Source organism: Pteronotus mesoamericanus, unplaced genomic scaffold (assembly GCF_021234165.1).
Source record: "Pteronotus mesoamericanus isolate MK-2021 breed Mesoamerican mustached bat unplaced genomic scaffold, CSHL_Meso_final contig_182, whole genome shotgun sequence".
Lineage (NCBI taxonomy): Eukaryota > Metazoa > Chordata > Mammalia > Chiroptera > Mormoopidae > Pteronotus > Pteronotus mesoamericanus.
This window is the reverse complement of record NW_026555078.1, coordinates 20745664-20817752: the sequence shown is the minus strand read 5'-3', so window position 1 is coordinate 20817752 and position 72089 is coordinate 20745664. Positions and strand designations below refer to the sequence as shown.

At 43.9% G+C, this 72089-nt stretch overlaps 2 protein-coding genes across 3 annotated transcripts in view; one reads left to right on the top strand and one right to left on the bottom strand.

The window, feature by feature from the left end:
• The window catches only part of MED6 (mediator complex subunit 6), a 16271-nt gene extending 7457 nt beyond the window's left edge, over positions 1-8814 (bottom strand). The window contains exons 1-6 of one of the 2 annotated variants that reach the window (XM_054567013.1): positions 8722-8814; positions 5225-5384; positions 3834-3925; positions 1855-1937; positions 1415-1523; positions 303-418 (exon numbers count right to left, since the gene is read on the bottom strand). In XM_054567013.1, the coding sequence (XP_054422988.1) occupies positions 303-418; positions 1415-1523; positions 1855-1937; positions 3834-3925; positions 5225-5384; positions 8722-8743 (582 nt within the window). In that variant the 5' untranslated portion in view covers positions 8744-8814. The remainder of the gene's footprint in view (positions 1-302; positions 419-1414; positions 1524-1854; positions 1938-3833; positions 3926-5224; positions 5385-8721) is intronic. The other variant, XM_054567014.1, reaches the window with a different exon arrangement.
• A 29793-nt stretch (positions 8815-38607) lies between these two features.
• TTC9 (tetratricopeptide repeat domain 9) lies at positions 38608-67152 on the top strand. Its single transcript, XM_054567340.1, has 3 exons — positions 38608-39268; positions 63198-63380; positions 65586-67152. The coding sequence occupies exons 1-3, from the start codon at positions 38842-38844 to the stop codon at positions 65663-65665; spliced, it is 690 nt and encodes a 229-aa protein (XP_054423315.1). The 5' UTR covers positions 38608-38841; the 3' UTR covers positions 65666-67152.
• The last annotated feature ends 4937 nt before the right edge of the window (positions 67153-72089 follow it).

The following is a 72089-nucleotide window of genomic DNA, read 5'->3' as shown; positions in this document are numbered from 1 at the left end:
TTTTTTAACTAATGAGGAAAATCAGTATTTTTAGGTCACATCTGAAACAGTTCTCTCCTGAAAATAAATATGCCAGGACCTGGGCAGGTGGCTCAGTTGGTTAGAGTGTTGCCCCGATACACAAAGATTGTGGATTTCATCTGCGGTCAGAGCACATACAAGAAGCAACCAGTAAGGGCATATATAAGTGAAACAACAAACTGATGTTTCTCTCTCTCTCTCTAAAAATCAATAAACATAATAAAAAAATAATATACCAAAAAACAATGTCAAATCAAAATAACCACATATATCCTCATTACCTGTACAAATTTGGGTGGAAATTTTTGTCTCAGGTCTAGGAGTAAAGCATCCACACGTTGCCTCTGGAAAATAGAGCTTGGTTCTTCTTTCCTTTTGGTTTTAGGTTTGACTTTATCTATTAAAATATGAAGTCAAAATCAAAACACTGCCTAGTTTGCTGTTTTATATTTTATAAATCTTTGTCCACCATAAATATACTCAAACTTCATTATTTTTAATGGCTGCTGGTTTAAAAATAATCCCCAAAATAAGTTAAACAGAGCATATACACAGAAGTGTTCTAACTCTCCCTCTTAAATGAAGTTAACATTCTACCATTTAAAAAGCTGATTTTTTAAAGATACTTTAGTTTTAACTCCGTAAAATATATGACTGTCTAACTACTATGCTGTGCAGCTAAAACTAATACAAAATAATATTGAATATAATTGTAGTTGAAAAAATATTTTTTGAAAATGATACTTTACACCCTGGCTGGTGTGGCTCAGTGGATTGAGAGCGGGCCTGCAAACCAAAGGGTCGCCAGTTTGATTCCCAGTCAGGGCACACGCCTGGGTTGGGGGCTGGGTCCCCAGTCATGGGGGCGTGCGAGGGGCAACTGATTGATGTTTCTCACACATTGATTTTTCTCTCCTCTCTCTCACCCTCCATTCTCCTCTCTCTAATAATAAATAAATTAAATCTTTAAAAAGAAAAGAAAATCAATGGAAGTATGTCCTCAGGTGAGGAATAAAAAAAAAAGACTGGAGGGATTCAGGTTCCACATTTCAAGATGACTCAATAGTTAGGTAAGCAAAAAATATCATCATTATTCATTTCTCATCACTAATTTTGTCTGTATGTTCCAAGTATTTAAAAACTTTGAATCCACCTGTCAAAGAATACCACTTACCTAACAGATTAAAATTTACATCTGTTCCTATGAGAAAGTTATTATCGCCACATCTATTTATATAAATTGTAGCTGTGACAATGAAGGATCCTATGAAGGATCTTCCTAAGGTGAAGTAAAACAGACCTAGAAATCATCAATAGCTATCTTCCTAACAGAAACAGCTTCATTCTCATAGTACCAAAAAATGTTTTCAGAGGCTCGAAGTGTCCTACCTACCTTGCTCTTCATGATCTTTGAAGTGCCACCAGTACCCTTTGGAAGGATGATATCGACAGTATGACATAGCTTCATCAAAAGCTGATTGAATGCCATGCACTGCAGTAAGCTTGTAAAAAAAAAAAAAGTTTCTGAATTTCTCATTAGTTTAACCAAAATTTCCAAAGTACATACAAAATATTACATTTGTAAAGATAGTAATTTTCCAGTTTTCAGAACCTGAATCTCTATAGAGCCAGGGCTGTGGTACGTACTTTTACTACAGAGCTGGCCCACAGTAACAACGCTCAAAACATTCGAAAACTCAACACTTTATACCAACATACACAAGGGAGAGGAGCTCCTGTTTGATTTTTGAAGGCAAGGTAGCTCAAGTAAAACAGTGTGCAGGTGCTTCATTGTGAAGCTTTTCTTTAGTGCTTAAATGTGAAGACACTTACCACTCTAGAGTTTATGACTGATCCCAGGTCTGGAGCCTGATAGATCACCCCAGCAATGATATAGTAATCAGCCAGTGGGACAGCTACAGCAGCGGGAGAAAACAAACCTTCATGACTAGAGCTATACGCACAAACTACTAAGTAGATTTCCATTAAAAGAACAACTAAAATGTGACATTTTCCGATATTAAAACTTAAGGCAGGGTCTGGCAATTCCCGTTTTTGTAAATAAAGTTATATTCAAAAACAGCCACACCTATTCATTTATGTTATTATCTATGGCTGCTATGACAGTAGTTGAGTAATTGTCACAGAGACCATGATGCCCCCAATGTCTAAAATATCTACTCTGTGGCCCTTCAAAGAAAGAGTCTGCCAGCTCTCGTCCTAGAGTAGTGCTTCTGAAACTTTAGTGTCCATCTAAGTCACCTGAACATCCTGTTAAAACTGGATTCTTACTCAGTAGACACAGCGTATTTCTCACAAGTTCCCAAGTGACCCAGTGCTGCTGGCAGCCAGCCACACTTCGACCTTGCCTCTGTGCCCCAGTCCTCGGTCCTGAAGAACAACACAGCTGCTGCTGAGGCTGCGGCCACCTTAAATAGCTTCTGTATTTTGAACCTGGTCATCATGGAAATCTTGTCCTTGGCCTTGCCTTTCTTCTAAGGTTCTCTTTTCCTCTAGGCAGAAGCTCTAGATTTTTTACACTAAATTTAAATTCTTGACTTGGGAAACACAACTTCTTAAAACAAGTCATTCTCTGGAATTGGTATCAGGGGGTATCTAATTAGGCAATGTAAGAGGTCATCTCTGGAAATGGGTGACTCTTTTATTCAAAATCAAATTTGGCCCTGGCTGGTGGTTCAGTTGGTTGGAGTATTGTCCTGTACACCAAAAGGTCGTAGGTTCAATCCCTAGTCAGGACAGGTATAGAAGGCAACCAATTGATGTTTCTCTCTCATATCAGTGTTTCTTTCTCATATCAATGTTTCTCTCTCTCTCTCTCTCTCAAATCAATAAACATATCCTCAGGCACAGATTTAAAAAAAAACACCTTAAAATCAAATCTGAATTCTATACTCTTCAGTTTGACTTCTAAGGCAAGTTTTTGTTTGGTAATATAACCCACTGTAACACTTTTGGTTGACTGTATCAATGAGAATTTTCAACTGGCCTTCTATGAATTTGGTACAATGGCACCTACCATGTATTTTGTTACGGAATTAGATTCAGTGGACTGAGACGAAAAGAAAGGTTACTTAGGATACTAGAGGGTCAGCTGGAATCCCAACAACTCTGCTCGCAGGAAAAGGTGGTTTCAACATAGCGAGTTCTGTTAGTGCTTGCAGAGTTGTCCTTGGGCATGCCGGAAGACCCCGGATGCCTAGGCATGTGACTAGTAGAACTTGGCTCCTGAAACACTTCCTAAGTGATAAAGCTATGCCAGCTGTACCAGCCTGCCTAGACAATTTGTACAAACAATATGATTATGGTGGAAACCTGATTTCCTTCCAAGGGTCTGGAATTTTAGCAGCCAGCGGATGTCTACATGATTAGCTCTCAATACAAATTCTGGACTCAAGAGTCTCAAATGGACTTCCCTGAGCAGACGTATACCAGCGGGGCTGCCCTTCACTGCTGAAGGGTGTACTTGGTATGGTCCCTCACAGGAGGGAAAGTATAGGAAGCTCACACATGGATTCCTACAGATCTCACTTGATAAAGGCTTTTTCCCTTATTGATCTGTGTATCCTTACTGTGTTGCCATAACAAATCTTACACACGACTAACTATATGCTGAATCTGCCGAGTCCCCCTAGCAAAGCACTAAACATGTATGCTCCCTTGGGGATCCCCAAAAGACACCCTAATCAAAATATAGATATAGATATAGATAGATATATAGATGTAGAGAGCTCATAGTAACTAAATCACAGTATTTCAAAAAGAAAATAATGCCTGAAGCTCACATATTTTACCTTGGGTAGGGGACTGCCGCTGCTGTTTCCGAATAATAAAAAGAATGGGCTCTTGAGCGTGTAAAAGGATGTACTCCACTCCGACCATCTGACTGAATGAAAAGAGAACACAGACATCCAGAGATCTATGGATGCTCTACAAACAATTCAGCAGAACATTCAAATTACTATATAAAAGTATAGCGACACTGTAAGCAAGATTAAAACCACCTATGTTTGATATTAAAAACTAGCTGTTTAATAAAACTGGCTATTTTCTGAGGTAGTCAAATACAGATAACATAAGATTTGGGTTTTGAACAGCAAAATTTCTTTACAAAAGTTCATGATGAACTTAAATTTTCATCATTAAAGTACTCTGAAGAGCATGCTTCACAAAAGGCAACCAAATTACCATGTTTCCAGACCTACGATATCTATAAATACGTGTAAAATATAAAAATATCCATGAAGACTATTCATGTCTTGACTACATATGTCAACTATATATTCTACCCAACTGGAAAACATCAAAAACCTTATCCCTGTCCCAATGCATTTTTGATCTGACAGGTGTTGTTTAAGAGTAACAATAAGTTGCCTTAGTAGTTATAAACATTTGTCTCATAACATAAGCTATTGAAAATACCATAGAAGTTTGCCCTGGCCAGGTGGCTCAGTTGGCTGGAGCGTCAGCCCGTATACCAGACAGGTAGAGGGTTCATCCCCAGTCAGGAAACATACCTAGGCTGCAGCTGTAATCCCCGGTTGGGGCAGGCACAGAAGGCAACTGATTGATGTTTATCACACTGCTGTTTCTCTCCCCTCCCCGAAATCAATAAACATTTCCATGGGTAAGGTTTTTTTAAAAATTTAAATACCACAAAAATTTAATTATATGAATTTCCCCTGATGTTTAACTGAGAGGTTAAAAATACTTTATTACACAGTTGTTTCAGAAAGTTGTATAACCGTAATTAAAATTCTTAACATTCTAAGTCTGAAGAACCTTGCTTTGCATTTGTTTGGCTAAAATTATATTTTCTTTATTTGTCATACAAAGATAAATCTAGTATAAACCTACTAAAGACATTTAATTAAATATTAAGACAGTAAGTCTAGTTACTAGATTGAGAATAGCAGCTGCATTGCTAAAACCACTCATCACATCTACATCTAAACCTCATAGCTATATTTTAATTGGACAGTAATATACAAAACTATACAGAGAAAACTTCCTAAGCAACAAGTGACGACTAATAATTCCTTTGCACATCAAAATTTTTTACAAACCCAAACAAAACTCCGGCTCTTCCAAAACTTCTACTCTGTACTTCACGATCCACAGTTTAAGAGAACTGTTCTCTGCAGACTCTAGTTAGCGAAGATGCTAACTTCTTACAATAACTTACTTTAAGTGTTCTAACGTTAGTCTCTGCATTTTGACCACTTCATTATTACACGTTCTGTCGTAAAAGGGATTACTTCTTTCTGAAAAGTAATCCAGGACATTTCCACTGTTCAAAGCGGGGATCCATGAACTGTCAACCCAAGAAATTCCCAGCAAATTATCTATAGGAAAGAAACAAAATAATAAAATATGAGAAAAGAGGGGGAAATCTAATCCTACAAATATTATGTATCTAATGTTGTAGGCACTATGAATGGAAGGAAGACATGGATTGTTTAACTTACATACTCTTACAGTCTAATAGAAGAGATAAATATGCAAAAAAGCAATAAAACGCAACATGGTAAGCGCTATAATCAAGGCATGAATAAAAGTGTTACAAGAGCACAACAGAGGGAGCAGAATACCCTACCTGAGGGAACTGGAATGATTTTTCATGGGGTAAGGGTTTTAATGCTATATATTAAAGAATAAATAGAGGTTCATCCCAGAAAAAGAGAGGCAAAGTAATTCTATGTAAAGAGAATGCATATACAATAGTGGGAAAATATTTTAAAAGTGTATTATGTTTAAAGAATAATTTGATTAGGTACAGAAGTGACAGGATTTGAAATCTAAAGAAGTCTTTCAAAAAATTAGAAATCCTAAGTTTTTATATATTGGCAACTAATGCAAAAGTTTTCAGACAACATGCATGCCAAAGAAAATACATCCAGAGCCTCCAGTTTGAGACCTCCCAATCAGGGACCGAGAAATAAATTAAGAAGCTATTATAGATGAGATAATAAAGATGCAAAAGTTAAAGGGCAAATGAGAAGTAGAATGCCTCTAATTACAGCCATACAATTTCACATTTTAGAGCAGAATTAAATCTGAAATTTTCAAAATGCACAAAGGAAATAAAAGACATGATAAACAGAACTAGATACCTTTAATTAATGAGCTTCTATTAGCAACTGGCTGCAATGTTTCATACCACTGACTACTAAATCCCACTAGGTGCGAGTCATGAATGCCTATATAAAACTAGTTGGAGGAGAAAGAATTAAAACCTCAACCTCTCCTATACTGTAATTGCTTTTGGTATCTTTGAAGTCAGACTTAACCCAATGTGACAAACAGTTGCAAGCAAATGAATCAGGTGAGAAAAAGTAATTATATAAAGGTAAAACTTGCTGTGTACATTAAAAACCAGGGAAACAAATAAGGTACGTTAATGACCAAATAATCAGTAGAGACCATTAAGATGGGGCATCATAAATGAATCATGCCATAACCAAATATATAGCAAGCCAGCAAATAAAAAGACTGATTTTCTAATGAAAAGCAACTAAGGATAATCATCGTTCTCAGCTTTAGGCACTACAGCCCAGTTATTGAAGTCTTTTTGCTTGAAGCAACTTTGTTATACATTTCTTTATTTCTTTAGGAATGGTTACATAAAAGCATTTGTAGAGGACAATTTTAGGTTTCCTTCTCACTTACATAGTGGCTTTGTCTTTATGGTGTCATAACAAGTTACTGGCAATAAACTGTTATGATATTACAGATCATTTCCGCAGAGAGAGTAATCTACAGAAACAAGGAAATATTTAGTAAAGATACCACCTACCAACAATTTTGGATAGTCAATAGACACGGGCATGAAGTGATGAGGACCTAGTAGAAGGCAATGACAACGGACAGGAAGCTAAGGAGCAAGCTACCAATTACCTCTCTGACCTCATTTCCTTCCTGCCTCCTTTCTCACCGTTTCAGCCTCAACTGCCTTCTTGCTGCTCCTCTAGCACACCAGGCATACTCTCACCTCACAGTCTTTGCAAAGATTCTAACAAATCTAAATAAGAAGTAAAACACTATGAAGGCTAAATATTTTAAAACAGTCTGAACTAAATGTTTCTTTTATTGTTGTTGTTGTTGTTGTTGTTGATGATTTAGTAGCAAGGGAGCATGGTGACATAGCCCCAAAACAGCTCTCCAACAATCAGCAAATGAAACAATTAGACAGTGGAAAACTAATTTATAATGAAAGACAAACACGTAAAAGCATTATCCAGAAATGCTTAAGATCACTGGCCATTTTGAATAACTATAAAATGAGAACATATTTGTAATAAGTTTGCTAGGGTCCACTCTGGTTAATATAGAAAAAGGAATCTCATGCACTTCCCTTTAAAAATCAAGGACATATAGCCCTGGTCAGGTAGCTCAGTTCATCAGAGCGTTGTCCCAACACACTCAGGTTATGGGCTTGATCCCCCGTCAGGGCATATACAAGAATCAACCAATGAACGCATAAACAACTGGAACAACGAAGAGATGTCTCTGTCCCTCCCCCTTCTTCTCTCTCCAAAAGCAATAAAAATCAAGTACATACAAACAAAACAATCCTACATAGAAATGATTAGGAGCATAGTACAGTTAAACGTCTTCTGGGGAAAGCCCTTTTTCTTTAATCTGCTGGGGATGTGAATTGAATCTCAGCTTGCACCTAGGTACAAAAATTCACATTTCCTTTAAGAAAAAGTACCACAAAGTTTCAAATGTAAGTAAATGTACGTTGAGAGTTTCATACAAGTGTAGAAAGTTTTGTGGGAGACATCACCACACAGTAAAAGATACAGATAGCCTCCGGCGCTCTCACGCCTCTAAATTTTCCCTGGGCCCTTCTATAATCCCTCCTCCCAACCTGGAGGAACCTGGTCTGTACTAGGTTCTCACACTTCAGCTATTTTTTAATCGCCCTTCCGTTCGCTCTTTGGAATCCCAGAGCACAGTTACTGGGCTTCTCCCCCGACCCCCGCGCATATTCACTGAAACAGGTATGTGTACGTGGGCTCAAAGAATGTCTAACCTAATGCTACCTGAGAACAAGTAGCAATGAAGGTAATGCGTCTCCATATATTTATTCACTGACTCAACAATATTTGAATACCTTTACAGTCCAGCTGTGAAAAAGCTGGACTGTAAACCCTACCCTGCCCATCGAACACCCTACCCTGTTATTGTTGGGTGTTCGATGGGCAGTATTGTAGAGTTAAAAATAAAACTTACAGGAGAAAATCTTGGGGATTCATGCTCAGGGACCAAAGGGCGCGATGTCAGAAATCAAGTAGCCACGACGCGAAGTCCCCAAAGATTAACCAAATCCCGTCGGTTCATTACGCCACCTCCCACTCAGCCCAAAGGCCATTCCTTCACCCGGAGAGAACAGCCCAATACTCACTGTGGAAATAGATGTAGAAAACAATACTGCAGGTTTAAGGGCTCAAAGCCCAGAACTTTTTCCAGTCCCTTCGTTTTGACACTTCTTAGAGACCCCCGAAAAACTGGGAAACCCTAGGCTACTTTTCGCCAGATTAAAGCCTTGGGTCGTCCCCAGGAAATAAGCTTGGAGACACCACAAAGGAACTTGAGCCTTACCCCCGCGAGCTTTACAGCCCCAAAGCAGACCCCAGGCAATCAAGAAACAAAGGCTAACATAACACCACAGGTTACCTCGGATATCCACCGCCGCCATAATTCCGAAAGTGCCCACGAGCTCATTTTCCGGCGCAGAGAAAACGTAACAACGATCGCGACGGAAGCAGCGTGTTGTGGATATTAGGAAGGCGGCAGGGAGGAGAGAGGCGGGGCTGAGAGGTGGAATGGGGCGGGGCTTAAGGTGGAGCGGGACTCGGGGAGGAGGGGCTGCGAGGTGAAGAGGGGCGGGACTTAACGTGGAGCACCGCAAGAGGCGGGGTGAAGAGAGGGAGGGGAGGGTCTGAAAGGTGAAGACGGGAAGGGCCTAATGAGAGAAAGGAAATTAAAAAATATTCCCAAAATACTGATTTATAAAACTAAGTGCCGTTCATCAGATTAGGAGTAACAAGTAACAAGAGATTAGGTAAAAAGAAAAAGGTAATGATTTAGTTTTAAACATGTCCATGTTGTGCATGAAGTGACTGCAGGACATTCTGTATACTAGGGTTCCTCGACCTTTGCACTACTGTCATTTTGGGCCAGTTTATTGTTTGCTGGAGGTATGGCAAGCTGTCCTTTGCATTGTAGGATGTTTAGCCGCATCCCTGACTTCTGCCCACTAGATGCCAGAAGAGAGTGTATGTTCAGGAGTAGAGGGAAATGGCATTGGGTGTAGACTGTGCTTTCGGAAAGCTTGGCTGAAGGGAAGGCTAGAGCTACAGCACAACCTGGAAGTTGTTCAGAAATAATAATAAGGGAACGCGATTGGTTAAGGAGAAAATACCCAGCTGAGATGATCTTCAATTTATCTTCAATTACTTCATTCCTTCATTCAGTTGGTCATCAGTTACTTCATACCTACTTGGGGTTTTGCTTAGCTTTAGTTGAATGGAGAGGATAAAGCAGTAAACAAACTGAGTCTCTGGCCCCAAGCAGCCACTGGTCTAATGGAAAAGACAGATAATAAGTAAACAAAGAAGAGCAAGACAGATTGTGTTAATAAAAATGGGGGGAAGATGAGATGGGAAATAACTGGAGGAAGCTACTTTGGGTAGGATGGTCAGGACAGACCTCTGTAGAGGTGATATACCTGAGCTGAGACGTGGAGGGTGAGAATGAACCAGCCATGTGAAGATCCGGGGCACAAGTATTTCAGGCAGATGGAAATGCAGACCCTGTGGTGGGAAAATGCGTGGTCTGAGAACCAGAAAAGGCCCAATACAAAGACACTGGATCATATAAATGAAGAAGGAATGACGAGGAGAGACTGGGAATGTAGGCAGGGGCCAGATGATAGAGGGCTTTGTAAATAATTTATTGTTTTATTCCAAGAAAAGGAGAAGTCACTAAAGATTTTAAGAAGTAGAGTGCCACAAAGGTATTAGTTCTAATCAGAAATTTGTTTATGAATGTCAAAAATGTTGGTTGTTTATTGAACCACTTACTATGGCTCAAGAGACACTGTGCTAAGTAAGCACTTTGATGAATTATCTAATTTTTCTCTCACAATTTCATGGGGAAGAAGTTATTATTTGCATTTTGCAAATGAGACTGTGGCAGATAAGCTAGTTGCTCTCAAACTTACCTACTTGATTGCACTTTTCTGTATTTTCTACTCCCCTTTCATCTAGGTGGAGCTTCACAGCTAGTTCTCATCAATGCAATGTGAAAGGAAGTGATGAGTGTCATTTGCAGGCCAAGGTGGTTAAAAGCGTTGGTTCCTCTTCCACTTTCTCTCTCCGCAGCCACTAGCCAGATGTCAGACCTGAAGGCCATACATTAAAAATGGGTGGTGGGGGAAGGGGGAGGAAGATGAGATCTCTGACTGGCTACAGGGGCTGAGCCACCCTGCTAATAGACACTGGCCCTTAAAGAAAGCAGGAAATAAGGTTCTTTTGTTAAACAACACACACACACCATATGCATGCACACAAACAAAATTTTTACTATGTACTATCTCTTCTATAAAATCAGTAATGCTGGGTAATCTCCATTCTCTATAGGATATGCTAAAATTTTGTACCTGCGTTCCCTACATACAATGTGTACTTTTGAGGCTTTGTGGTTTGGGGACTTACATCCTTTGATATGCAAGTATGAGAATTCAAGTGAAAGAGAAAAATAAGAAGCACTTCAGTAAGAAAGTAGAAATGACTTCTGATTGGTGAAAGGAAATGATGCTCCTGGACGATTGATAAAGCACTATAGTCACCTTACTCTGTGTGGTCACCATCCAGATAAACAGCTTTTCCTCGTACAGGCTTTTTGTAAGTACTGGCACACTGCTCTGCATCATTGTGTTTCAGTTTCTCAACATTCTCTCTAATATTCTAAATTTACGCATGTCATATCATCCCACTTCTTTACATATGGAAATATATGTCCTTTTTTATGGGGCCTGAATTCAGACTCTTCTAAAAAGAAACTAGACTGTCAATTCCATGAGGACTTGGTCATGTATGTATTTGCTTGATGGCATTTACCTAGTGCTTGGCCAAGTGTCTTCCATATAATAGATGTTCAACAAATTTTGCTGAATAAACTAATCATGTATATATGCAGTGGTCCTTTGATCAGTAATAAACTTCTAGAATTCAATAATAAGTGAGATGTAATGATATTGTTAAATGGAAATTATTCATGGGAAGTTATAAGAAAACTCCTAAAATCTCTCTTGATCTAAGAATAATGCAGAACAAGCAACAACTTTATTTATGTTAATGTTCTGGAAACCCACAGAATAAAAAGAAAAACACATGGTTGTGTTCTGTGTGGCATCCCACAAGAAAAGTGTTCTAGCAAATATTAAATTTGTGTGGGTTATTTTTCTTTTCTCTATTATTTAGTGAGGGAAAATGCCAGTTTCTTCATTCTACAGACAAGGACAGAAAATCACCTCAGAATTACCTAGGAGGTATCTCTGAAATTACCTAGGAGGTACCTCTGAGGGTGGCCCTGATGGTCCAGGGAGAGATACACTACCAATATTTTGTATTTTAAAGGTTGTGTGAAAAGCCGCACCACCCCTGCATGGCAAATGCCAAAACCCAATTTGGGGTAGTACCTCTGAAGGCAGCTAGCTGTTCACCTTACGAAGTGACTGCAATCAAAAACCAAAGAAATCTGATCACTACGAGTTCAAACCTAGAATCCTAAACATAGAGTACAGATTAGCTTAGCCCCAAAGAAACACAATCATCTGCCCTCCAAGAACCTCTCACTGAATTTTATTCTCACTGCAGGACATTGGTCAAGTGTCCATGAGCTTGTGCAGCACTATCCCTCAAGTAAGACTCCAAGAGGCATCAAAAAGCAACAGCAAAGGTGGATGAAATTGATCAGACTCCAGCATGGCATTTAATGATGGCTAACAATTCATGCGCTCTGAGTTGATTATGCCCGAGATGTTTGGCTAACTCTGGAGTGAAGCCAGTAGAGTACCCCCGAGAGAAATCCTGAACTACCCATATGTCAAATTGGGCCCCGGAAGTGATGCCAACCATCAAATTGCTTTATCTCAAGTGACAATGCCAGCAAATCTTGGGAAGGGGGTGGTGGTGGCAATACCTTGGAAATCTGCTGGTAAATCTTGTTTTACTCTTAGGGACTACAAGTACTAGAATTATGTAGTTTCCTAAACAAGATCACAGGGGGGAAGAATAGTAATTCCTAAACCTTATTAGTAATAAACTTAGTCATAGTATTCTCATATTGTCTTTTAAATCTAGGCTGTATCTGCAGAATGTCCCTATTTTTAGTTACATTTTTCTCTCTCTTTTTTTTCCACAATTAATGTCACCAAAGATTTATCTAATTTGATTGTTTTTTTTTAAAGGACAACTTTTAGGTTTACTAACTCCAAAAGTCTGCTAATTTTTTCAACTTTACTTATTTCTACTTTTATTTTTATTATTTCCTTCCTTCTACTTTTTTTGGCCTTAGTTGTTCTTTTCCTAATTTATTGAGATGAACATTTAGCTCATTGACTTTCAGCCTCTATTCATTTCTTAAATGTGCATGCAAGACTATAAGTTTTCCTTGAAGAAACGTTTTCACTGTACCTAAAGATTTGATGAAGTGTTTCCACGATCATTTATTCTGAATATTCATTAAGTTTTAATTCCATTTCTCCTTTGACATTTGAGTTACTTACAAGTATGCTTTTTAACATCCAAATATGTGGAATTTAAAAATCTATCTTTCTATTAATAACTTCTAACTTAATTGCATTGTTCTCAGAGAACATAGTCTATGTAATGCCTATTTTTTTATATGTTTTTAGATTTGCTTTAGGCCTTACATGATCTTCAGAAGGAACTGCAGTCTTTAAGTGTTAAATAGAGACACTACAACTTCTCAAAACTCCCTTTTCCTGGTCTCCTTGGCCGTATTCTCCTCTAGTATTTCTGCTGCCTCTCAGACTGTTCCTCCTCATTATCTCTTAGATTGCAACGCTTCTCCCTTCTATCCACAAATTCTCTAATCCTTAGTTCCATGCCCCATCTTTTCTATCTTCCTGTGTTTTACTCTCCTTTCTAGGTGACGTAATTCACGCTGTGGCTTCAGTCTCCACCTATGTTTTCCTAGTTTACTATCCAGACTTCTCTCCTGAGTTCCAGAAACATATTTGTCACTGTTTACTGGACAGCTCTAACCTGCTGTTTCGTGTCCTGGGCTGAAAGATTTTCACTCCTGCCTGGATTCTCGATCTTAGCTAAAAAACCTGCCTCCCCTCTACCTTACTGACCACATACAACATGCCACCAAATCTCATCCATTCTCCTCAGGCCCCTCTCTTGTATTGGCCTCCTCCTCTGCATCTCCACTGCTGTGTTTTTACCCCCGTACCCATTCTGTCTCACCTGATCATTGTCGCTAAGGGAACTTTTTTTTTTCAAGTGCTTTCTTGTTCTAAAATCTCGACTGACTCTCCATTTTCTACCCACAGGATGAAATGCAAGTAGTCCCCGACTTGCTTTTCAGGTTTATCTCCCAAGCCCCAACTACCACATACTGAAACCCTACAACATTGAGCTCCTCATGAATTCCAGAACTGCACAGCATATTTATATCTTTGAACCATTGAAATTGGTTCTACCTGGAAATTTTGAATGTCCTCTCCCTTCCATCACTCACATCCTCAGCCCAGGACACAGGAGAGCATATTTGTATGTGTGCACATGCACACATTTACACAAACACAAAAATCTACTCATGGATAAGGAAGATTAGGATGGGGAGAAAAACTTTAAATTTATTACTGTGTAGATGCTGCCAATTAGTGATTAATGTGATTTTAGTTGGCAGGAAGTAGATTAGTAGGGAGAAGGAAGGAAATGGTTAATAATGCCTAAATTGGCATAAAGTTCCCCTTCCTCCTCTCTGATGACTTGAGAAATTTTCTTAAGCCTCCATGAAATGATAACATGTGCATTTCCACTTCTCACACACCTAATTGCCCAGACATGATTGGGTGATTGGATGACTCTCCCAATCCACTTTCACGTCACTTTCTCTTGGGATTGGTTGCCTGGTAACTCTGATACCAGGCTTGCCTTCCTAGTAATTATGCTCTTGGTATTCTCTAATGATTATCTTCTGCTGAGTTTTCCTGCAGTTTACACTTTATTTATTTCTGGATCTAAAATATGTGAATGTAAAGAAATAAGTTTATCATGTATAGAGAATATCATATAAGAACATTTACCAAATATTTGTTGGTAGGAAGAAAACTTCTGGGCTTATGTTCCATTTCCTGCTAGATAAGGTGACCATTTTCTTCATAGATTTCTGACTTTGTGAGTATGGCTTTCTGTGAACCTGATATGTATTTTGAGCTGATCCTTTACTTTTTTGTGGGTATTGAAAGATAAGATTCAAAGTCATTTCACAGACCCCGATTAAAAGAATATTTTTTCAAAACTTAAAAGCAGCCAAATAAAACTAAAAACAGAAAAAAAGGTTTGAAATGATAGACTGTGTAATAGAGCATCTTTTCTCATGTCGTCAGTCTATGCCATAAGTTATCCCCAAGTCACATGCAAATGAAGGCTACCACTGCATATGCTATTTGGATATACAATGTACCCATGTGAAATGTAAAACCATATTGTATATGTGCTAGAATTCAGGACTCTGTTTTTTAATATGCTGTATAGAAACCTGAGAATATGTGTCTGCTTCATGGACAAATTACTCCAAGAAGCAATTTGTCTTCTTAATGTTCATTCGTATATTTATTTATTCAGCCATCAATTGTGGGTGGGTACAGAAGGGCCATATGAACCAATATCGTAATACAAAGTGAAAAGTGATAGAATAGAGGTTATAGGGTTACAGAAGACAAGTCAACTGCAAAGCTCTTGAGGAACCGTAGAATAATGGGGGAAGACTTCTTTTCTTAAATGTTTAAATTTGTAATTTTAGATGAATAAGACATAGTTGCACACATGTATCCACTCAAAGATGAAATAAGTAATGTATAATTTTTATTGCAAATTCTATTACCCCTCTTATCAGAAAGCTCTTTCTACAAGTAAGTCAGATCCAAAAGCTGGATTAGAAATCACTATGATTTCTGTGACATTTTGATATAGAATGAAAATAAATTTGACTCTGATGTGTAGTTAAAATAGAAACAAGTAAAACTTGAAATAATAAGTTTAATATTGTATTTAAAAATTGCACTTTTGTGTATAAATTCAACAAAAACATTTTTCTCCATATAGATGTGGTGAACATAGGTAGAAATATTTTACAGAAGTAGAATCTTTAAATTATTTTATGTTAATGTTGGTTATTATTAAAGAAAAGCACTAAAAATACCTGACTGGCCTCCACAAATCCCCAAAAGCTTTATCCTGCCTTAATAGTTCTTAATAGAATCATGGGCACGTGGCAGTTCAATATAACTTATTTAACCATACTCCATGAGATACAGCTGTGTTAAATAGTAAGGGACAAATGAACTAGAGTTGGTAATGACTGTTATGTTGGTCTTTCAACTCACCCAAATGAATATAATTCTAGGCATAGAAGCTAAAAGAGAATAAAGTAAAAATTGAGAATTTTAACTTTAACAGAGTTGGAGAAAATGTCAGCAAAAATGGAAATAATAAACATTTACATGTTGATTACTTCTGACATGTCAGGTACAGTGTCAAGCACTTTAAAAAGATTGCTGCATTTAATTCTACTAACAACCTCAGGTTTTAAAATTTTTTCAATTACAGTGTACTTTCAGTATTATTATTTTTTTTTGGTTTCAGGTGTACAGCATAGTAATTAGACAATCGTACATTGAATACTTTACAAAGTGTTCCTCTAATACTTCTAGTACCCACCTGGCTCTATACATAGTTATTGTTATATCATTGACTACATTCCCTATGCTGTACTTTACAGTCCCATGACTGTTCTGTAAGCATTAGTTACTATTAAATTTCCAACTCACAGAACCAGAGACTAAAACAGTGGCTGTCAGGAAATGAGCAAAGTGGGGAGATGTTGGTCAAAGTGTGTAAACTTTCAGTTTTAAGATGCATAAGTTCTGGGGATCTAATGTGCAGCATAGTGATTACAGTTAACAATACTGTTTTATCATCTTTTTTTTAAAGATTGTGTTTATTTATTTTCAGAGAAGGGAAGAAAGGGGGAGGGGGAGAGAGAGAGAGAGAGAGAGAAACATCAATGTGTAGTTGCATCCCAAACACCCCCACACTGGGGACCTGGCCTGCAACCCAGGGATGTGCCCGACACTGGGAATCAAACCGGCAACCCTTTGGTTCACAGGCTGTCGCTCAATTCCCTGAGCCACACCAGCCAGGGCTGTATTATATATTCTTGAAATTTGCTGAGAGTAGATGTAAAGGGTCCTGACCACACACACACACACACACACACTGGTAACTATGTGAAGTGATAGATGTTAATTAACTTGATTGTGTTAATCACTGCCCATGTATACATATTGATATATTAAATCATCATAGTTTACAACATAAATGTTTTAAAACAATTTTTGTCAATTATACTCCAATAAAGCCAGGAGAAAAAAGTCACCAACTTACACATGAGGAAACGGAAGCTTAGGGAAGTTAAAGAGGCACTCAAGCTTACAGGACTGATGGTGGAGCCCAAGTCCCCAGTACCTTCACTCTTTCTCATTTTGCTGTTCTGCCTTTAACATATTGAACACAACAACTGAAATATGAAATGGTGTCAAAAGATGAGTATGGTTTTTCCCAGGAGAGGACAGAAAATGGGCACTTTGCTTTGACTACAGATAGCTGGTAAAAAGTCACAGAAGCTGAAGGAATTTTGTTCAAGAAGAGCAAGTATATTGTGCGATAAACATACAATGTGATGATGCTGGAGGATGAGACTGGAAGGGACACTTGAGCCCTGTTTCAGATCTTATTTGCTTAGGAGTGTGACTTGCTTTTAAAGGCATTGGCTAGTCAGTGGAGGTTTGCATTTGATAATGGGAAATCAGATGTCAGGTAGAGGTGTCCTACCTTTTGGCATCTTTGGGCCACTCTAGGAGAAAAAGAGTTGTCTTGGGCCACGCATTAATGACACAAACACTAATGAAAACTGATGAATGAAAAACAAGGTTTTAAGTAAATTTACAGTTTTGTGTTGAGCTACATGCATAGCCATCCTGGGACACATGCAGCGCCCAGGCTGTGGGTTAGACACCCCGGTGGGTGAATTGGGTGCATACTAAGCTATAGTTCCCAGCAATCCAGACAAGAGGTGATGGTGTGCTAAACTAAGGCGGGAGTGATCAAATTAATAGCAATATAGAACTTGAAGGGATAAAAAAAATTTTTTTGCTCTCCCCCTCACTCAGGCCCACAGGTGCAAGCACTTAAGTGGCCGTTGGGTATGTGCAAAAACGGTAATGTCAGCAAAGGAGTGCTGTCTTGAGTTTTTCACATATCAGTAACATCTCCTGCTGTGGGTTCTTCTTTACCAGTTCAAATGGGGAATCATCACTGTGGACATCAGAGGAAAAGGTAATTATAAAATTCATTAGGCTTCCTGAATGAAGAAGTATAATGTCTTCCAAGAAAATAATTAAACCACCATGGGCAAAGAGCCTCATCTGTATAATTGAAAGCTATGCAGTGGGTCATTGTTTAGTATTTCAAATCTAGTCTACATGCAGCTAGTTCATAATCATGCTCCAACTGGCCAAAATTAGTCACATTATTCTGTAGGCCAAGCAAAACTATTTGTTGTGCTTTAAAGGTTCCAATGTTCTATCCAATGTAGTCTAATGTGCATCTGGATTATCCATTCTCCTTTTCTCCAAAAAGTTGAATCTTGCTAGAGTGAAAAGGAAAAGTAGAACCTATGGCATGTATTTAAAACAAACAAACAAACAAACAAACAAACATCGGAGAGGATTGGGACAGAACAGTCTTATACCTATTTCAAAGACAGAGAAACCAAGCAGATGTGTGCCAAGCTGCCAGGTGTTGGGGTGGTCAATTAGTATAACAAGCCAAAATGAAAGTTACAATCCAACCACTTTCTTCACTTACTTTGACAGTGGGGGCAAGAGGCAAAGGGGAAAGGCACTGGCTCTCTCGTATGCCTTTTTTCCCCCATGGGAGAACACCAGGCAAAGATCAAATGCAAGCACAAATTGGGGATATCATGTCATGGCCGAGGAGCTCTGAACAAAAAGTTCATGTTTTTTTATGGACCTGTGGGGCCACAGGAAAGAAGAGGGGGAAAGGCTAGGTGTTAAAAGGTACTGAGTCAAAGTGGAGAAAACTGCCTCAGCCACGGGCCCCTGATAGCAAGGCCTCGGTGGAGGAGCTTAGAAAGTGTTTCACTGGAAGCTGCCTGATAAAAAGGACTCCTAATAGAAGTGCCTGGGCTGGGAATGCTTGCATGCATTTGAGCAGGGCTGGCTCCAGGGAACCTCAGCTCTTGGCTCCAATTCCCTCCAGGTAACTACAATTCACTGGCAGTGTAACAGCTCTGGTGTGGGGAGGCCAGCTTCCCTCCTGAGGCCTGCCAGTCAAAGCCTTGTAATTGTCTATTGTCAGTCTTGACAGATCACACAGAGGACTTTGTTCTGGAGCCACATTCCTCATTGTAAATCCAAAAGAACCCAGCTCTGGTAATAAATTAAGGTAGTTTCAGGCATCCAGCGTGCAAGTCTGCCAAAAGCCGTATTGTGAATAGAGGACATAGAGGAAATTTTTTAATCTGTTATGTAATCACTGAAGATAGTTGGCAACCTTGATTTTATATATTATATCTTTGAAATCCAAGACTAAAGATTAGATTTAGAGCTTGGAGAAGGAGAAGAGAAACTGGAATATTCCTTTTTGTTTCCCAACTCTGTTGATTTCCTACCCATCAGTATGTCAGACTTCGAGGAGAGAAGGGAAAGGAAACGGAGAGGTGCTCTGAAAATATTTGGCTTCCCTCAGCCCTGTGAGCACTGACTGCGTCAGCCTGCACCACAGGGGAAGTGGGCTTTGGCACATATTGTGGAATTTCAGAGCCCGGGCCAAAGTCTTCCCATCTGGCACAGAACAAACTCATGTCTCCAAAGTCTCTTAAATTTGTTCTCTAATTCCCTTTCTCACTGCCTCTCACTTAGGTTATTGTAACAGACTTCTGACTACTGTCCTTGCCTCTGGTTTTGGTTTTTTTTTTCCCTTCTGGAATATCTGGTAAGCAATAAGAGACAAAGACCTGGAGCTTCTTTGAAAGATACTTGTGTAGAGTTGGTAATTGAAGCCCATGGGAACGAACAAGCTCTCCTAGACAGCGAGACAGTATTAAAAAGCTAACAACCACCCACAAACTTCTCCACTAATGAACTAGGGAAAGAGTATACTATGTAAATCCTATTTCATTTTTCATTTTTTTCATTTGTTCAATAATTATTATGAATATTCATTATTATATGGTGACTGCACTCCAGCAATTAAGAAATTCCACCCAAGAAAAAAAATGGGAGGAATGGGATCAAGGTTTCAGTAAAGGATTCAGTTAATGGATGGTCACTGGTGCCAATTTAATGCCAACAGGAACCGCCATTTTGGAGTGTGGTGAAGAAGGAAACTATTCAGTGCAAAACAGCTCAATTGTGATACAGCAGGGCTGCGGAAACAGCACTGTTATAGAACAGCCCGGGGACCAGAAGTCCCTGCCCCTGCTCCCTGACTGGTCCATCTTCATGCACATGAGGACTCCAGATCCTCATAGTCTGATTGGTCCAAAAAGGCACAGTCCTGATGGGTCAGACTAGAGCCACTCTGGCCAGATCTGCATAGCTCCAATTGGATGGGGAAAGCCTCGATTCTGTTGAATAGGACACCGGGATAATAGGGACTGCCTTTGTAAGGGCTGGCTCAGATGACAGAAACACAGTGCAGGGAGCAGGTCAGCACAGGCTTCTCCATGAAGTAGTTTGCACAAGAGGCCCCTGTGCAGAAATGGCCGATAAATTGCCTTTGTTTTTTTTTGGGGGGGGGGGGGGGTTGTTGTTGGTTTTTTTTAATTTGAGCCCAGTTAGCCATCAGGAGATTTTCTCAGTAGATGTCTTCCCCGCCCCCCCCACCCCCCACCCCCCACCCCCGCCCCAAGGTTCAGAGATTTACATAGGAGATGACATTGGCGCTGACATGAAAGATGAGGAGTTTTGTCCAGACTGGGTGTGAAGGGGAGAAGAAAGAGGGGGAGGGAGGAGAAAGGAAGGGGAACAGAAATATGTAGACATGAAGCATCCTGGCATACTCAAAGTTTTGCAAACATGCCCCTATATTTGGACATTGGGGGAAAGGCGGAGAACGAGAAGAGTGAGTATGAGATACAGCAAGAGGCAAAGTGAAGCCCCGTAACTGCGGGGCTTGTATTCCGTGATCAGGAATTTGGGTTTTATCCTGTAAGGCCCAGAGGCATCCCATGTGGTCCAGGGTGGCTATGAATGTAGCCCAATAAATAATTGTAAATTTACTTAAAACACTATGATATTTTTTTTTGTTTTCATTAGTGTTTGGGTATTTAATGTGAGGCCCAAGACAACTCTTCTTCTTCCAGCGTGGCCCAGAGACGCCTAAAGGTTGGACACCCCTGGTAAGCAATGGGGGGATGATTGGAGAATTTTTGACTTAGGGTAATGAAGGTCAGGTTTTTGTTTTGTCCATTCAAAGGTAGATGCAGGTAAAAGAAGCCAGATATTAGGATCAAGTTTTTCTATTTGTAAAATTATATTTTGCCTAGTCAGGAAAATTGCATTTACTTTTATTTAAGTTCTTGAGGAGTTCATTTCTTGTACCCAGTTTCTGGGGGCACTGGTAGTAATTATAACCAGTTACACAAGCACCTCATTTTGATAAGTGTGTATTGTCAACAAATGACTCACAGTGTTGGTATCTGCATCTGCTTAGGAAAATTCTGTGGAGAAACCACAGGTCACCTTGGATAATGCATTCTCAATAAGGGCAATGAAAACTGGTGTGGGAGAGGTGTAAAAAAATCTCTTTATGTATAGAGCATAGATATACATGTGGTACCTAAAAAAAAATAATATAACTGTCCTACTAAAACATCATAAGGACTCCATATGATGTGGTTCCTTTTATGTGAAATGCCCCGAAAGGCAGATCTATAGAAACAGAAGGTAGATTAGTGATTGTCTAGGGCTGGGGAGAATGCGCTTGGGGGACTGGAGGGGATAACTTATGGGTACAGGGTTTATTTTAGGGTTGATTGTTCTAAAGTTCTAAATGTTCTAAAGTCAATAGTAGTAATGACTGCACAACTCTGTGAATATGCTAAAAGACATTGGTCTGTACACTTCAAATGGGTGAGTTGTATGGTATATGAATTATATCTCATAAAGTTAAAAAAAAGCAAAACTTCCCTCCTTAAAAAAAACATCATGGGGGGTGATTAGGAAAAAATATCTAAAAAGTCTGTGTAAGGGGCCAATAATGAAAAAAATTGAGAAACACTGCTTTGGATTTTCATTGTTACTCTCAATTTTCCCAGTCAAAACATCGAAAATGACAGATCATCCCCACTTAGCCTAAACAGTTCCTGGGTTGATTCTATGCAAGCCAGGGAATGTCCTATGGGCCTTGTCTCTATCATAGGTTGGGTCTAAAATTAGTATTCCTGCCCAGAGCTTGGTCTCTAAGAGCAGTTGGGTTGAAAAAAGGGGTTGGGGCAGGCACACCTTATGGGAATCAGGAATCCTTGCAGGAGAAACTAACTTCTAAAATCTGGGTTCCCTGAGACCACTAGAGGCTCCCTGAGCATACAACCGTCTAACTCAGTGTGCAGGGTGCAGGCCTTTTAGATAGAACTATCATTTATTGAGCACATGATCAAATATCAGGCACTGGGCTAAGTACTATACAAATAAGCTCATTTAACTCCCATAACAAGCCTGTAAGGTGGATGTTATTGTCATTCCCATTGATGGAATAAAAAAATGAGACTTAGCAAGGTTAGAGTGCCCAAAGTCACGCAGCTGATAAGGCACATTTGATTTCAAAGCTAATTAACTCCAAGGCTCACGCTCTTAACCACTAAGCTTGACTGCCTCTGGGTCATGGAAAGACTGCCCTTTCAACCTTGCTTATTGGGGGAGGGGGAATGAAAAGAGGTTACAAAACACACAAGGGAGGTGGAGGAAGACTTTCTGGAGGAAGGGATGTTTAAACAGGGACATGAAAGATGAGTAGGAGTTCACCCACTGAACAAGAAAGGGAAGAAAAATATAAGGCAGAATGGAGAGTATGAACCAAAGCCAAAAGGCAAGAGAGTACAAGAAAGTGAAAAATGTTCCGAATAACTAAAGCCTAGAATACTCATATATAAGGAGACTGGAAGAGGTAAAGGTAGAGCAGAAATCAGAGGTAAGATAATTGTAAATTACACCAGGGAATTAAGAGCAATAGGATAATGAAGAAAGATTTTAAGGAAGCGACAAGGTCAGATTTGAATTTAGAAGTTTATTGCCATAATCTAAGCCTGAAAAGACGATGACCTATTCTAAAGGAATGACAGTAAGAAATGAACTAAAATGGTAGATATTTAGGAGGTAGAATTGATAGGAATTGATGAAGAACCTGTGGTGAGGAGAATTCAAGCTACCTAGCTTCGCAACGGGGTGAATGATTTAGTGAGACAGGAAGCAGATAGAAGAGCAGTATAGAAGAGGGGATAGAACAGTTGTGTTTTCTTTTAGTTGTGTTTGAAGTACCAACAGACTAAGCAAGTGAAGATGTCCACTTGGCAGATAAAAGTAAGGAAAATCCATGAATCTCGTATGTAAATTTAGGAGCTCTAGTGGTCACTGAATGTACAGGGGAACGCTGGGGCTGTGTCAAAAATATTAAAAGAAACAGGTTTCATGGACATTTTTTTTTTATTGTCTCATCATGGGCCTGAGTCGATTTAACATTCTTTTCTGGCTTTCTGATCTTGCTTGCTGAATAAGGACTTCTAAAAACCTGGTGTTTTTATGAAGTAGATCTTATCTACTAAACTTGTCCAGATCCTTTTCATTCCAGACAGCTACCTGGGCTACATTTAAAAGAGGTGACTCAAAGAGGGTGGTAATGGAGGTCGCTTTGTTTATTGGAAACAACAGAAACCATAGCAACTCACTTAAAAAAATTGTTTTTATTATATATTTTTAGAGAGAGGGGAAAGGAGAGAGAGAGAGAAAGAGAAAAAAAATTGATGTGAGAGCGAAACACCAAATGGTTGCCTCTTACACACACCTCAGCTAGGACCGAACCCGCAGTCCAGGCCTGTGCCCTGACCAGGAATCCAATTGGCAGCCCTTTGCTTAGTGGAACAACACCCAACCAACTGAGCCACACCGGTCAGGGCAACAACTGACTTTTTAAGTGTTTGGAACGGGGTAATGCCCGAAGACCCTTTATGGCTGCCACAAACACATAAGCAGTCTCACTGACTCTCTCTTCTAATCCTAATTCATCACTGCAAAAACTCTGCCATTCTCCCAGGGAAGGGGCCAGCCTAGACTAGAACGGTAACAGCCCTCACCAAAAGTTAAGTAGGCCTCTATGGCTTAAAAAAGATTCTAGACCTTTGAATTCAAAAAGGATACTAGACACTTTAATGAGCTTCTTTCAACCATAAACCCCTCTTTATCTCCGCTTTTTGAAAAGAAAGTGCTGAAGTGTTGTCCTAGGTTGACACTAAATCTCTCTATAGCTCGGTTTGACTAAATAATAACCACTACCATTGGTCAGATATTGAGCTAAGTACAGACAACATTTTTTTCTTGTAAACCTTGCAATGATCCCGTGAGAGGATACTGGGGTTTAGAGAGGTCAAAATAGCTTTGCCAAAGTTGCAGCGCCCACATTCATTAGAAACAATGTTTTACTGCTTTTCACTTTCTACCTATTATCTTAATCTTGATGGTGGCAATAATGACCACAAAAATACTTAACATGTGTTGGTCATTGATTATGCCACAGAAACTCAGTGAAAACATTGGACATGGATATTGGCTTTTAATTCTCCTAACAGTTTTATGAGGTAAGTATTGTATAGTTGTCTCCATTTTTAAGATGGGGTTTCTGAAGCCTAGAAAAGTTGTCACTTGCTAAGAGGTAAGTAGCAAGGTCAGCACTGGAACACAAGAGCCTGACTTCAGAATCCTCACTGTAATCAGTACAGTTTGTTAGGGGCAACCTCTGAGGCCCCTCTCCCACTATCCAACCCCCTGCTGCCACCTGTTCAAAGATTCAGTGACTTAGCTCTGTACTGTGGAGCCCTATCACATGTTGTTTCACGTAAGTTAACATCATTAAAATTATGGTTTTGAATGGTTGTGTTGAGTTTATACAATTTTAAAAAATTTTGTCTAGCTTAAGTATTGAAAGGCAGAGTGAGTCACAGATTGGCCTAGGGCCAAGTTGAGGCAGAGAAAGGTATTTTTCAACGCTGAAGGTGCAGGGAAAGGACTGAGCCTTGGCTTCCCACTTCATGGCTTGGGAAGGCCTAGCTCCTCTGCATATAGCAGAGGCCACCTTTGCCAGCAGGAGTCTCTGCTTCACCAAGTAATAGTCTATTGGCTCTTCTTTGACTCCCAAAACACGAGGCTGGCTGGATTTCCTTCTCAGTAATCAGAGGAAGTGTAGAGCCCAGAGGTACCAGGACAGAAACCAAAACAAAGCAACACTTAATTTTCCTTTGGCTTTGTTGTTGTTTTGTTTTCCTCCCAACTGGAAGAGGATTGGAAACATAAACAACTATCATTCAAAAAAATGTTTTTTAATTTTTAAAAATTTTTCAGTTACAATTGACATTCAATATTATACTAGTTTCAGGTGTACAGCTCAGTGGTTAGACATTTATGTAACTTAACAAAGTGACCCCCCAAATTAGTCTAGTACACACCTGACACCACACATAGTTATTGCAATATTATTGACTATTTTTCCTGTGCTATACTTTATGTCCCCATGACAATTTTGTACTGCCAATTTGTACTTCTTAATCCCTTCATCTTTTCTACCCAGCCTCCCAATCCCTCCCAAATAGAACCTGGTGCTTCACAAAGTCTTCAGCTAATGAGCTAAATTTGGAAATGAACGCTTGGCTTGCTTTTTTATTCTTTGGCCCCCTCCCTTTCTGATAGCCTTCAACTCCTCCAATACTTTTGTACTGCCCTTCCAGCCCCTATTCAGGTCTACCTGTTTGGATTCTGAGCTCTTCTCCAGATTTTCTCCAACTTCTTCCACATGCTAAGGTGGCCCTGATAACACCAGGACTTTGCAAATTAAATAACAGGCAACTCAAAACAATGCAGTACCTTACCTTCTCAGCACAGAAAGGTACTTGACAGATATAGACAAATCTATCAACTATAATGCAAATTTAATTGCTGGAAAGTAGATGTAAAGAAAGGCTGAAGGAGAGAAAAAGGAAAGAGGTTAAAAAAAGGGAAATTGTTGATACATTCCATCTTTGTGGTGTCATATATACTTTCATATGTTTCTCTTACTTTAGCCTTAAACTTCATCCTTAATCCCTACCAATGAGCTTGAACTTGATTTACTGTTCAGAGAGTCCTGGATTTCAAGATCTGATATTTTATACCCTCACTATAAGATTATCTGGTACGTGTAAGAGAAATAAGTATGAATGAAGCTCTATGTTAATCTTAATTCCTTTTCTCTGCCCTACCTACCCCCTTTATGTCCAAATACTCCCCTACCAGGCCTACCATTCCACCCTGAATTTACTGACAAAGATTCTGCAGCCTGTGTGGGAAGGTTGGGGCAGAATCGAAGGAAAGGAAATAAATAGTGGGTGATATGCTTGGCTGGTGACAGATTGTTGCAACAGCAGCAGAGTCTGCAGAAGTTTAGATGCAATTCCACAGATCTGAGAGATCTTGAGTACAGAAGACGGGAAAGAAAATCTGGCCATTTTTAGCAGTGCCATGATTATGAACTCACACTTCACTTATCACAAGGCAGCCAGAGTGGTGCCACACAATCTAAACGTTTGTGGTGGTCAAGACGGCGATTTGAGGTGCATGAGGACAGTAGCCTGCTCGGAAAGGGCTCTCTCTCTCTCTCACTGGGTCTGAAATGTCCTATTCATTCATTAAACCTTAATAGTTTCCCAGTTCTACTATCATGACGCCAGGGGAACCATATCGTACCAGTCAGGTACTCAAATTGGAGTGATTGGAGTAGAAAGGGGATTGATTCAAAGGCTATGGGGAAGAAGTGATGTCAGCAAAATGGTGGGCCAAGAAGCTACAGGCCCCCCTTCCCCACAGATACCAAGTTCACAAAATATGGACCAGAATACCTCTGTGAGAAATCTAGAGACCAGTCAAGAAGCCACAGCACTCAGTCATTGTAAAACAAAGAAGGGATTCCAGCAAAACAGGTGCAAAAATTTGCAACATTTGGCACGCTCAGCCCTGTTCTTCCCTCATGCAGTACAGTGCTGAGCAACCAGGAGGGAATCCCTCACACCAGGGCCCCCCCTCGGGAAGGAAACAAAAGAGTAGACCATGAGTCCAACATTCTAGCTTCTTTGGGGGACACCGGAGGCACTGGTTTCTATCTTGCTTGATTTGGACCGCTGAAAGTACTGACACCTGAGTTTGGAGGGAAGTAGCATGTTGGAGCTGTAGAACCACAGGTCGACACCAGGGGGAGCAATAGATCAGAAAAGGTTTGAGATGTCCTAGAATCTGCTGCTGAGTTGATTGGTGAAGGTCTTCCCCAGCACAAAGCCAATATACGAAGACTGGGAGAGAGGGTTGTTTTTTCAAATGCCCAAATCCTAAGCAAAATATTACAAGGCAAACAAAGAAACACAGAAACATGGATCAAAGGATCAAAATAAACCCCCAGACACCAACTCTAAAAAAAACTCCACACAGATCTGTGAGCTGTCTGACAAAGAATTTAAAGTAACTGTCATAAAGATGCTCAGTGAGCTGAAAGAGAAAACAAACAACTAAGTGAAATCAGGAAAATAATGCATGAACAAAATGAGAATATCAACAAAGAGACATAAACTATAAAAATTAACAAAACAAACTCCAGAGCTTAAAAATACAATAACAATACTGAAAACGTTATTACAGGAGTTCAACATAAGACTTCATAAAGCAGGAGAAAGAGTAGTGAACTTGAAGACAAGTGATTTGAAGTCATTGAATCACTGGAGTAAAAAGAAAAGAGAATCGAAGAAACACAAAGAGAATATAAGGTACTTAAGGGATACTATCAAGAGGACCAATATACACATTAGGGAGTCACAAGCAAAAAGGAAGAGAAGGGGATTGGGAGCTTATTTGAAGAAATAGTGGCCAAAACTTAGAAAATCTGAGGAAAGAATTGGACACAAGGATTTAAGAAGCTTAAAAAATTGCAATTAGGATAAATTCAAAGAAAATCACATTGAGATGCATTACAATTAAACTGTCTAAAGCCAAAGACAAGGAATCTTGAAAGCAGCAACAGGAAAGCAGTTTCTAACATGCAAGGAAGCTTCCCTAATATTATCAGTGGATTTCTCAGCAGATACTTTGCAGGACAGCTCAGATGTGGCATGATATACTTGAAATGCTGATATGAAAAAACAAAACAAATCCTTCAACCCAGAATACTCTGTTCAGCAAAACTACCCTTAAAAAATTAAGGAGAAATTAAGACTTTCCCAGATAAACAAAAGCTGAGGAAATTTATTACCACCAGACCTGCTCTACAAGAATTATTTAAGAATACTTCAAGTCACCATTGCAATGAAAGTGATTGCGTTCTATTTTAAACTGATAACTTAACTCCAATATGTTCATGTATTAACCTTTACTAGAGAATTTTATATTTCATACATTTTCATGTTATAAATGGACATGAACAAACATAGTAACCTGTACTTTATAATTTTAGCACATAGAATTTAAATGACAAAAAATTTAAAATTAGCTATAAGCCCATGTTAACAGGTATATAGAAAAACATAATTTGTGACATCAATAACATAAAGTGGGGAAGGCGGGGCTGTAAAGGAGTTTTGTGTGCAACTGAAGTTAAATTGTTACCAGTTTTAAGTAGAATGTTACCACTTTAAGATGTTCAATGAACTGCAATGATGAGCATAAAGAAAATATTACTTGAGTCATCTAGTCAAATTTCTATAAAACCGAAATGGAATAATGGTTAGCAGGGGCTGGGAGCAGGGGGTGGTGAGCTATGTAATGGGTATGGAGTTTCAGATTTGCAAGGTAAGTAAGTTCTGGAGATCTGTTTCACGACAATGTGAATATAGTTAACATAACTAAACAATACACTTAAAATGGTTATGATACATTTTACATTTTTCTACAGTTAAAAAAGGCTACAGGGGCGAGGTGAGATCCAGTGTTCAATGTGTACAGAGCGAGTTTTGCAAGATGCAGGGAATTCGGGAGACGGATGGTGCGGATGGCTGCGTCATGATGTGCACACCCTTCGCACCGCTAAATGTACACCTAAAAGTGGTTAAGGTGGTACAGTTCACTTTATGTATATTTTACCATAATTGAAAAGAAACATTGAACCCCAAACGAGTGTGACCATGTCAATGAACTCACTCTAGTCTCAGTTGTGTCCCACTCTCCCTGGCGTTGCACCTTCAGAATCCATTTCATAAATATTCCCAAAGATTTGCCAACATAAAAACACAAAGTACTACCCCCCAAAATGTCACGGGATAGTTCACAGAATGACCAGGGCTAGACTCAGGGCTGCACAGGCAAGAACGGTGACCCCCCCAGATCACGCCATTAAATGCACTGGCAGGGCGGGCAGCACGCTGCCACCGCCAGGCGCTGGACGCTGCCGCCTGCGCCGCCGCCAGGTTCCGCCACTGGCAACACTTCTCAAAGCAGCTGTGACTACTTCCCACAGACGACTAAGAACTGATGGACCATAAGGTAGCAACCGACAGAATAATCTCATGGAAATTTCCTATCAACAAAGTAACTCCTCAGCAATGTTTCAGAAGCCAATAATATTTTAACAGGCAATGTATCTTAAAAATGCATTGATAATACTTTTAAATTTTAAAATTAGGAAGTTAAATTTACAAAAAACAAAACAAAGACACCTAAGGAGCTTTGAGTTCTACATTCCTTTTAATGCCCTAAATTTCACCTGACCTTTGTAATAAAAACACAGGCTTTTATACATATTGTGATCCATGGTCAGCTTACTTCATTTCCTTTTGCTTTTGATACCAAACAAATGCCCTCTGAAGCTCCAGCAGGTAGTTAAGTACTATAAAGCACGATACCTACTTCTCTCTTGAGGTAACCGTCTCCAAATTGTCCCCCCAGTATTCCCCGCCTCCTGGTATTTATACCCTGTGTTGTGCCCTACCACCTTGGACCAGGGTTGGCCTGTGTGACCAATAAAATATTGCAGAAGTGACGGTATGCCACTTTCAAGGTCAGGTTTTAAACACCTATGGGCCTCTTAGATCTCCCGCTCTGGCAGAAGTCAGGTCCCGGGTCATGAAGACACTCAAGAGGCCTTTGGACAGGCCTTCAGCAAGGAACTAAGATGTCCAGCCAGCAGCCAGCAAGGAAGGGAGGCCCACCAACAACAATGTGAGCGAGCTTGGAGCTGGCATCTCCCCCAGTAAAGCTCTCAGATCACTGCAGTGCTGGCCGACAGCTGGCCTGTGACTTCCCGAGAGACCCTGAGCCAGAACCACCCAAATCAGACACTCCCACAGACACTGTGGAACTGCTGAAAACCAAAAAATGATATTTTTAAGCTCCTAAATTTTGGGATAATTTGTTATGCAGCTGTGGATAAATAATATATCTCTTCAGAAATTCTATAGGGGAAAAAGGATGGGGGAGCAGAGAGAGAGGGGCTGGTAAAATGTTAAATGCCTAGTGATGTGTACGTAAAATTATGAAAAACGGACCAATGATTAAAAAAAAATCCACACGCAGTCTCACATACCAATAACAGAGTGAATCTCAGCATTTGGCCAAATAGGCCATGGCCAAGTAACCAGAATTTGAGTTAAAAAGGTACAGGTTGGTTCTAAATAGTGCACCCACTAACTGAATATTTTCCATTAGTGATAAATTTCATTGAATCCTTTAGTATCAGGATTTTAAACATCTCCTAAAAGAAATAACATGTTAAAATATTGTTTATAATAGGGTCATGACAGGAAAAAAAACTAACTGTAATGGATCATCTGAAGAGACTTAATACAGAGACTATTTACAAAAGTATGGGCATGGTTGCAGGAACCAAAGAATGTTGAAGCATCCAGAGACTGGCAAGAGAGGGAAGATATTTGGGCAAAAGGCAGAAACTGTGTTACCAGGTAGACCCAGGGAGGAGTGGGCACCCAACCGTAAGTATCGTAACGACAGGACATAGCCACCCTGCAAACCATGGTGCCAACACGAGAAGGGAGTAAGAAAGAAACGCATTCCCCTCCCCCTCCATCCTCCAGTCTCCTGTTGATGCTTTCCTGGGAGCAAAGCTGACCGGCAGAAAAAGGGCAGAAGAGCCCAGTTGATTCAGGGGTCAGCCTCCCAGGGCACAAAGCCAGACAGAAAAAGGTATAGGATAGATGGCGGGGGGTGGCACAGTGTTAGAACATGCCCGTATTCTTACAGAATCTTAAAGGTCATCAAAGACGGTCCACCAGGTCATCTGTGTACGTCCTCTTTATTTCAGCCCTAGCATAAGTACCAACAACTCCAACGGTGGCAAAAAGCATAGCCTTTGGAGTCAGGCAGGACTGCTCTGTGCTTCCACGCCGTGTGACCTTGGGCAATTTACCTAACCTCTGAAAACCTCAGGCTGCTTCTTTGTAATGTGAGCATCATAATAACCTCTTGGGGTTGTGGTGAAATTAAATATACACGCAGAGGTGGGGAGGCTGACCTCCCCAAGGGGAGACGTTGGCTTAGTTCAGCATGAAACAGGTTCACAGTGCAGTCTGGCCTCTCAGCTTAGTTGAGTGGCTCACGAAACATCTTCCATCTTCATTACTACTGAAATAGCTATCAACTGAAACCTGGTGAAACACGTTCTGCTATGTCCATGCAAATACCATATAGCTATATTTTAAAATGTGGCAGTTCTTTATATATAGGAATACAATGATTTTCAAGATAGTTTGTATAATTGAAGATAGATAGATGACAGATAACCCTTGGAGTGACACATAGGAAACAAGTAACAGTGGATGCCATTAGGAAGGATTTGGCAGGACTGAGAGCAGGGTCAGATGGGAAATTTCACTTGTATACTCTTCTACAGAGAGCACTGTTTGAATCTTTCTCATGCATATGCACTGTCTTAAAAAAACTTCCTTGACACCAAAAGTCTTTCAAGTTGGTGTCTTATATTCTTCTATTTATTCCACAATTATTACAAAATGCTTACTACTATAGTCAGTACTGGGGCTAAAAAAAGAATAAGACAGAATCCTTGCTTTCAAGTAGCCATGGTCTAGTTTTAGAGACAGAAAAATAGCAAGTAACCATTATACAGCGTAATAAGTATGGCCTACCTGATTTTCCTTATTTAAAATTTGAAGACACACGCACATGCCCAATCTCCCTTATACTCCCCTTTTTCATTGTACTTACCAAACTCTAACATTCTATATAATTTATTTACTTATTTGTGATATTTATTGTTATTTTCTCTCCCCTCCATGAAGGTGATGATTTTTGCCTGTTTTGCTCATTGATAGATCTCTAATGCCCGAAATGGTGACATTTTTCAATATATGTCTATTGAATGAATAAGTGCTGGGTAATACAAAACTATGTCAAAGGAGCTGGCAGAACACAGCAGGAGAAGCACCATCCCGGGGAATGGAAATCAGTAAAGGTTCACAGCAAAGGTGACAGTTTTGCTAAATCTTGAAGTAAATCTGGGTGACTTTGGCTGAAAGGTCTAATATTCTAAAAGGAGGCAAATGGGAAATATAGAATGATGAAACACACAGGCAACCGTGAGTCCAAAGGCATAGCGCTCTGAGAGAGAATATAGCCCATACGGGAAATTGAACATATGGCAATAATATTGATTGCTGTTCATTGTTTCTGCTGGCTAATGAGTTCTTAAAGATTTGCTGTACTATTCTTTCTTTTGCGTCTGTTTAAATTTTTCCATAATACAAATTAAGAATAAATAAGTAAACTAGTTTTTAGTGAGTGTAAAAGGAATTTAGAAAATGAATGTTTTCCAGGCAGGGGGCATGGCTATGGTTATCAGCCACACGGAACATCAGCCAAACAGGGTGGCAGCAGATGGAGGGCAAAGGGAGTAAATACCTGAGAAGGAATATATGTCAGGAGTTTTTCAATTATAAATGATACCTCAGACTAGCACAAATATAAAAAGAAATTCATTCATTCACATACTAGGAAGTCTGAAGATATGGTTGGCATTAAAAACTGCTGGCTCTAAGAACTTAATCGTTAGCACCAGAGCTCTGTCTTTCCCTCATATCCTTTTTGCCTCTGTTCGATTTCATTTTTCGGATAGGCTTTCTCAAGGTGGTAAGCAAGACGGCCATTGATAGCGCTAATCTCCAATCCTCCCACCTTAAAGAACTTTACTCTCCCAATGTCCATGTACAAATCTCATGGAAATTTCTCATCATCTCTACGTAGGTCACATGTGCCTCTCTGAACACATCACTGTAGGGTAAGGAAGATACAATAATATGACTGGCCAAGACTGAAATAATGCTAGCAGGGGGGGCATGGGGGCTCAGGCACCACAACTGACATCTCCACCAGGACCACGTGAGTAGGGAAAGGAGGAATCCCCGAGGGAGGGAATGCAAGCAGATCCCAATAACTGACATCATTGCCCCCTCGGAGGGCTGCAATTTCTATTAGAGATGGGAAGGTTGGGGGCGTGCAGAGTAGATTGAGCAGGATGAGAGTAGGGATATGCAGAGAGGCCTTATTTTTCTAAATAAGGCCGGACTGAGCGGCATTCTGGAATTATAGGCAAGTGTGTTGTTGGGGTCGATGTTAGGGGTCAGATGGTGGGATGAATGACAACGGGCCTCACAGTAGCCTTATATGGTTAATGTTACACCTGGACATGAAATAGTTGAAAAATCGTCCACTTTGCCAAAGAAGAAGAATTGGAAATTGAATAGGGATTAAAAACTGGTGATGGAAATTCTGTAATTTTCTCAGGTAAATTGTGAAGATGAATGCAATTAGACAAGCATCCTCAGAACAGTGTTGTTTTGGTTGGCATGTGACCAAACCCTGAACAGCTTAGATTAGTATTAAAGAGATTCAAATATATGTCTTTTGCATATGCTTAAGAAATTGAACTGAAGGAAGAGAAAAACAGCACATGCCATCTGTTCAGGAGGTATGTAAGCTCCAGAGTGATTTTGGAAAGGAAGGGGGCTTCAGTCTACTAAGGCCAGTCCGCAGTGAGAGAGGCAGAGACTCAGAGAAGAAGAAACAAGGTCAGAACCCAGGGCAGACACAGAGCCTGAAACCCGTAAAGCAGTGGGAGCACTGTGCCTTCTGCCGTGTGCCACGCCGAGTTCCTTCCAACAAAGTATACATCTTCTCCGAGAAACCACCCCGCCTATCTTGGCAGTAATGAGTTATTCCATTAGTGGTATGATCACTCCTAGGATGGATTATTTGAGCTGTATCCAGTGCTTGCTTGTGATGAATGAAAGGTGAGGTTTTGGTGACATTCAGCCAAAGGAACATGAGTCCTAGAAACCTACTCTGGCTCAATCATCTTTCTCCCTGGTGAGGTTCATAAGCAAGCAATACAGTCAAGGGCCATCAACAGATAAGAAATCAAAATACTACTTTATTTCACCTGAATAGGTGCCCAATTTTTTAGTACAGAGTTACCTTGTGAAAACAAGGTTGGAGCAAGCTGTCTATAGTGAAGACTCACATGAGCCTCCCCTTTCCCCCACATACTGAAATCTTCATACCCTCTGTCCTGTCACATTTGAACCAGAAATGGGAGCCATAAGAAATGGGCTTGCTGATGCATTTGAGGAAGAGAAAACAAGATGGCCAGCTCCCAAGAGAAGGCCCTGGCTTAGTGTACCGATTCCCACTGCATGAAGTTGAAGAGAAAGCTGCCTGTGGGTTCATACCTCTGCCTTTAAATATGGAGAGGTTAATTTCCTGGAATCTGACCAATTTAAAGAACAAGCCGTCTCTGGGGGAAGGCAACTGCCAGGAGAGAAGTGGGGAGATGGAACTTCCTTTTCATCTAAATACTTGTTCTTCAAAATGCAGACCATGGATCAGCAGTATCAGCATCACCTGGGAGTTTGTTAGACATGCACGATCTTGGACCCAGCCCTAGATTACTGGAATCCGGGAATTGCATGGAATTAAAATCAGGATTCACATGCCTGTTAAAGTTTGAGAAGCACTGTGTTTCTAAATCCTAAATCCATGCCCAAACTGTCTGTCATTTGGATCTTTGCTCACTTCCAAAAATAGTCCTCTGCATATGATCAATAGTTAGTGACAGGATATTTGAGAAATTCTCTTTGGAACCTATTTCATTACATTTGAAGGGAGAAAACAATTTCTGAGAAACCAGCACACGTTCATGAACAAGTGGCTTAGACAGAGACAGAAACATACTAAAAACAAGCAAACAAAACAGTTCTAGATATACACACACAGCTCTGCTGAGCAGGACAGATGGGCATAGTAAGTCTCCTCTCACGCCATCCCTCCACCCGTAATATTCCCTCCCTTCCTCACCCACGCTTTCCTTCATCCAGGCTAGTGTTAGGCTCCCATGCTGAGCTCTGCGTCACACACGGAAAGTTCCACGTGGATTGCATGTCTCTTGCAGCCCTGCCCCCCATACCCAAATGTAGTATGAGATACTATACCATTAAGCCAAGACAGAGCAGGACAATGAAAAGCAACTTGGCATATCAGTATTTCTCACATTTAAACAGGTATGATCATCATGATCCAATTCGTGTCTTACTTCTGACAGTGGCCAAATCCCATGCCTGGTTCTTCGTTCAATATTTATCTTCAGTTGCTCTCCCTACCTGAGTAGGAAATTAATGATAAAAACTCAAAGCACCCAATTCCCAGGGTCTTCTCTTTCCTCTGCCTGACACAATACCTTAAAGTTAAAAAAGAAAAAAAGGACCAGGAGTTCCAAATATGAATTAAATAGAGTCTACCATATCACTTTATAGGATCCAAGAATGACAGAATTCAATGAGTAATGATTAAACTTACCATCTGCTGAGCACTTACAGTGTACTTCACAACAACCCTATGAAGTAAGTAGGATCCTCATTTAATGAGGGAGGAAATTTAAAGTTTTCAGAAGTTGAATAACTTGCCAAGGAAGCAGCAAAGATAGAGCTCCAGCCCACACCTGTCTGAGTCCAAAGCCTCTTAACCACTGAACTAACATGATGTCTCCCTGGTCAGAAACCACTGTGTGAATAAAGAAGCATTTTCCTTCTCTGGGGTTAAAGTAAAGATTAAATGAGATTAAAGATGTTCAAGCACCTAGAAAAATAAGGTGCTGTAATTATATATCATTTAGTACATTAAGATTGTATCCAAATAAAGTCCCTCAGTACTACATAAGTGCCAATTTTACATGTGAAAAATAGTCTCTCTTATAATTAAAGAGATCCCAGTTCATTCCATTTAGAGTTCTCATTTATTACATTAGAAAATAATCTTTAAAGTTTAACCCTCAATGTTGGCAAGGATGTTGTGAAACTAGTACATTGCTGGTGGAAGCACAAGTTAGTACAACGTTTCTGAAAAGCAAACAGACAAGATGTTTCAAGACATTCTTTAAGCTGACATCAGGATTTCTTGTAGGGAAAAATAATTAGGCCAAAAATTAAGTATAAATATAGTTAAGAGTATAGATTCTGAAAGCAGATTGCTTGGATTTAAATCCCAGCTCCACTACTTATTAGCCATGTGACCTTGGGCAAGCCTCTGAGCTGGTATCTAAAATGGGGATAATAATGATACTATTTCACTGGGTTGTTATGAGAATTAAATGAATTATTATGTGTAAAGTGCTTAACCCAGTGCCTGGCACAAAGTAAGCACTAGACAGAAATGGTATCTATTATTTTTATTATCTCAGTATTTTATATAATAGCAAATAATTGGAATCAATCTGCCTGACCATAGGAAAATTGTTCATATACTATGATGCAGACATAAAATGAATACCATAAAGCCATTAAAAATGAGGCTTTAAAAGACTAATCACATACATGTAAAATAAAAAAGGGCAGGAAATTGTATATATAGTCTCATTCCACTCATGCTTATCAAAAGAGGACTTGGTACAAATATACATGCATAGAAAACAACCCATAGGCACATAGGGATTACATAAAAATATTAACAAAGATTGTATCTGGGTGGCAGAGTAGAGTTTGGGGTTTTATCCACTTCTGCACTTTGCAAATCCTTTGGAGCAGTGCTTCTCAAATAGGCATAGGAATCACCTGGTGAACTTTAAAAACTGCAGACTGTGGGCCAGTAGGTCTGGGATTTTACAGATTCTGCATCTCTAACAGGCTCCTGGGTGGTGCTGATGCCTGGGCCAAGGCCTACTGTCTATGAGTAGCAAGGTTTTGAAGCAGGGGTTCTCAGACCTGTGTGTGCATCTGAACCAATCAGAGGGTTTGTTAAAGCTCAGGTGCTGGGCTCCATCCCCAGAGTCTCTGATTTTAACAGAGCAGGAACAGGACCCTAGAATGAGCATTTCAAACAGTTTCCCAGGTGATGCTGATGCTGCAGGTGTGGAAACTACCCTTTGAAGACCACTGCTTTAGAGTGTGTGTGTGTGGGGGGGGTGCACACACATGTATGCATGTTTTCCTTAGCCTCATAAAAGAGAGGGGGAAGCACTAAACGAAGATCAGACTTCCCCATTGATTAATGCTCTTCAGCCAAATGCCTCTATAATCTAACCCCATCATTTCCTACTAGCTCTGTTTAGGCTACAAAATCGAACCACTCTGCCCTGAACACACTGGAGATTTCAAACATCTTCACTTCTGCCCTATTTCCTCTCTCTGGCTGATACATCCTTCCTTCTATTTCCTCACGCCCAAATTCTATCGCACATCCTTCAAAGCTCTCCAATGCCAGTTCCTCCATAAAGCCTTCTGATCCACCCCTGAAAAAGCCACCTCTCTCTGCTCATCGGAGCTCCACAGCACTTTCTGTTCCTCCCTGGTAATATTTACTGAACTTTACCTGGTAGAGTGACTCTAAGGGTGGGTGATGTCTCTCTCCGCCAGAAGACTAGGAGTTACTTAACTGAAAGCAGGGCAGTCACTTGCCTCTTTGCCCTTTGGGTTCTACAAATCCCCGGCAGACAGCTGTCACTCAGGGCTGATCTAAAATGAATGAAGCGCCCTGGCTGGTGTGGCTCAGTGGAGTGAGTGCTGGCCTCCGAACTGAAAGGTCATCCGTTGGATTCCCAGTCAGGGCACCTGCCTGGGTTATGGGCCAAGTCCCCAGTTGGGGGCGTGCGAGAGGCAACTGATCAATGTACGGTATCTCTCGCACAACGGTTTCTGTCCTTCTCTTTCTCCCTCCCTTCCCCTTTCTCTAAAAATAAAATTCTTTAAAAAAAAAAATGAATGAAAGAAGGAATGGCATCCTGGGGAAGGGCACGGAACTGTCCTGTAAATGGAAACTAGAACGCAGGCACGCCAAGCCTGATGACCAACAGTAACAGGTGTGTTTCCATCTCTGCTATCTGTGACTCATCCCGCACAGCTGCCTGCGCACGGAGGTGTCAGCGCCCGGCGGCTTCTGGAGTACAACGCCCCATGGGCTGAAGCGCACTGTGTTCTGGGCGTTCGGGCGGCCACACTCCCCTGCAATCACCTGGATCCACAAAAAAGAGGCCCTGCCACCTTAAATATACTAAATCCTTACTGAAAAGAAGCACCTATGGCTTGTGCCTACGCCCCTTGCTTCTCACCGCACCTTTCTTTTAAGTTTCTAAGAAATCTGTTGAGGGTGAGCCTGCCTGCGTTTTGTCACTGGCGCCCCCACCTCCCTAAACATACACACACACCCCTCTTCCCCTTGGCGTCTCTCGGACTAGGCGGGTCTCCCTCCGAGGACTGGGTTGAATGGGAAAGAACCGGGCCGCCTTTGTCATTAATCCTCTCTTCTTTCAGCCGAGCCAAGCTTCTTCCGGGTCAACGACTGTCCCCACCACCCCAGTCAGGCCCGTGGTCCCCCACACCGCTAGCCGAGGAGCGCGCGCCAGGGCCAGGTCCCCACCCCCCGCAGGTTGCGGGAGGGAAGGAGGACAAGAGGAGGGCGGGCGGCGCGGGAGTGGGGGAGGAGGGAGGGAGAGAAGGAGGGGAAGGCAATCCGAGGAGGAGGAGAGAGCAGGCAGCCTCCCGCAGCTGGCGAGGAGAATGGGAGTGCGGGGCGACAGACCGCCGCGGGGTGTCACGGCCGCGGCCGCGAAGCTTGCCAGACGCGGGGCCGGCGCCCGCCGCTTTTAAACCCAGGAGGGCGCGGCGGCGCAGCGGCGGGCGGATTGCGGCGCGCGCTGGGCGCCGGGCGGCAGCCGAATGGAGAGGAAAGGCTCGGCGGCTGGGACCAAGGGGAACCCGAGCCTGCCGGTGGCCGGCGAGGGGCAGCGGCCGCCGCCGCCGCTGTGCGTTCTGGGCGGCGGCGGCGGCGGCGGCGGCGGCGGTGGAGGGGCTCCAGCGCGGAGCCAGGCTGGGGCGGCGGCCGAGCCCTCCGAGTTCATCCGGCGCGCGCAGGAGTTCAAGAGCCAAGGGTCGCAGTGCTACAAGGACAAGAAATTCCGCGAAGCCATCGGCAAATACCACCGGGCGTTGCTGGAGCTGAAGGGGCTGCTGCCGGCCCCCGGGGAACGGGAGCGGGACTCGCGTGCGGCCTCCCCGGCGGGGGCCCCCAACCCCGGCCGCCTCTCGGAGGAGCAGAGCAAGACCGTGGAAGCCATCGAGATCGACTGCTACAACAGCCTGGCAGGTGAGCCGCGCAGCGCCGCGCGCCGGGCCCCTCCTCCCCGGCCCTCCCGGCCTCCCGCCGGCGCCAGTCCCAATTCCGCGGCCCGGGCCTCCTGGTCACAGCCGACCACTGCGGCGCGCCCGCGGTGCACGCTGCTCCACAGGGACCGCGTTGCTCGCGGAGAAAGAACCTGGGGGCGGGGGGGAGGGACGCTTTGGGAAAAGTGACTTTTAGCGTTCTACCTTTCAAAACTCATTGTCATCCCGCGCCCATTCCCCCGCATTTACCCTAAATCTCACCTATAAATAACTGGACAGAGACAGATGCTACTATCACTCCCCAGAGGATCTGGGTTCAGTGCGGGAAGCAGCGCCAGGGTGGGCCACCGCACCCACCGCGTGCCCAGGGACTGCTCTCCCCTGGTACCATTGGCGCCAGAGCTGGCCCTCACCTTCCCCCTAGCTGACCGCATCCCTGTGGGTGAGGTCCTTCCCCAAGTTCACTTGACCCCAGTAGCAAAGGGCAGTTTGCCAAAATGCCCTCAGCATCTTGAGCAAAATGGATTCCAAAATACCACTTTCTTCTCTCCGAGCTCTGCTTAGGGCCCGGTTGCCAGGTGAAGAGAGCGATCTCAAAGGGAGCCTAGTTCACGGCTGGACTGGAGCTGTGCTACATTCTCGCTCCGCGTAGTGTTGGTCTTCACAGCAGATGGCTGCTGGGTGTGAGGAGAAAGGGAGCCCTTCCACCGGATGGGAAGGAAGGCGAGGTGTAGGTTCCAGAGTTCACTTGGGGGATTGAAGTCAACCATTTCTCAAAATTTAACTTTGGCACAGGAAAATTTTAAAAATCTAAAAAAGGAGGAGTCAGGGTCTTTCCAGGGCCATCCTGTGAGAAGGTGGGAGATGTTGACAGAGGCGATGGACTTACATGTTAAAAGTGTTCTCTCCTCTTCTTCGACCCCATGTGTGGGGATTTGGGCATGCTCCAGGTCCTGTGAGCAAACAAAAGGCCATTCATCACTCCTAGTCCCTAACTCTTGAAATCGCCTAAATCAGCTATGGACAGTTGGAGCTGAGTGGGGTTGGGAGCATAACGGGGCGTGGCTGGGAATGTGTCTGGAGCCCAGGCAGCTGGGGATGAAAAAAAACGTAGCGATAAGTCTGCTCTCTTCCTAAGGGCAGATCTGTTCTGCTGCCTTCGAGGCTTCTAGTGCCAGCCTACTTCTGCTTTCCCATAATGCCACGTCCACTATCATCTTTCATCAGGCAAAACCCAGGCCCTTTAAAAATTGTAGTTTACAAACTTAATAGTGATAGTAGTAGCAGTTGTAGAAATGGTGGTGCTGATAGCAGTAGTAGTAATAACAGCAGCAGATAAAGTAGTCGTGCAGCAAAGATGGAATGTTTCAATCCCTCATAAGGTACAGCATAATACCCTTTACTTCCTGTAAGTCTCTGGCATACTCATTACTGCCTGATGAATAGTTAAAGGGCAGAGTGCCTGTGGGTGGAAGGAGAGGCAGTTTGGATCACTAATGTGGTGATTTCAGAGTGGTAATGGAATCTTATATTTAGTATTATCCGCGGGCATTCTAGGGTTGCCCCTCACCCCGTGCTTTTGGCTGCTGGCCTGTGGCTCCAGAAGTGGTGGTTATATTTCCATGGTGAAACCAAAGATGTGTCCTTGGTCAGGCCAGCCAAGTAAGGGTGGGGTTAAGATCTGGACAGCTCCTCCACTTCCGCCCCTACCCCCGACACACACTTCGGAAAACTTCAGTGGTGAGAGATTTCCCCTCTGCTGCCTTCTCCAGTGCTCACCACTAATATTAATAATTTATTGCGTGCAGTGTGCTAGGCCTTCTACATACATTGTCTTTTTTAATCTTTAAAACAGCTTGATAAAAGATATATGATCATGAGTTTTGCAGAGAAAAAAAAATCCCTGTGATTCTAGAACCATTCAATGCCAACATCAGTGCTCTTATGATCACACCTTTGCTGCACAAAGTCAGCATCCTTTAGACTCCTGTCTCCCTGGAGTCCAGCCTCGGGTAAACTCCAGAGACCTTACACTTGGAAAATTCTGTTGGGAGCTCTCAGCCTTGGCAACCAGGAGAAAGAAATACAGTACCTTGATTCAAGGTTCTAATAGGGCTATTTCCAAATATTGTCAAGTATCACATAAAAAAGAAAAGAAAAGAAGAATAATTACAAGCTCAGCAGTCTTGTCAAACCTAAAACAGGTATCCTGTATAGAAAATTCAACTGAGAGAATCCACACAGAAGAAACCTGGAGAAGTAGAAGGCTGATGTTGGTTTTCTTTTGGACAATGTGTAAAATCAGTTACTACTATTGCAGAAAGCCTAGCAAATAGAAAAGCATTGTTCCGTGCTGAATTATAAAAGGAATACATACCTATAAAAATGAATTGTCTTTTAGAAAATACCAAAAAGTTTAAGGGAGAAAATAGAAAATTACCTTTAACCCCACCACCTAAAGGAATCCATTGTGATATATTTCCGTCCTGTATTTTTTTTCTATACATAAATGTAAACTGTTTATAAAGCAAAGGACCTCTGGTATCCTGCTTTTATTTCCATTTACCATTATGTCAGAAGCATTTTACATCTCATTAAAATAGTTCTGTGAAGATTATTTCAAATGGTGACATAAAATTTTTAAATGCGTAATGACAATGATTATTTAATGGAAAGGGAAGGAAAGATGATCAGTGTTATTGTTGTTAGAGTCAGAACAGTGCAGTGTGGCCCACAAGAGATCCTTTCCCTCTTGTGTCTGCCAAAAGGAAGCAGACAGCTACTGCAAGTTCGTTCTGGCAAAAAGGCAACTGACCTTTCCGTCGGGGCTGCAGTGCCCGCTGAGCAGCCCAGCAGGCTCCAGGCAGGAGCAGTCTGAAGATGTTCTCTCAAGGATCCATCCTCCTCTACACAGCTGTGCATAGAGGGAGAGGTTTGAGAGTTAGAAGGAACTTGGACTAGCCCAGACGCACCTGGAGGTATAGGCTCTGTTGCTAAGGGCATCTCAGCATTAAAAAGTCTGTTGTGAGGCTTCTGGTGGAAACCTAGGTTCAGGGGACCCTCGTACTCTGCATGGAAGGCTCCCAGACAATAGCCAGGGAACAGCTAGAATGTGCTAAGAGATGTCAGTCTAAAAAATCCATTTGGGTGACTTCAGGGGACCATGTGAGGGATGTGTGGGCAATTTGCAAAGTGCCCATGGTTGTAATCTGTCCTGGACTGGGGTTTCTTCTGATTAGTAGGGATCTGGCCAGTAGTACAAGATGCCTGGACTTGGTTTTGCATATTTTATTCTCTAAGAAAATTAAAAAAAGAGATGGGAAGCATCTTGTTCCTTGAGAATTTCTAATGACTTTGCTACAATGATTAGAAAGGATATTCTGACTTGCCTGGGGAGATATAGGAATCTAGTCCTTACCAAGGCTGCAAAGGAAGCGTATATTAGCCTCTTGATCAACTCCTCTTGACCTTGAACAAAGCAGGACTCCCCTGGGACCTTGGAATGCTCTGTACAGAATCTCTCGAAGGGCCGAGCCTTATGCTCTACATCTGTTCCCGTGCGGTTATGGTGGCCCCAGCTGGGGTGTGATCAAAAGGCTACACACATAATGACTTTGTTGGTATTTTCAAATGAAGTTTGAGACTCAAATGCCAGTGGAGATGGGTGCGGACAGGCCATGGCATTGGATCTAAAGGCAAGGTGACAGTCAGCGGATGCCTCTCTCCACGGCATGCCCTGCGACTTTGGATAAGCCTTTACCACGGCTTTTTACCTCCATTTTCCCATCCACTTAGAGCTCTGTTTGGGAGACTCCTTTTTGTTTGTTTTACCAAAGGAGCAGCTAACATGCATCAGTCCTAACTGAAGCCCAGGGCAGGGCCTAGAGAAGTCCCACTGAGTGAAGGCCTGTGACAGGAGCCGTTTCCTCGGTGCTTGTAGACATGACCTAAAGCCACAGGACTAGCCGGCTGCGTCGTTTGTGGGGCCCAGGACAGAATGAAGCTGTGGGGCTCCTTGTTCAAAATTAGGGGAGAATTGTCATGAAAGGCCTTAGAAGATAAAGCTTTTTTTCTTTTTCTCATTTCTCTCTCTCTCGACTTGACATAGTGTTTTTATTTGCTATTTAATGTCAATATAAGAACATTAAAATTTTACATTATTGGCATAAATATTAATGTTCATCTTTATACAGTGCAATACCACTTAAATGGAAATATAAGAGCACTTGTATATGGAATCACATAAATTATACAATTCACATTTTGTAACTTATGTATGCGTATCTAGTTTTTTCTTGTTATAACAGGAGAAATGCTGACAAAACAAACTCAGCTGTTTTTATTTCACTTCTTTATGTGCATACTTTATGTACACACTTTCTACCAAGCTTGGCTTTTGGATGAGTAAGAAGAGGAAAACGAACTGTAGAGTTACCCCTTCTATGTCATCATTTTCAGCCAAAGTGGTTGGCTCGTAGAGGGAAGCAGCATTAGTAGGAAAGGATGTGATGGGGTTCCTACGTCATTTGTGTTTCTTAGGACACTGTTGCTTCCTTTCTGCATTTGAAATAATTTCTGGATGGAATGGATGCTGCCAGCATGTTTGCTTGCTTATAGAGCTAACATTCTTACCTTGTTCTTGAGTTGGGTCTTGCTGAGCTTTCATGCCTTGTGGATCCACTGGCATTCTGGGCTCAGCGGTCGTCATGACTGCTCTGTGCAAGTGGAGCTGCAAGGAAGGGTGTGCCTGTCTCTTCTGCTCACGGTCATGCTGCGTTGTCCCATCAGGCTTCACTTAGAAAACACAATTTCAAAGATAAAGTTATTAAGAATTTTAAGAAGGCAATAGCGCAGCATTAAGCCAAATACAGGGTCCCTCTGTACATGGATCCTATGCGACTGAGTAAGTCACCCATCCTTGAAACCAGCCCTCAACAGGACACTGGAAGATGACTGGATGAATACAACTAAAGTGGGCAAAATTAGATGTAGGCTCTGAGGCTGATTCTAAGACAAAGGGTATTCGACAGAAATTGGTGGACCAAAGGACTAAACGTAAAGAGAGATGAATTACAAAAGCAAGAACTCATTGGTGAAAAGGAGGTCAAAAGCTAGAGACAAGTGGTAACCTGGTAGCCAGAGGATGAGTTGTTGGGGTAAGAACTGGTCAAAATAAGAGGAAAGGAGAGGGGCTTCATGCTGAGGTGCTCAGGCAATATCTTGCCATGTGAGTGGGAGAACTTGACTGGCCAAACCACTGTTGATACGAGGCCATTCCTTGGGCAGCACCTTGACCAATACATCTTAAGCCTGTAAATGTGGCTTCTAAGACTATCTTCAAAAGAAAAGGATGTGAGACTGGAAACTTGCAGAACGCTTTTATGGAAAGAACATTCTGAATGTAGGCTTTGGGCAGAGTTTCTCAAGTGGACTTACGAAGTTCCTTAGTTCTTAGCTAGAAACTCTTTAGGACATCTTGAAGTCAGAGTTTCTATAGCTAAATACATGGAGGTGCCCATCCAAGGCAAGGGGATTCGGCTGCAACGCCCACAGGAAAACCAGGATGTTTTCTCCTTCCAGCTCTTCTCCTTCACCGCCAGGCTGTGCCTACTCCAAGCAGCTGGGATGAAAACCACATATTTCAATAAAACCAACCAGCACTTTCCTAATTAACATAGAAGAAATGTGACTTGGTGAACAGGGACTTGAACTACAAATTCTGTCTCTAATGTGCTGGGTGTCTTGGGTCAAGGAATTTGACCTCTTGGGCCACAGTTTTCTGATTTATAAAAGCCAAGGGCTGGATTCCAAGATCCGAACGGTTCTTTTAGCCTTTGAAAAAAATTCCCTCTAGATGTAAAGGCAATCTGGCAGCAACATCTGTCACCTCATTGATCACCAGGACTGATTAGGCTGATATCTGGCTGGCTAGACAGGTGTCCCCTTCCTCCCTCACTGCTCCATGTGCGTCCCTCCTGAAGCTACACCCTGGGAGAAGACCTTCCCAGCTAAAGGAGGATCATTCTTCAGTCAAGGGTATATGAGTAGCCATGTTCCCATGCTAGAGCCTCCAAACAAGCTCTCAAGGTCCATTTGCAGGAAAACATAGGTTAGCTAAGCTTCCAAGACTCCAGACATATCCAAATGAGGCGCTGCATGTGGCAGTCTGACTTTCTGAAAGAAAGAAAGAAAGAAAGAAAGAAAGAAAGAAAGAAAGAAAGAAAGAAAGAAAGAGAGAGAGAGAGAGAGAGGAGGGAGGGAGGAAGAAAGAAAGAAAGATTCTCCATTCCCTTCTGTATGAACACTGTAGCCCTAATACAGAATGGGGTAGTTCCATGTGTGCTGATATAGACCAATCTCCAAAATCTGTTATTACGTGAAAAGGCAAAAATGCAGAAGTGTTTAATATGATTCCCTTTGTTCAAAAAAATAAAAATGTGTAAACTAGCACAAGTATATATGACAGTACAGTATTTGCATTCACGAAGACGGCCGGAGCGGTGCCCTCAGCGGCAGTCCCCCGGATCGGCCTCTTGCTTCAACAGTATGTAGACAGAACAGACCCAGGGACCCCCCTTCTTCCAGCCTCCGACCACCCTCCAGCCTCTTTTCCAGTCACCATCTTGGGAACCACCTCAGCCATCCTCAGCCTCCGAGAGCAGCCAACACTTTTTTGAGCTTCACTCCTAATTCCGGAGCAACCAGAAGCTCCCAAATTCCTCAGAATTATTCCACCAGGAGGCAGAGGCCGCCTGGTCCACCTGCGTCTGCCGGTCTCCTGCACCTACCCCTGCTGGGCCTCTGTTTCGACTGGGCAACCTGGCTCTGGAGGGCGGGGGGCCACTTCCAGGGGGGCCCCGAGTGTCTCTTAAGGATGCAAAACCAGTGCGGCAGCCACGTCCTCTTCCAGGATGTGCAGCAGCCTTCCCACATGAGTGGGGTGGAACTCGGCACGCCAGGGAGCCGCCATGGTCACGGAGAAGGACCTGGACCAGGCCCTTTCGCATCTCCACGCCTGGGTCCTGCCCGCACAGACACCCAGCTCTGCGACTTCCTGGAGAACCACGTCCTGGGCAAGGAGCTGAAACTCATCAAGAAGATGGGAGACACCTGACTAACCTCCGCAGGCTGGCGGCCCCCAGGCTGGGCTGGGCTAGTAGCTCCTCAAAAGGCTCGCCTTCAAACGGGGCTTTGGGGCCCAGAGGCTTTTGAGGGGCCCCTCTGCATCCCCCTGGTGTCTGGCTTCTGCCTGAGCCTCTTCCTGCAACTTTTTTAAAGTGTGCTTTTAACCAACCTGGTGCTCTTGCCCACGCATTGGACCAGGCGGAAACAATAAAGCTTTCTGCGGGAAAAAAAAGATTACCTGAAATCATACAAGCAAAGTTTAATTTCTCTTGAAAAAGGGACTGGGAAGAAGAATTGAGGAGAGAACCTAACTTTTTTATTATTAAGATTTTATTGTTTTTAAAGCCTTTTAAGATTTACAACAAAATTGAGGAGAAGGTACAGGTATTTCTTATTTTGTTCCTTTCCCCACACATGCATAGCCTCCCTCCCAGCATTATCAACATTCCCCACCAGAGTGATACATTTTGTTACAATTGAATCCACACTGACCCTTCATGATCACTCAAACCCCATGGTTAACATTAGGGTTTACTTTTGTGTTGTACATTCTATGAGTTTAGACAAAATACATGACATGTATCCATCACTGTGATATCATAGAGTGTTTTCCCTGCCCTAAAAATCCTCTGTGCTCTGTCTATTCATTTCTTATTCCCCGCCCCTATCTGCTGGCAAACACTGGTTTTTCTTTGTACTGTCTCCATAGTTTTGCCTTTTCCAGAATGTCATGCAGTTGGAATCATACAGTATGCAGCCTTTTAAAATTGGCTTCTTTCATTTAGTAATGTGCATTTAAGGTTCTTCCTTGTCTTTTTTAACTTTTTATTTTAAATCTTTCACTAGTGTTTGACTTGTCTAGCTATATGCAATATTGCTTTTCTGTTGTCAGAAAAATGATGACAGAATTATCTGTGTGGAGAAATGACGGCTATTTATTTTCCTGAGGAAAACCCACTTTATAAACATAATTTTTAATGCCATTCTGGATGTCACCTATGCCTTGTCTGTGCTTGTCCGATAGTAACACCAAAGATGTCAGCGAAATTATCCCAAACTTTCTCTTAATATCCCATAATAGGAGTCACCCCCCTTTCTGCAGTGGCCTCCACCCCAGTCCACACCCAGGGCTAGACCGTGGCAACTCGGGAACTCTCCGCAGGGGGACGCCCTCCTGGACTCAGTAGCATGTTAATGACAGTTTGAATCTGCTGGTGGGTGAGGGACAAGCGTTGGGTCAGAGCTCGTGATGGAACCTGTCCCCGGACATCGGTGGTGCGCCTCTGCTCTTATTGAAGGGACGGGATGGGCGCTCCGCGTCCAGGATTCTTGTTGGCCCCTGAGCCTAGGAAATCCTGCCCATCGGCGGCTCAGACACAGCAGCCAGGGAGCATCAGAAGGAGACTCACCCATTCGTAGAATCTTTCCTGGATGCTTGCCATGGCTCTTCACAGGCCAAATCTAAATCCTTTCTGTTCTCCTCAAAACAGGGCACGGGGCAGTGGGAGCCAGGGTTCTAGCCCCGAGTCCACTGCTAACTTGCTCTGTGACTTTGGACAAGCCCCATCATCCCGAGCTTCAGTTTCCCCATATGTCAACAGTGCATGTTGGGTCAGACACTCTGCACTTCTCCCTTTAGAAAAGTTAACTGTCTAGGACTTTGCTGATCGTCTAGGCCTCTCCCCTCTTGACCTTTCTGTCTGGCAGCAGGCAGATTTGGGAAGGAAACAGGATCCAGCTGCCAGGATCTAGCTCTGTGTGTGGATTGGGGTGGTGGCCACTGCAGAGAGGAGGGTGACTCCTATTATGTGATATTAAGAGAAAGTTTGGGATAATTTTGCTGACATCTTTGGCATTACTATCAGACAAGGATAGACAGGGCATAGGTGGTATCCAGAATGGCATTAAAAATTATGTTTATTCTAGTTTACTGGTATGTGCTGACAATCATTAAAAGGTCTCAACTAAGGTTTCCAAGGCAACCCTTGAAAATTCGAGGGTAGACCAGAATAAGGTTGCATCCTCCCAGGGTGATAGAACCAGACAGAGGGTCTCTGAGAGGTGCCAGGGCAGGGCTTGGGAACCTATACATTGTCTGGGTCCCAGAATCTAAATTAGTGGCATCACATACCAAATGTTACCTATTGCTGCTGTATATTCCCAGATTATTCCAAAATTCAGACTTCGATTGTGAGCGGGCAGCTATTCACCATCAGAAAACTGGTAATACTGGCTACATTAGGCCAAGAAGTCTGGCGGCAAGAAAAAAAAAGCTTTTAAGAAATGGACTGGCAGGACCAAAGCTTCAGGGCACAGTTGCTGGCTAAGCTATAGTGTTTCTGAGAGCTGCCCGCCTTGGCCCGAGGCTGGAGATCCCTGTTGATGAGCATTTGGGGTTGTGAGTCTGAGCCTATTGCTCAGGGTGAGTCAGAACTCAGCTCCTTTCTCAAATGGACCTGTACCCCCAGGTTGTGGAGGCCACTCGGTCTCGGAAACCTGTGCGGACTCTCTCCGACATCTCTGAAAGGAGAAGTCTGTATCCCCGTGTGTGCCAGTGAGGACAGGAGGGAAGAGAGAGGACACAGGGCAACAGACAGGCAGCAAACCTAGACCCAGGAAACCTGCGGGGTAATGTGGCCTAAAGGAAGAGAACTTTGCTTAGCATGAGGATCTGGTCCGTTTGGATCCCGACTTCCAGGGGTCTTCCTCATTAACCTTGGACAGGTCCCAGCCTCTACAAGCCTTTATGGCATGAAGCAATAGCATGCACCACACAGATTGTGATGGTCCTTGCAATTAAATAATGCGTGCACATGTGCCTAGTACAGTGCCTCGTACATAACAGGTCCTTAGTAAATGATGGTTACATGTAAATGTAACACCTACTGCAGTAGGTACTAAGGCAGGAAAGTATGTGGGAGGGGAGAGGGAAAGGACTTAGCAAAGGAAGCTATGGGGGCATATGGGAAGCAAGTGAGCACTCAGAGGACGGGAAAAGACGGGCCCAGGAAGTTTCAGCTCCCTAAGTGGCTGCAGGTTAGGGGAGGCGAACAAGGTGTGAACCAACAGCTCTCAGTGTGGATATTTCCTACCTGGTGCATCCCTGTGCCCAAGAGGCTGAGTGAACAAGTGACCAACCCATCAGGATTCCTCTGAAGGGCAGCTGAGCTCTAGCAGAACCAACGGCTCGTGGCCCCGGGGGTCTATGCCCTACTTCCAGCGTCTCAGGATACAGGTCGGTCCAGGAAACACTTAGAAACTGCTGGGTTCCAGGAAGACGCATCTCTGGCCTGAGATGGTGCAAGTAAGCCTCGGGGAGACAGCGTCAGCTCTCTGCCCCCATCCCTACTCTGCCCCCAGGGCTCTCTGACCTTTCCTTTGTATTGAACAAGCAGTGAAAGAACCTCAGGCTCTCTCACAAGTCAGGCCAGTTCAGAGTCTCAGAGCAGAGGATAAGGAGTTGCCAGGAAGAGAAGATACATGCTGTGATCAATTGAGTTCCCTGGGGAGCATAATGAGCAAGAAGCTGGAAGTTGGGAAGGGGCCATGGAGGAAGTTAAGCCACAGTGAGAGGGAGACAAGGAGGGGGAGGCTGCCAGGCTGGCAGCCTCGTGTTTACTCCGCCTGCCGTCTTTGTGCCCATGCTGGTGCCAGCGTCCTGAGCTCCTTCTTGGTGTCAAATGAGGAAAGCCCCTGGCTGGACCAGGGGTCCTGCACATGAAAGTACCAGCAAGTGCGTCCCTAGGGCCCTCCTTTTAATCCCCCGCCAGGGGCCCCTCCGCCACGCTGCCCAGTGTCCTTTCCTGAGCGCCGGTTTCCCCAGGGCAGTGCTGCATGAACAGGCTCCGCTTCCTACTCAGGGAACCTTCTGAAGCCTTTTTTGCACCTCTCCTCCCTGCTCTCTTTGAAGACATAATGGGCAGGGGTGAGTTTCTTAAATTGATTTGAGAGAGAGAAATCGATTTGCTGTTCCACTTACTTATGCATTCACTGGTCGATTCTTGTATGTGCCCTGAGCAGGCAGCCAACCCACAACCCTGGTGTATTGGGATGATGTTCCCATCAGCTGAGCTACCGAGCCAGGGTGGGCAGGGGTAATTTTTAAAAACAGTTTTCTAATTACAGAAGTAAAATATCATAATCGCAGGAGATAATTGAAAGGAAATGAAATTCAAAGAAGAAAATAAAACTCAACTTGTCACCCCCCATCCCGTGCCATGATGCCCACTCTTTCCTGTCTGGGTTTATTTCCTTCCGGTCTTCCTCCTATGTGTGTGGAAACAGGCATATGTAAACCAAACATCAGCCAGCCCACTTCAAGGTCTGCTTTTCTCCAGTTTATTTATAGAAGAGGAGGGTTTGTCTCACATGTGCTGGGGCCACGGCAGGGAACCCCGGTCCCCTCTTTGCCCGCTCTGCCCCCACAGGCTGCTGCTCACTTGACCTGGGTGTCAACCAAGGGCCAGTTCTGCTTCCCCCTGTTCCTTCTTCCCGTCCCCACCCCCTGGCAGGCACCACATCAGGCTGCAGAGTCATACCAGATTTTACTGAAGGTTACAGGATACAGAAGGTGTTTACATCTCCAGAACTGAATACTCAAAGTTCTTCTTCCAAAAACTCCTTTGACACTAGCAGGAATTCCTTACTGACTTTTCACCTTGTTTGGCAGGTTCCAGCTGCCTACTGGTGCTTCTTGGGCTTTTTCCCCCTCAGTCCCTTCCACGTCTTGGGTTCTACTACCCTCAGATTCCTGCCATTTCACATGCAGAGCAGCTTGGCCATCTTTTCATCTACCTAATTTTCCTCCAGCTGATCTAAAGCAGTTGATGAGGGTATCCTCCTAAAAATAAGGTCATTTCTTTCCTTAGGAGGAATTCTGATGCCTGCTCTTACAAATTCTTCACACACACACACACACACACACACACACACACACACACTCATAGTTTTCACAATATTCAGGATGTCCTGCACAAACTTTTAGAAGCTTCATTTTTTCCACCAATATGTTCCACGGAAACTTTTTGCAGTGTCATTATGTATTTTTCTACAGCATGATTTTAATGTCTGTGTCATACTCCATTATACTAATGTCCATTAAGTAATATTATTTATTTAACCAATTTCCTACTGATAGATATCTAGGTTATTTCCAACACTTTGTTACTATATACAGTGCTGCCACAGAGAAGCCACAGAAGTGCTTTTTCTTCTACCCATGTGCCTATTAAGGAACTTGTCCCCAAATATAGCTGGTGACATGATGGTTGCCCTGGTGTCATGGAGGGATGGAGGGAGAGGCAATGGGAACAGGAGAGATGTTGCTGGGGTCACAGAGAAACGGCACGAGAGGTGATAAGAACAGGGGAGGTCTTCCATAAAGTTCAAACCGAGAACAGGGTGGAATTTTGGCTGCTGAGATTTTCCCCCCCATCCTGGCTCAGAATTCCTGCCCATGGGCATGACATGTGTCCTTGGCCAGAGCCAACGAGGAAAAGATAATATCGGGCAATGAATTTCTTCTGAATATTGCCGGCCATATACTCATTATTGCATTCCAAATGGCCCGTCCGGCCCCTTTAAAGTCCCACTTCCAACACAAGGAAGGGCTGTTAATGAAGCCTCCAACAAAAGTCAGCCTTTCCTACCTTCCCGCTACTGCTGTCTCTCTGTCTGCACCGCATTGAGACCGCGAGTGAGCGGGGCCGTGGGTGGGATGACCTGTGAGGATGCTGCCGTGGCTCTGGGTCCGCGCCTGCCCCCATGAGCAGTGGCACGAGTCAGGCGCCACAACACCGACCTGACCTCAGGCTTTGGCATTACGACGGCCTTGAGCAGATTCCAATAGTCCTTAAAGGAATACCACCATAAGCCTTCAGCTTTTTTGACGTTTTTAGATTAGCTCTTTTACCTGACACCTTGACAGCTAAGTGCTAGCCACCAAAGGGGGAATAAGAAGAATATAAAGCCATTCAACATGTCAACATCTTTTGAATGCTTTCCATTTTCTTCGCAAAGTTCCGGGCACAGGCCATGAGGAGTGAATCCTTGTAGAATACATCTAATAAGAGCCTCTGCCCAGGATTGTGCAGGGATGGGGGAGGGGTGCGGGGGGCAGGCAGCAGGCCTTGTTCAAGCAGCTCTGGAACCCGGGGCGGGGGGGCATCCAAGGGAGGGATTCAAAGGGCGGGAAAACAGAGCAACTCAGGAATGGTGGAAAGAAGAGACCTCCACGGACAGTGTTGCTAAAACGGAGAAAACAAAAGAAACACTTGTCGGCGTTTGCCTGAATCAAGTGCAAGATGTGCTGGATCGGAGGAAAAAGGAGGTCAGAGATGAAAGTGAATGGAACTGGAGGAGCTTCAGTCCAGGAGATAAAACCACGGCAGCGGTGGGAGAGCTCTTCATGTGGGTGCCAGGCCGGGCAGGAATGGCATGAACAAAGGCCCTGCCATCCTCCTTTTGTCATAGCTCCTCAGGGCCTTGGGCTGGGAAGAGACCTTTAGAGATCAGTGAGTCCAGGTGTCCACTCCACCACCAGCTCTGTGGGAATGGAACTAACGTGGGACTTGGGCTTAGACAACCCTGGCTTGTTCCTTAAAGGTCAAATGACCTCAGCATGTCACTTAACTTCCCCAGGCCTCTGGAAGCTTCTGGAAGCAGGGCTGATGATACCTATGCCAGGGTCACCATGAAGGTCAAGTGAGTTGTAAAATACCGTGTGAATGTTAGGAATTGTTACTTACTGAGCATACAGTATGTGCAAAGCACTATGGTGTTGTTTTGCTGTGTGGGGATTTAAAGATGCCTGACAGATGCTTGTCTGGGAGGGCAAAGAAGACATGTTTCATTAATAACTGCAATCATAGGAATCTCCTGGTCCTAGTATATGGCTGTGAAAAATAATGTTATTCTTTGGAAAATGAAAGGGTCCACTGACTGATCGTACCTATAGACTGGACTTCGTTAGAAAAAGACTTCCCAACATGGTCTGTGAAAGCATTACCGTTAGGTGGGGATGTGCTAAAATCCACAGGTAACAGAAAAATAATAATTTCTAAGCAAGTTAGAAAGAGAAGGAAAGTATCTGATCTTGATAAAGAGTATCTACAAAAACAAAAAAAAAAAAGCAAAAACTAAAGCTAACATCGGACTTAACAGTGAGAGACTGAACGCTTTCCCTAGGGACCCTGGAATTGCCCTCTTGGGCATTTATCCTAGAGAAATGAAAGCTGTCCGTGAATATTCCTAGAAGCATTATTCATAATAACCCCAAACTGGAAATAGCCCAACTGTCCATCAGATGAGCGGTCCAACAAACTGTGGACATCCTTCCCACGGACTACTACCCAGCAGCTAAAAGGAATGAACTACTGATCCATGCAGCCACTTGGATGCGCCTCAGGGGCCTTATGCTGAGAGGAAAAAGGCCAATTCCAAAAGACTTCATACTGTATGATTCCATTTACATAACACTTTGAAACGTCAACGTTTTAGAAGTGACGAACAGAGTGGAGGTTGTCGGGTTAAAGAGGAAGTGAGATACAGGACGGACACAGATGTAGTTATAAAAGGGCAACAAAAGGGTCCTAGGGTAATGGAGCTTTCTGGACCTTAACTTTGGGGGTAGAGGAACCTACATATGTGATTAAAATAGTGTATAACAAAACACACACTTGAGTTCAAGTAAAGCTACGTAAATCTGAATAGGATCTGTTTACTGTATCAATGTCAATATATGTAGTCCATTTATGTGCTATGGTTTTAGAAGATGATACCATTGGGAGAAAACTGGGTGAAGGGTACAGAGGATTTCTGCGTTATCTCTTACAACTATGTGTGAAGCTACAACTACCTCAATAAAAAATTTCAATTAAAAACAATATTATGGGGGTTAGTTTGCAAGCACCAGGTAAGATAGGAGCCATTTCAGGAAGAAACCAGAGATGTGTACTGTCAGCTGTATTGGGGTAACAGTAGGCTCTCAATGAAATCGGAGATCTTGCCGGTTTTAGAGCTTTAAAAAAATGTTGGTGGAAACTCTGCACTTGGTTTCTCTTTGAATGCAGAGAAACAAGTAAGGTAGAGGGTTCTGGAGTGTTCTATAGGAAGCTTCCAGAGGAGAAATATACATACAAAGTGAGCATAGGCTGGCACCATCAGGTCTCACACATAAGCTACGCAAGAATCAGAACTCAGGCCTCAAATCAGCCGAATGAAGGAACTGAGTTAAAATTCGCTACAGGCAGTTGAGCACCCTAGGAGGGCAGCGTGCGTAATGCTTAAGAGCACAGGCTTCAATGCCAGAAGGCTTAGCTTCAAGTCCTAGCCCTGACTCATATTAGCTTGGTGGCCTGGGACAAGTGACTGAACTTCACTGGGCCTGAGTTTTTCCACCTGGAAAATGGGCAAACCGCTAGAACCTCAGTGCGCCCATTCATGTTTAGTAAACATGACCTGTTCTCACTCTTATTACCCCTCTGGGAGGATGGAGGAAAACTGCCAACAGGCTCCAGGCCAGATGCTCTTGAGCTCGTCGTGGAGCCCCCAGCCTCTGCTTCCCTGTTTCCCGAGCCTGGGCCCCTCTTCTCCAGTGAGAAGTCTCCAATCACTAAGAAGAGGAGAGCCTGACATGTTGCAAGATGACTGTCTGGGAACAATTGTTTGTCCACATGTGTAGCTTTCCCAGCTCTAGAACTTGGCCGACGGGGACCTGTTTGCCTGGTGGGTAATCCTGGAGCTGCCCATGTCTATCCTGGGTTCTCATAGTTTAACCAGCTGGATGATCCTTAAGAAATGTATATCCAAAATGCTAGAATGTCCCAGCTCAGGAGGGAAGGTTGTCCACCTATAAGTGCCCATTGGGGACTTACTAAAAATGTGGCTTACTGGGCTTACCCTCAGCCCTTGGGGATCTTCAAATCTGCATTGCTCGGCATGGGGTATGGGAATCTCTATGTTAAAAAAGCTTCCACAGATTCTTTAATGAGAAACATTTGTCTATGGGGTTCTCCTGAGACATCAGGGTCTGGCGCTTGAGAAGCACTGACTTTTTCCACGCTGCCAACAAGCCTTCAAGGAAAAAGTGGATCACAACCCTAATTACATTCACTTTCACCTACTTCAATAGGGAAGCCCTGAGAGTGAGGTGATTTAACTCAAGGACACCCGAGTGAATGCCAGTGCGAGGGACGTCGTCTTAAGTCAGCCAGCTCAGAGGCACCAAACCTGGCCAGCAACTTCTCTGCTAAAATATTTCCCTCTCTCCACATAGGCTATCTCATGCTCTATAGACTCAGGAACTAGACCTATTAATTTTCCTGCCACGCTGGCTTTTAGAGCTCCGCGCTCTCCTGAATTAGAGGAGATCTGGCACGTTCAGGGTGGCATGGCTGTAGACTCTCCTGAATATTAGGACTCCAGAGGAGCCTGGCAACCTTGGGTCCATTCCCCCACCCTGTCCATAAAGCTGTCAACCAGATACTGGCTGTGGGATCCGCTCATCCATTTTTGGTGAGGGAGGCGTAGTGGCTGAGAACAGGGAGCAGACAGCGCCAATGTTTGGGGTGTGGAGGGGTGGGGGTAGGGCCAGTTGTAGACTCAGAGGCTGTCTAACCTCTGAGAAGGAAACAGGCCCAGAGCCCTGCCCTGTTTTCTCCCTCCAGCCCCCTTTTCTGGCTGCAAAGCTGCTTTTGTTATATCCTTTGCACGTACCCGCCCATCCCTAATAGGGAAAACACACCTTTGAAAGGAAACCGGGTGAGTAAAGCCATGCCTCAGCCTAGGTTTGGGAGACATTTGTGGCAAGCGTGAGTTTATGTACATCCTAGACCATGAAACAGCGATGAGAAATCAAAAGAGGGGAGTCGTCTGCAGAACTCGGGGGACAAGCATTTGTGTAGGCTGAGGAGGCCGGCAGAGCTCCCCTGGAGAGGGGACACCGAGTGGCCGCTGCGGTCCTGGAGACGGAGCCTCCTGACTAAACGTTACTGTCATTTCACCACGCCCTCTATGTTCCCGCGGCTCTGCCATACGGGGGCCTCTCAGATCACCCTCCGCAAAGTGTCTGACCTAGCGTTGAAAATTTTCTTTAAGTTAAGCTGTACCTTCATGTGTGTATCACGCCTTGTGTGTAGGGCTCAAAAGGGACATTTTCTCTGACAAAGGTACATGTTGCTGGAGAAGCCACATTTGACCAATGGCTTCCTGAAATTCTAGCATTTGTGAGAATCACTTTGAGTGCCCAGCACCGTGTGAGACATAACCCATTAATTACCTCAGTTTATCAACACAAGAGTTCCCACAAAGCAGGTATTATCTCTGTCGAACATGTGAAGAATGAGACCCAGGGAGATTAAGTAACATGCCTAAGGGCCTGGGCTAGTGGGTGGCAGAGCTCGGCTTCCAGCCCAGGACTGTATCTCCTGATCCGCCGTTGATGTTCAGCCAGGACACCCCAGGACTGACTCTGTACCGTGTGCCTATTCAGCCTGGTTATAGCCTCTCCCAGCTGTTAAATACTCTGAATGCCACCTCTGTCCAGATCCAGGCTCCTTCCACTTTACTACTATGCTGTTGCCCTTTGAAATAAATGTAAAAACCAATCAAATAATCTGGTTAACTTTTGGGGAAACTCCCCTAGTAATGTAATAGCCACTTCTTGGTCCCACCTCCCAACGGAATGACCAGCAAGGTGTATTCGTTTCCTAAGGCTGCTGTAACAAAGTACCACAGACTAGGTGGCTTTAAATAACAGCAGTGTATCGTCTGACAGTTCTGGAGGCCAGGATTCTAAGATCGAGGTGTTGACAGGGGTGATTTTTCCTGACGGCTGTGAGGAAGAATCTTTGTTGCTCCTCTCCGAACTTCTCGTAACCTCGGGCGTTCCTTGGTGTGTAAATGGCCGTCTTCTCCCTGTGTCTTTTCACATTGTCTCACCTGTGTGTGTGTGTCTCTCTCTGCCTAAATGTCTCTCCACTAAGGACACCAGCCATTTTGAATTAGGGTCCACCCTAATGACCTCATTTTGACTTGACTACCTCTGTAAAGACCCTCTCACCAAATAGGTTCATATTCTGAGGACCCCCACATATCTTTGAGAGGACACAATTCAACCCACAACGGCGAGGCAGCCTCATCGAGGAGGTTCCTTCTCCTCGTTCCTGGGCCCCGATGGGTCTCTCCTTCCCTCCCATGCAGTCCCTGCTTCCCTTCTGTGCAGGAGGCACGGGCGGACTGCAGGGAACCAGCTGAACACCGATGGCTACAGAACTCGTTCCTCCTCTTGTCATCCAGTTTCCCTTCATCTCCTGCCAATGGGTGGCACTTTGCCCTGGCACTCACTGCGCCCTACGTGCACCGGGAAAAACAGAAAGCAGGCGCCGGAGCCAGGAGAACCTGCCATGGTTTAGCCTGAGGTGTCAGTGTGGTTGCTTTGGGGAACATCAGATGATTTCCTTCGTGTGAGTGCATGAGTGTGCAGGGGGTCCTTTAAGTCGCTGGCGCTTTAACTTTTCCTACCACAGACCCCTTAGAAAGCCTGCCTGTGCTTTCGATAGAAATATACCCTTCTCACCCAAGAAGGGCAGTGGAAGGGGAATCTCCACATGGAAGGGGTGGTTGGAGATTTACAGCCCTTATTCTTGTCCCCCCCAATTCTCCTTTTTCTTGTAAGTTGCACTGGCCACCACTGCTGCCACCATACCAGGCTCAGGGAAGGCTATTTCTCTTCTAAGCATCCTTTCCAAGCATGAAGAGAAGCTTGCCTTAATTCTCCACTGAGTCCTGAGCTGCAGCATCTATTCAATCTTGTCAAAAGGCCCAAAGACCAGACAGTTAATCATGTTTCTTTCAAAAGACCTCGTAGACACAGTCGTCTGGGAGCCCAGGCCCACCTTCACGTGTCCACTGCGGGGGTGTCCCCCGACCCTGCACCCCTTCTGCGGCTCAATGGCCGCATCTTTGAATCCAGATATGTACTCACAGTCAAGGTCATAGATGGGAACAAGCTCCCTTTCCGTCCAGCCCGAGACCTGCCTTCCCAAGTTCACAGCCTCCTCTGCTGAGACAGACTCACGTGTGGTGCTTACTCCCTCCAGGGAAGATCCTACACCAGAGTCTTGATTTGGGAAGACCACATCAGGACATAATCCAATCTCTATTCAAAAAAAAAAAAAATTCTCTACATAGCAGGAAAATTGTCTTACATTCTAAGCCCTTTGGATGACTGCTCTACATTCCCAATAGAAGATGCCTCCCCATAAGTGATAGGGAGAACCGAATTCCTTTTGAAGGAAGGGCAGAAATTACTTAATGAAGTGCAGGCCCCTTGTTTTTTAAATAGGAAACTGAGGCCCAGAAAGGGAATGTGATTTTCCTAATGCTGGCTAGTGGCAAAGGTGGGGCCAGCCTCCAGCTCTTCTGATTCCTGACCCCTTCCTCTTTAAAACATTGATCCATGCTGTATAGCAGAGGACAGAGACCGTCATATCATAAACTTTAATTCAAATAGACAGCGGGTTACAACAGTGGATGAACAGTCCTGGATCATCAGTGAATCCACAATGACAGTCCTGGATGAAGGGCTCTACCCACGTGAATGTAACGAGAGGGAAAACATTCCAGGGGTTCCCTAATGCGCACCAGTTCTATCTCCTGAATGGCACTTAAATTAATCCCTGTCTCCTGCCTCCACTTGAGTGAACCTACTCACCATCATTTCATCATCCAAATCCACTCCTGCCCTAAGGATAAAGTCTCAGATCCTCAACAGGACCGTAAGCGTCTATGCCTTGGTTTTATCTTGTTTTTCCAACTTTTTCTGGCTCTGCCTAGAAACCTTTTTCTCCTTTTCACCTGCATCAGTGGTTCTCAAACAGGGGTGATTTTATCCCCCAGGAACTATTTGGCAATGTCTGGAGACACTTCTTTTGGTTTATGGCTGAGGCTGAGAAACAGTCTCCGGAACTCACCTTCAATATCGCTTCTTCCACGAAGCCCTCCCATGGTACTTTATGCTGGCTGAAGGCCCTTCCTTCTACTCATCCCTGCTCCTTTGCAGCTCTTGGCACATTGTTCCTAGGATAATGTGACAGCTGCCTGCCTCCCCCCACCAGTCCATCACCTCCAGGATGGAGTGTTTGGCCCATCACCTGAGCCCAGTGCCCTGTAAGGTGCCCCGTGTAGTTTGGCATCACTTTTTGCCTTGATGACTGTGGAACACAGAGGAAGGCAGTTTACATAGGTGACCTGTCTTTTACCAGGGGTTATGTGGGCTCTCAAAGGTTTCAAATGCAGACTTACAGACCTCACGGTCAAGAGCACAGTCTTGGGAGCCCGACAGAAGTGGGTGGGTATTATAATTCTGCCACCTCCTAGTTGAGTAACCTTTAGCAGGTTACTTAATTTCTATGGAACTGGGTTTCATCATCTGTAAAACAAACATAAAAATAGAACATGTTGCATAGAGTTACTGTGAAGATTAGAAGACACAGTATGTCTAAGGTATTGAGTACCACCTTTGACACAGGGTAAGGGAGTAAAACTGAGATAAGGGCACAGCAGTGGGACAGCCCGACCTGTTCTAAGTGTCCACTGCCGCCCCCAGAACCTGGTTACGGGGCACAGGGACAGGGGAGGGACATCAGAAGACTGCTGGTCAACCCCTCCTTCTTAACTTTCTCAGCTCTAAAATGTACCTTAAAAACATCCCAGTTTATCTATCCCACGGACTTGTTATGTGGATCCCAAATAGCTCCCAGCCAAGCTAGAGCGGTACCTAAGGATACCTCTAGGTAGGGCTGAGGGTAGCTCTCCAGACTCCCTCTTACCCCCTCGGCCCCAGAGTCTCTTAAGAACTCTCAGCTGGCACCCCTGGCACCCCCGGCTCCTCATCTGGATGGCAGCCCATTTGGACCCGGGCAGACTCTAGGTTTCTCTGTCTTCCCAGGCTCTGCCTCTGGTGCCATCAGGCTCCACACCCAGGAACCTGCCTGGCCCCACCTCCCACCAGGCCTGAACCCTTGTCCACAGCCAAGTATCACAGTTCCCAGGGGATCTGTAGGGGAATTTGAGACATTTTCACCAAATGAGTCCCAGAAATTGATTGCTGTCTGTTCCTTTTGCCCTGGGGGAGAAGGGATCTTTTCCATTTCCTGGCCTCTTTGCTCCCCCAGCCCCCACCATTTTAGATGTTCAAACACCGTTTTTTTTAAAAACGAAGGTCTATATCCTAGACTGCTCAGGTCAGCAAATAGAAGTGTCTGTTTGAAGGCAGAGGGCTGGACGGGAAGAGGCCCGGATGACATCACAGGGGGCACTGGGAAGCCACAGACAGGAAATCCCTTCGCTCCGGGAACAGCTGTGGAAGCTGAGTCCCTCACAGGTAGCAGCCAGAGGTTCACTCCCAGGAACCTCTCGACAGAAACCCCTCCCAGCCTGCAGAGTTGCCTCAGCACCCGACAGACAGACCGACTGCAGGGTGGTGGGGGGCGGCTGGTGGCATCAGCTCCAGGGGGACAGAGCGGAGAGAGATCCTCTGTGGCCTCAGCCACCCACGCCCAGACCCCCTGGGTCAGCAGCTGGTTGCTTCAGTCACTTTGGGTGATTTGTTTGGCTCTCTGCCCTGTGGCCAGTGAAACCTGACAGGTCAGTTTCTAGATCTGGGCCCGTTCTCTTCCACTTCCTGGTTCTCACACCTTCCACTGGAAAAACTGTCGTTTACCTCCCCCTCGCACTGAAAAAGGGTATGTTTTTCTTTTGTGTGTTTTGTTTGGTTTGGTCCACAAAGCCCAGTGAAAGGCCCAGTCTCATCAGCCATTCTGATCCCTGGGAAGTTATTTAAGGGTTCAAAACAGCTGAAGTTAGACCCCTGATGATTAAAATCAGTGGGACGGTTCTTCCAACATGGGGGACCCTGCACAGGGAGCAGCTCCAGCGCTCTCCCCCACCCACCCAGCCAGGTCTCGGCGGGAAGGGGCCGCTCTGCCTCCTAAGCCTGTTTTCATTTGCTTAGGAGAAGCAGACCTGTGCCTCCGACACTTAGTCCGTGCCCTTAGTCCGTGCCTACTCAATATCTGAGTGATCGAGCGGAGGGGGACGTAGGGCTGCAGGGCTGGGGCGAGGGTGAGGCTACTGGGGCCCCAGGTTTCGGGAGGCGCTCGCTCTCCAGGCTCATACAAGCTTCCCCTCCCTGGTCCCAGCCCTGTGGCTGATGGGTGAAAAAAAGCTTCAAGGGGACATGGCTGACTGTGGAACAGCAAGGAGCGCGCCCATCGGCACCGGCCAGCCTTTGCTCCCTCATGTCCACAGGGGTATCCTGTACGGGGCCGGGCACTAGCCTATCAGAAGGCCCCTGCTCCCAGGAACTGCAGAGACAGTTGTCCCTGCAGGGGTGCAGGGGCTGAAAAGAATTATAATAATATTAAATAATACTTTGAGTACTTAACTATATACCAAGCCCTGTGTTAAATACTTTATGACCATTATTTTATATAATCTTCTCAACAAGTCAATAAAGTACTTGGAGTCGGACAGCATGAATTTAAATCTCAGCCTTGCCAGTTTCATGATGTGTGACTTTGGGAAATTACTCAGCCTCTCATAGCCTCAGCTTCCTCATCTGAACAATGGAAGTAATAATAGAACCTGCATCATAGTGGTCCAAGGATTATATCAGGTCGTGCAAGGAAAGCAATGAGACAAGCACCTGGCACAAGGTAAGTACTAGACAAATATTAGCCATGGTTAGGTTCGTGATTGCCTCCTGTAGCTTATTCCTAGGGTTGCCATGACAAATGCCTCACGAATTGGTGACTTAAACAATAGACATTTATTGTCTCACACTTTTAGAAGCTAGGAGACCAAGATCAAGGTGTTGGTAGGGCTTGCTCCTTCCGTGAGCTTTGAAGAAGAATATCCTTCATGCTTCTCTCCTAGGTTCTGGGGTTTGTTGGCTTGTAAATGTCTCTCTGTGTCTCTTTACATCACCTTTCCTCTGTGTGTCCATCTCTCTGTCCAAACTTCCCCTTTGTCTCAGTCCATTTCAGCTGCTATAACAAAAATTCCATAGACTGCATGGCTCAAACAACAACCCCTTATTTATCACAGTCCTGGAGGCTGAGAAGTCCAAGATCAAGACACTGGCAGACTCGGTATCTGGTGAGGACCTGCTTCCTGGGTCTTAAATGGCCGCCTTCTCACTATGTCCTCACAAGGCAGAAGAGATGAAGGAGCACCCTGAGGTCTTTTTTATAAGAGCACTAATCCCAATCATGAAAACCCCACCCTCATGTCCTAGTCACCTCCCAAAGGCTCCACCTCCAAATTGGGAATTAGTTTTCAACATATGAATTTAGCGGGGGGGAGGGGGCGGCATAAACATTCGGCCTATAGCGTCCTTCTTATAAGGACATCAGTAATATTGGATGAGAACCCACTCTAAAGACCTCTTTTTAACTTGATTACTTTTTATAAAGACCCTATTTTTAAATTAGGTCGCATTCTGAGACACTTGGGGTTCAGAATCCACCATGTCTTTCGCAGGGGTGGGAAGGCATAATTCAACCCATAAGACTAAGTAACTTGCTCAAGGTCATGCAGCTCGTTGGTGATGACACTGGGTCCTAGAGCCCAGGGTTATTTGATGACATAGTTCATGGCATGTACCCACATGTGAAGCCCCAACACCCCTAAATCTTCTCTGGATGGGGAAAAAGAACCAAAGAGAGATGTTCAGAGCCTACTGTTCTGTGTTGATGGCATTTTCCCTTCTTTCTCTTTTTCTATAGCCTGCCTGCTCCAGGCTGAACTGGTAAACTATGAACGAGTCAAGGAGTATTGCCTCAAAGTCCTGAAGAAGGAAGGGGAGAACTTCAAGGCCCTTTATCGATCTGGCGTGGCCTTCTACCACCTTGGGGACTATGACAAAGCACTCTACTACCTGAAAGAAGCAAGAACCCGACAGCCAACAGGTAAGGCAGAAATTGATGTTTTCTAATCGTCAGTCCCCTCTGGCAGCTACGGGGGCCTTCTCATTGAGATGGACAGCTCTCATGGTGTAGGGCCAGGCAGGTGCAGAAATGGCAAATTAGGAGTCAGGTGGGTGCTAGGACCTGGAATGAGGAGAGCAAACAGCCCGTACACTTGCCTGGAGTCTGGGTTCCAGGGAGCTTGGCACGTCTCTTCAAATACAATATGACATTCTTTGTTTTTTTCCAGTCAGAATCCAGCTTTCTTCCCTTGTTCAATAAATCCACGTTGAATTCTTACAATGTGCGAAGATTTGTGCTGGGTACCAGGGATGTGGATGAGAAAACGTGGCCGCTGTTCTTGAGGAACTCACAGAGCTGGCAAGACAGAATACAAAGGAATAACTTTGGTGTGAAGCCTAGTATCTTCCAGGAGGCCTGCTCTGACTTCCCCGGCCAGATCCCACTCCTTAGAGCACACGTTGACTGTACCATTTGCTTAAATTCATATCCACTAGCTCAGCTACTCATTCCACTCTACAGATACTTATTACAGGGGCCCCGGAGCTACTGCAGGTGCTGGGTAAATAGCAGTGAAAAAGAAAGTTGCTACCTTTGAGGAGTTTATGTTATAATGGAGGACAATGGACAGAAAGCAAATGGACAAATAGATAATGTAATATTTAGTAGTGTTAAGTGCTATGAAGGTAATGGAGCAGAGTAAAAGGGTCAAGAGTCAGTGGGGTGCACTTGTAGCCCTGATGGTAAGAAAGAGCCTCTCTGAAGAGGTAACCTATCAATGACTTTGACTTGATGTTGCGGCTGTTGTCCATATGGCCAAGTTTTTTAATGCACTTCCCCTCCCAAAAAGTCTTTAAGAACTTTAGGGTCAATTTGCAAATATCCAAATGTATACTTTTTTCTTTAGTTTTGTCAGAACATCAATATCTTTATTTTTTTTTAACATTTTATTTATTTGTTTTTAGGGGGACTGGTGAAAGAGGGAGAGAAACACTGATGGTTACCTTTTACACACCCCCAAATGGGAACCTGGCCTGCAACCCAGGCATGTGCCCTCACTGGGAATTGAACCTATGACCGTTCGGTCCATAGGCCAGCACTCAATCCACTGAGCCACACCAGCCAGGGCTATTTTTATGTGTTGATTAGTTTCCTACATATCGTTTGTGTTCCCCCAACTGTACTGTAACCCACTGGAGGATTAAGAACTGGAGTCATTCAACAGAATTTTTTTGAACAACTACTATGTGCCAGCACGGTTCTGGATGCCACACACCTGGCATTTTTTGCGTATCCTACATCATTCATTTCTACTTCTAGAAGTAAACGTCTCAGGCAGCCCTATCACTCTTATATGCGGGTATGTGCAGAGCTAGGCAGCTATGCCATGTCATACCCTGCTCATTAATTTAAGAACTGGGATTGGGGGATAATTCCCCAGTGTGAGGTGAGGTGGTCAACTCCACCAATGAGGACAAAAATAAGACAGTGAAGCAAAGTCATTTTAAACTCTTCAATTTTAAAAAATTACATTCAACTAATATTTATTTATCATTAGATGAAGCACTTTTAGACTAACTTATTTTGGCCCTCACAGCCCTTTCATGAGAAAGATAGAATGACCCCCAGGAGAGGCAGGCTTTGGAGTCACGTGCACCACATGCTACGTGTCTCCTTGGGTGCCTCACTTAACCTCTCTGGTCACCCTAAGGGTGATGCTACATACCTTGAAGGATTATAATGAGGGTTAAACAATACAATGAAGGTTAAAAACTTAAAAACCTAGCACATAGTAGGCATTCAAAAATGGAGGCTGTTTTCTTGCAGACAAGACACGAGGCTCAGAGAAGTTGGTAACAAACCCAGGGTTAAACTCTAAATAGAGCCTCAACTAACTGTGCTGACTCAGGACCACTGGGATATGCTGTTTCATAGAAAAAAGGGAGAAATCCCTCCTCCTCTCCTCTCCTTGCCATCTGTCCCTGGGTCAGGGTGACCTGTCCACACTTGCAGGGGGAGTCCATGGTGGGAATGCTGGCATCCTGGTCACCCTCTTGGCCATCATGGATCTTGGCTGAGTGAGTGTGGCCTGTCCGTGGACTGTAGACACAGCTGTGGATGGATCCTGTGCAGACCCAAGGGTTCCCCTGGCCAAGAGTCCCCTAAGGAACGTCTTTGTCTTCACAGACACCAACGTGATTCGGTATATCCAGTTGACGGAGATGAAGCTCAGCAGATGCTCCCAGAGAGAGAAGGAAGCCGTGTAACAACACCTGTCTAGAGTTGCACCTACGCCAAACCTGGACTCCAGGCATCCCCTGGTGGAGAGCCCCTCCCTGGCTTCTGGTCCTTTCTCCCCACTTCTTCTGTCAGTCCCCCTCCCACCTCTTCTTCCTGTTGCCCCTCAATTCTCTGTCTACTCCCAGTGTGACAAAAGGAGATACAAATTTGGAATCAGGTGGGGTTGTCCCGGTAATGGAGATACTCTCTTCTGTAGTAGGTCAGCCACTGAGAGGGACCTAACTTCTGCAGGGACAGCTGGGGAGGACTCTCACGGGCCAGGAATGACTGTGCTTCTGACAGAGACAGAGCCTGGCAGGTGTACAATCCCAAAGGCAGCAGGCACGTAGTCCATAGCTGGACCCTCCACACCTTTCTGACAGACCAGAGCATCTCAAGGCAACTGTGACAAATCCAGGGATGAGACAAAACACCAGAAGCATTGGTTAAGCCAGGCGAGAGACCATGAATGTGTACACTGGATTTCCCCAGCCCTACCCACAGCAACCTCAGCCCCTGCCTCCCTCCCTCCCTTGTTGTCTTGGCTTGTGCTTTCTTCTCTCCCCCTCGGGGACTGGAGACTCTGCCAGGATTCACATGCCATTGAAGCCCACTCTCAGTGCTCTCTGGTGACTACACATGCCATTCTCCCATCCCCCACCCACAGCAGGCAGCCATGACAGCAGAAGGGCAGGGTAATGCGGGCCAAGGGTTGGCCACGTAGGTGATGGCGGGAGGGAGAGACAACATCCAGGGGAGAGAGAATTGTATAGACTGGGGGACTGAACTGTGGACTAATTCAGTGTAAATAAAAATAAATTAACAGGGAGCAGTTCCTGTCATTTCTGTTGGAAGCAGCCCCCACCCCTACTTTTACTCCCTCTCCAAACTCACTCCGAACTACTTACAGCCAGGCAGGACGGGGCTTCCCCCAAAGCAAAGGACCGTTTGTCCAGCAGCATGCAATGTTGGCTGCCGCCTCTGTGCCCTTAGAGTAGGCTGGGGCCGGGGAGACTGCCCAGCGACTGGGCTTTGTGGGACTTCATGGGACTTGTACAGCCTCTTTTTGATGACATTAGCTGGACTCAATATCTAGCACAGAGGATGTGTTCAACAAATATTTGTTGAATGAATAAATTATGACTACAGACTGGCTCTCCTGCCTTAAACTAATCTTATCCCAGCCTAGTCTCCTGATAGCTATGCTCTTTATGCCATGTTGCTTCAGTCAAATAAGAAACATTTCCTGAGGGCTTACAGCTTGCCTATCATTGTGCAGTATGCTGGGGGACATAGGATGTAGTCCCAGTCTTAAAGGAGATGGAAGAGTTGAGAGATACTCATGTAAGATTATTAACCAATGACACCTTTAATTTCTATGATGCTTTAAATTTTTCAAAGCACTTTCATGTATTTTTGTGTGATTAGTGAAAGAGACAGTATTGTACAATTAAAATATATACAGATGCAATAATGTTAATAGTTAGCATTTATTAAATGCACTATCCTCAGATCTTTACATGTATAATCTCATTCTTTCATGCAGTTATCCTATGAGATAGCGTTTCCATTTGATGGATAAGAAAACTGAAAACCAGAAAAATCAACTATCCCAAGGTTGCATGGCCTTAGGTGGAAAGGCTAGGGTTTGAACCAGGTCTGCCTGACTTCAGAGCTCTAGCTATGAACTGCACTATGGTTAGTTGCTGCTCTGAAAAGTGTATTGAGCAGTTACAACCACTCAAGAGCAGAACCTTGTGTATTAAGTTGAAAAGCCTTGACTATTCAATGGTGGTACATGAGCTGCCTCTTGTATTTAAAATGCCCAAGGCAAAAAAAAGAAAAAGAAAAAAGGTTCCTAACACCAGACTCCCTAGTGGACAGGGAAGGGACAGGCCAGGAACAAGTAGCTGAGACCCAGCAGTTATTTCTGTGTATTGCTGATGGGTAGAATCCAAACAATCCACCTAGCTTTCCTCACCCCGTCCCGGCACTGGGGAAGAGTCACAATTACAGACAGAGACTGAAAGGAAACACAAAGTTAATTATGGGTCATTTGTTTAATCAGAGGCTCCACCAAGGCAGGATCTAATCACTGCCAAGGGGCCCAGAAGCCAGCAGCACAAGTTATATTCAGGTAGCTCCTCAAAGGCTTCCAATGGGGACTGTAGGAAAGTGCTAGAAATATCCAAGGACCCAGAGTTGCTGGCCTATAGCTCAGCCTCTGGGGGTGAAACAGGAAAAAGCTGTTACAGCTGCCACATTCCACCCCACCTCTACCTTGTCCTCCCTGTCCTCGTCCTCCAAAATGATTTCACATGACCCCGATTCAAAACCACCCTGCAGTATACATGCATGAGGCAAACGTGCAGAATTCCCATTCCCAACCCTCCAGCCCAGAAACTCTGTGAGTTGTCAAACTACTTGTTAGACCCTGAAGGACAAGAAGAGGTCAGAGGTGGCCTGTAGAACCAGTTCAGACTGGCAGGGTCTTCCTTTGGTCTCACATTCAGGAAGGACTGAGAGTAACTATTCCCAACATGGATCAAGAGAGAGGACTTGCCTCAGACAGTGAGTTGAGGCAGGGCTGAACAGACGGGGATAAGATTGTTGCCATCCTTCCAAAGAGAAATGTTGAAAACAAACATTAGGTGGGGGCAACCTTAAGGGACCTCATAGTACAAGTGTATAGGCTGTCTGCTTGTCTGGTGACTTAGATACACATGCTTATTGGAACTCCATTCACTGTGACCCAAAGTTAAATGATCTCAAAGGAAAAAGCTGCCTGGGTATATTAGTTGATGTCTGGCGTGAGTGGTGAATTTTCTGTTCATTTGTTCAACAGACTTCAGAGAGCTGTTCAGCAAAATCGGGTGTGTTCACCTTACCTTCAGCTCCCTTCTCCCCAAGCCTCCCCAAACCAGGGACCATCGTTTAATTACATGCTTTGTTTGCAGATGTCACTGTTGAACTCCACCTGGAGCACTAAACTGGATCTGACCTGCTTTGTCATCTCCTGCTTGGACTTTTGTGATAGACTCTTTGGGGGGGAAATTATACTTGCAATTATTATGGAAGCCTCACATGTGTATTGTAGAATTTTAGGGGGAAAAAGACTCCAATCCATAATCCTACCACCCAAGACAAACATTATAATCCTTTTGGAAGTATATTTTGGTCCTTTTCAGGTTAAACATGCACATACACAGTTTGTTTTTAACAAAAAGATCACAGTCTTTAGCAACTTACTTTTCAAAATGTTTGTATTTTAGAATCTGTAATACATACACAGGCACAAAATTTAAAAATTACAAAAATCTCTATAGTAAGTAAATCTCCCCCCCCCCATCTGCCAGCATCTAGTTTCCCTGTATATCCTTCCAGAGGCATTTACATTTCAAACATATGTATATATTCTTTTGTCATGCACAAATGGTAGCCTACAGACACGCTTTTTCTGCACCTTGTGCTACTTCACTTACTATATCATGAATGTACCCTTTTTTGCATGTCTCTCAAACTTTTTCAACAGCAGCCCCATTACACAGGTGGGTCCTCATTGGGTAACTAATCCCCTAATAGTGATAGTTTCATTTGTTCCCAATCTTCATTGTAAATAAGATTGCAACAGACCTTCTTGTAGCTATGTTTTGCACACACCTATAAATATTTCCTTAGGGTAAAAATCCAAGGAAGACATTGCTTGGCTACCTTTAAGAATTTTGATATATGTTGCCAACTGCCCTCCAGAAATTTCAAACCAAAGCACTCTCTCATCTGCAGCCTTGAGAGCACCCTGCTTTCTGCACCCTCCCTAATGGTAGGGCTCAGCACTTACCAGATCTTCTCCAGTTTGATAGGAAAATAATAGGGTGTCAATGTTATTTGAACCTGCATTTCTCTGATGATTACTGATTAACATCTTCCCATGCTTGTCGATCATGTGTACTTCTTTGTGAATCTTCTATTCATTTGATTTTGTATCTTTACCTTTATTATCAACATGTAATTGTCTTAAGAATGTTATTTTTGTCAAGAAACATTGCAAATAAGCTTTCCAAGTGCTTTGCTTTCTAATTTTGTTCATGGTGCTTTTCTGACATACATAAATTCTTAATTCTGCAATTAATTTGTTCCTCTGTTGCCAGCTTCTTCTGCCTAGAGCTCACTCTCCCGTTTCTGTCAATGCCTCCTCTAAAGCACGGTTGATTCTGTCACTCCGTAGCTTAAAAACCTGTGGTGGCTTCTCCTCACTTTAAAAGCCAGACTCCTTAGCATAACACAAAAGGTCTTTCATGTGATTTTTTTTACTGACTCCTCCTGGCTCAGTGGAAAATGCTGGCCTCCAGGTACCCTGCATTCCATTGCTGCACAGCTTCTTGTCACTCCCCGAACCCGTTGTTCTGGGTTTCGGGGCTTTTCCATGCTGTTCCCTCTGCCTAGCTGCCCATGCCTCACTCCAACTCCCCCTTTGCCTTGCTAACTCCTTTAGAACATCAAGCATCGCAACTTGAAAGGCTTCCTTGACCCCTTACTCTGCGCTTCTAACATGAGCCTACCTCTGGCTGGCGTTTGCTACAGTGAGTTGGAATTTCCTATTTGTGTTTGTCTCCCTCACTACCTGGATATTCAAGGCGGGCACTGCGGTTTACGCATTTATGCAGCCAGAATGTCTAGCACAATGCCTGCACATAGTAAGTGCTCAGTAAATGTTGAGCACGGAGCCTAGAATGAATGGATAATGGTTTCAGTGGCAAATGTTACTTGAGGTAAATACAGGGCTGGACTGGGTCTGTGCTTCTGAGAACTAGAGAAATCCTAGGAGGCCTGGGTTATAAGAGAAGCCATGTGCTGCACTGCTGTGCTTTCTAACGCATCAGAATCACTTGAAATAGCTATTTAAAAATGCATAATCTCAGGCTCTGTCTTAGACCCACTGAATCAGAATCACAGGGAATAATGCTCAAGATACTATAGTTGTCTTTTTTAAGTCCTGAAGTGTTTCTGATGATCAGCCAGGTTAAAAAGCCACTGCCAAGGTAGACCAGCAGATGAATCAGAGCCTCCCCCGCCCACCTCGGCCCCGTATCAAACCATGTGATCTTTGGAGTGGATAGATGGAGCTTTTTTTGAGTATCAGCTTTGACATTTACAGGCTGTGTGACCTTGGGGCAGTTGCTTGACTTTTCATGTCCTCATTAGCCTCACTTAAACATGAGGACAACATTATATATCCCCTAAAGGAGAGCTGAGAGGATTAAGAAATGCCTGTCTCCTAGCTCAGTGCCTAGTACAGAGTAAGCATGAAATAAACATTCATTTCCTTCCCCCCACCCTCAGCCTCCATCTCCTCATGTACAGTGTCACTGCTCATACCCGTCTGTCTTCTATATTCCCACGCTGAACTAACTAGAAGGAAGAGAGCTTCCGTCAGGCCCTGGGTTTGCTCTGATCAAACAGGACCGCTACTTGGGTGACGCTGGGGGCAGAGGAAGCCCCCTATTCCGCTGCACACTCTCTCCAAGCACATCAGAGAATTCATAGCGATCAGGTGGGGTAGTTCTGATGCTTTCAGAACCAGTTGTCTTTTAGCCACACCCAAAAATCAACACAGTTTTCCTCCTGGGGTTCTGCCCAGAGGCCAGTGGTTTTGAGCTTCAAGGTGAAGATGATTGTGAGAAAACAGAGTAGCCCTTGCCTGCTCTCCTTCCAATGCCTTGGGATCCTCATCCCACGACTCAGGGTGGAGAAGGCAAGATTGGGTGTGAGGTCAAAAGAGCTCATCTGCAGCCACTTTAATTAAGATGCTTTCCACTCCCAATGCCTACGTGCTCTTGCTTCCCCCCAGCCCCAGGACGGCTGCAGAGACTGGGAAAATGCAGTCAGTCCCTCAGGCCTGACAGAGTTCAAATTACCAAGTCAGCATGAAAAGTCCCACTCTAAATGGACTGAAATTGGATTCTATTAAAAACCACACTCACTGAGGCCCTTGGCTATTAATATTTGCTGAGACATGGGCCGGGGGCGGGGGGGTGGGGGGGGGGGTGGAAGGCAGAGGCCCCTGCGAAATATTGGAGACTGCAGCTGTTCTGTTGCATTGTTTTTCTGGAAGCGAGCCTACGTTGGAAAGCTAGATTTGCCCTGTTTTCAACATTTCACAGAATATTAGGGCTGGAAGGAACCCTGAAGCTTTCTCACCTTATACATGAGGGCTCAAGTCCAGAGAAGGTAAGTGACTTACTCAAGGTCACATAGCTAGTAAGTAACAAAGCCAGAGCAGAAACTCTTACTGGTTTTCTGACAACAAACTTAATACTCTTTCCACTGATCTAACACACACTTACAAAGCACCTGTCTTTTTTTTTTTTAATATAATGCTATAAAATTATTCGTTTCCAAAGAAATGTTAAC

Coding starts and splice junctions, on each gene's coding strand:
- TTC9 (XM_054567340.1), top strand. CDS start 38,842: ATGGAGAGGAAAGGCTCGGCGGCTGGGACCAAGGGGAACCCGAGCCTG. Junction 39,269..63,197: donor CTGCTACAACAGCCTGGCAG/GTGAGCCGCGCA, acceptor CTTTTTCTATAG/CCTGCCTGCTCCAGGCTGAA. Junction 63,381..65,585: donor AAGAACCCGACAGCCAACAG/GTAAGGCAGAAA, acceptor TTGTCTTCACAG/ACACCAACGTGATTCGGTAT.